Here is a 72,089-nt window from a genome sequence, read left to right on the forward strand (position 1 = left end):
TAAAAACCTTAGAGAAGCATCACTCAAACTCTGTGAGCCTCAATTTTCTCATCTATAAAATAAGAGTAATCCCTGTACAGCCTGCCACCTATGGGTGTTATTATGAGGGTCAAATGACATAGTCCAGGTAGAAATGCTATACAAATATCAGTAATGATGGCAATGACATCATAGAAATGCCCCAAGCAATGGGTCAAATGACATATATTCTATATGTTATTCTGCCAATAAGTAGGTATGTGTTTGCCTGTGCATGTGTGGGGTGTACCATCTCACAGTGAAATTCTCAGCTTATTAAATTTGAAAACAGCACTTGTACATTTGAGAGTCCCCCTTGTAGATATATACAAGCATTAATATCTGTGGCACAGAATTAAGTATATGTTTACTCCTTCCTTCCTCTGTCCCTCCCCTGAAATCTTTTGCATCACTGTGTCATGGATTTTTCCATGAGTTCTGCAACATTAAGTCAGTAGATCACAATTCATTGTAAGAATTCCCAACTTAGGAAGGCTTTAAGCATGGCTAATGAGGGACTTCGTCATGTCTATTGTGAGAAGACCACTCCAAGGAGAGAAAGGTTCATCACTAGATGACAATGCTTTAGGTAAATTATTGTTGTTATAATTGTTGTTGTCATATTAACTCCTTGAGATCCTCTCACAAGGAACAGAGGATCATGATCAGAGTCAGTCAGTCAAAAAACATTTATTAAGCATCTACTATGTTTACCAAAATTAATCGATATATTCTATGCTATCCCAATTAAATTACCAAAAAGACTATTTTATGGAGTTAGAAAAAATAATAACAAAATTCATTTGGAAGAACAAAAGGTTAAGAACATCAAAGGAACTAATGGAAAAATGTAAAGGAAGGAGGTTTAGGAGTATTATATCTTTTTTTCTTTTTCTTTTTTTTTTTGGTGAGGGAATTGGGGTAAAGTGACTTGACCAGGGTAATGCAGCTAGTAAGAGTCAAGTGTCTGAGACCAGAATCGAACTCAAGACCTCCTGACTCCAAGGCCAGAACTCTATCCACTGTGCTGCCCAGCTAATCCAGGAGTATCAGATCTTTAACTACATTATAAGACAGTAATTATCAAAACAATCTGGTACTGGCTAAGAAATAGAAAGATAAATCAGCAGAACAGAACAGCAGCAAACAAATATAGTTACCCAGTGTTTGACGAGCATAAAGATGTAAGTTTTGGGAAAAAAAAATTATTATTTGGTAAAAATTGTCAGGAAAGCTGGAAAGCAGTCTGGCAGAAATTGGGCATAGATCAATATCTTATGCCATTTATGAAGATAAGGTCAAAATGGACACATAATAGAATATTACTCTGCTATAAATGTTGATCACGATGATTTTAGAAAAGCATGGAGAGACTTCCACGAAATAATGAAGAGTGAAATGAGCAGAACCAAGAGAACACTGCATACAGTAACAGCAGTATTGTTTTAAGAACAACTTTGAGCAACCAAGTCATTCTGACTATTATAAACACCCAAATTAGCCTCAAGGATCTTATGAAGGAAGATGTTTGAATACAGAAAAGAATATTGCAGTAGTGCAAGAAATGATGAGCTGGTTGATTTAGAAAAGCATGGAAAGACTTGGACTTGTAAAGGAAGATGCTATCCACCTTCAGAGAAAGAGATGATAGAAGGAAATAAGCATAGTACAATCTTACATATATGTGTGTGTGTTTGTATATGAGTATATATGTTTATGTTTACAGATATCTATGTATAGGAATATATGAATATCTGTATCTATAATATAATGTGCGCATTTACATACACATACAAATATACATACTTAATCGTAGCCTTCTTTGGGTGGTGAGGGAGGGAAAAAATAAAGAAAAAGTACACAGCAGAGAACAAAAGAAAATTCACAATAAAGCAAAGAAAAGCTGGGCAGCTTTGAAAACAATGTGTAATATTTATTATATAGGTTTTCTTGAAATGAAAATTTATTGTTTTATATTGAATCCTCTCTTATGGTCTGCTGTGTACATGGCAATTTTTTAAAATTTTTCTTTTCTCATTTTGTATTTGAGTGTAAAATAAAAACAAAAAAAAGTACCTACTTTGTGCCAGAAACTGAGTATGGAGAAAGGGTCCAGAATTTTGAAATCTTTTGTCCATAAAGTATGTGTAAAATTTTACATAGACTTTTTCTGAGTATATATTATAAGGTTTTTGAGAACATAGCATAATGTAAAAGGATGTGAAACCAGAGAACCCGAGTTCAAGTTCTGGCACTGACATTAGATGGTCTTAGAAAAGTCCCTCCACTTTATTAAACTTCTTTCTTCATCTGTAAAATGCTAGACATAACTTCTAAAGTTGCCTGCAACTTAGGATCCTCAAAATACAGGAAAAAAGGACTATCTCTTGTTTATAGAAGTTATGCTTTTGTTTTCAATCTTCCTACCTGTTTATAGCCCTCTAAGTCCATAGCATAGTAATGAGTACATGAATGCTAAGGGCTGAATGTTGAATTAAATTTGATAGATGTGGTTCTCCATGTGATTCTTGTATCAGTATCTCAGGGGGTGGGGGGATGCATATGGAGAGCATCTACTTGTTGAAGCATCCTATCATGCTATGAATTTACCCAGGACAGGAACCCAGGAATACTAATTCCACCTCCCTCTCACAATCACTCTATTATCTGGATTTTGCTGCTTTGGGAAGATACTTTTAATTATACCAAGATCTTACTACTACAACCCAAAGCTATCTGGAAATCATCTATGGTTAATTGCCACCTCTTCTGTCTTGGATTGGAATCCAGTACTGTCAGAAGTCTCTTCCACACACCTTGTATTTCTCTGTCTCCAGAGTGCCCAATTCACCTAACTGTGCATTGAGTGTTTATGTTTATTTTTAGGATTCCACACACAAATCTATATTTCTTTTCTTTACAACAATAGCAGGGCTAGCTAACAATTATATAGCCTTTAAAATCTAAAATACTTGCCCTACATCATCTCACTTAATCTTTACAACTCTGTGAGGGAGGAACTAGTATTGTCTCCATTTTACAGATAAGGAATCTGGGTTAATTAACTTGCTAAGGGCCATTCAGCTTGTATGTATTTGAGGTCTTTCTGGCTCCAAGGCCACAATTTTATCCATTATGCAAAACTACATTAACAGTAGGAGACCTGGCAATTAAGACTATCTAGGAGGACCAAGCAGTATCAATTGAACCAGTATATGTTTTGTTTTGTTTTGTTTTTTATTCCAAAAGGCAAAAAAAGAGATACTGGGATGAAAAATTTTGAGAGATGCATCAATTGACACACTTGGTCCTTCAAATATTACTACCTTTTTCTTAGAAGCACAGATGCATCCTGGAGTTGTTGAAGTGGAAAACAAGCAAACAAACAAAAAACAAAGCTACTTACTTGAATCTCCCTAGCTTTTAACTCTACTAGGTCATAGGACTTTACCTTTGAAACAATTGGGGGGGGCATTTTGTTCTAGTGGTTTAGGCAAGACAAATAACTTCCATAAATCTATGGACATTTTCCCTCTGCACCATGAGCTTGGACCTGACGATCCACAAATCAAGTCTCTTACGCTGCAAGAGTTAAAATACTACATCCACAAGCCGCTATCATGACTCATGCCCTTTCCATCATTCTGTTTTGTACTGAAGGCCAAACACTATAATTTTCCCAAAAAGCAATATGAAAGGAATGAAAAGACCAAAACATGACATAGAGTTGTGGGTTCTATCCAAAAATAGAAAAGCGTTTCTATCAGAAATGAAGATAATGCATTTTAATGTATTATCATGGAAAACATAGTAGCAGTGTTACTTAACTCCTGCAAGAAAAAGATAAACCAAAGAGAGAAAATTATATTTATCAAAATGGCTAAATTTTTGTTTGTAAAGCATTCAGAATTAATGCATGCTAAAGAAAAAAAAACATTAGATAGAAGGAAAATAACTATGAAATAATAAAATACAGTTCTCATGATAATACTTGAATAAACAAGGTTCTAATTCATTTTCTTGTTAAAGATTTACACTGGGACTGCCCAATGCAATAATTCACAGTCACAACCACATCAAGAATGATACCTTATCTCTGCCATTCCTGTGACGATTTGGTGGTTGTATCCTAATTAAGTAGCTAATTTAAAATATACACAGAAGCCAGAGGGGATTGTGAATGTTTTAATATTGAGCAGCCTTAAAAAGAGGGTTTGAGTAAGAAATTTTGGCTGGGGATCATTTTGGTTGCTAGATGTTTAGACACAGCCTGTATCTATGGAAGTTTAAATCCCCTCTCACATATTAGAAGCATGTTCTAACTTCTTGCAGAAGGCCTGGCCTCATGTCACCAATTCACTTTCAAAAAGTTCTATTCATCACTTACATTCCTTGGAATCTGTATCTCAGTTTTTTTTTTTAATGGATTAATGTATGTTTGGGTAATTGTGGACAACTATTTTTCTTTGTTTCATACAATAATGTTATTAAAATAAATAAAGTCCCCTCTAGGTCTAAAATTCTGTGAATCTGCAAACAACCCCAGTTAATGATTTTAGTTATGCAATTAGTTAAATTAAGTTTAATAATTATCTCAATATCTCTTTTTCAGTAAAATCAATATTACCTCCCCCCCCAAAAAAACATTATATAAACCTAAAAAGTACTTGCTAAATTAGGAAGAAATCATGCTGTTCGTAGTTATTGGATTCTGGTTTCTATTTGCATTCCTATTATTTGGGTACAGATTGGCTGGGAGCAATAGATATGTTAACATACTACTTAATACTGTTGATATTGTTCATTTACTTCTTTAATTGCTTCTGGCTCCTGTTTTAACCAGGAAAAAATGAACAAAGAAACCGGTAGTAGGAATTTGGGATTGTCATATAATGTTATACGTCAGATGAACCCTGAAAATGCTCATTTCAATATACATACATATATGTATATAGGTAGCTATACACATGGATATCTATACCTATATACACATCTTCTAAAACTGTATTTTACTGTGATAATTAGTAAGCCGATCAAAAATAAAAATAAAGCAAAACATTTCTTTAGTGCCTATTATGTGCAAGGTATTGTACCAAGCACTGGAGATACAAAAAAAAGGTAGAAGATAGCCCCTGTTCTCTAGGAGCTCACAGGTCTAATGGAAGAGATAACATGCCAGTAAGTATGTATCAATATGCTATGTACAGGATAAATTGGGGATAATCAACAGAGGGAAAGCACTGGAATCAAGGGAGGTTGGGAAAGACTTCCTACAGAATGTAGAATTTTAACACAAAAGTTGAAGGAAGACAGGGAAGCCATAAGGCATAGTTGAGAAGGGAGAACATTCTAAAGGCTTGAGGTCCAGATGGTAAAAATGTATAGCTGGGAGATGGAGTGTCTCATTTGAGGAAAAGCAAGGGGGACAATATCATTGGATCACAGAGCACAGGGTCGGGGTGTAAGGCATAAGAAAAATGGAAAAATAAGGGGTGAAGCAGCAGGGTTATGAAGAGTTTTGAAAGCCAAATATATTTTCTTATTTGAACTTGGTGGTGATAATGAAACACTAGAATTTATTGAACAGAGAAGGGATATGGTCAGACTTATGTTGCAGAAAAATCACTTTGACTCACTTCTGACTCGCTGCTCTGAATGGTCACAAACCAATGTCTAAACTACCAATCAGATCAGCAAAGTCTAACTACAATCAGATTATTCAAGAAACCAAAATTTGTGGACCACCTACATAACCAATCCCTGTCTCTTCTTCCATCATCTTGTCAGTTTTTCAATTCACAGACAACTTGATCATGTTGCAACACATATATGATAAAGCCAACTCAACCTTTGTAACACAAGCTGTATTCCCTGTATAGATATAGCCACACAATTGTGTAGTTTGCAAATGAAAGTTCTACTTGAGTTGTTCCAAAATTAAATCATAAAGTAGGAATTCTTAGGTCTCCTCTGTGACACAAATAAGTGACTAGTGGCTATGAATAAAAATATATTAGGTAAACCTTTCTAGAGCATAGCATGGAACTGGGTCAATATTCATACAGAGCTTGTTTTTGCCAATTTTCTGGCTCATCAGTCAGAGCAATATTTTCTTTCTTTCTTTTTTTTTTCTGGAAGCCAATAGGCTTACATCAGGATGACTCTCACCCCGTAATTCAGGTAAAGTCTCATGGAAGAAATAGGTGTGTTATTGTACTTCGTAAAACTAAATTAATAATAATAATAACAACAAAGAGGATTGTGTCCAAAGGCTATGTTATTAGAGATTTTTATACCATCTAACAAACATCCCTGTGATATAACTATGATTGAAAATAGTTATTACAGACATCTTGATGACAAATTGGATCAAACAATTCAATAATTCAGTGAAAAAAATAAATGTCTTCTGTTTACAAAGACATTGCTCACAAATCTGTCATAGACAGTGTGTTGAAGTCAGGAGATACAAGTTTAAATTCCAGGGTCAACACTAACTAACTGTGTGAGCAGTTGAGTTTCTTCAATTATAAAATAAGGATAACACCTAAAGTGATTATTTCATAGGCTTGATGTGAGGATCAGATTAGGAAATATACTTAACAACTTTGAAAACTTTAAAACTCTGAAAAAGTAAGCTGTCTCTATTCTGAAGTTTCTTCAGAAATATAGATGAACTGTATTCACTCAGTAGAGATATTTTAAAACAAAACTTGAATTCATTACATAAGAACAATTAGATATTTCTTAACTATTCAGCCCTTCTTCTTCTTTACTACCTGCTGTGTTCTAGATTTCTAGAGAATTACGTACAGAGTTAGAAATACAAAAATTCAGATTTAGATGCTGGCTCAGAGGCCATTGAATCTATCCTGTAGCTGAATGAAAATTTTGTCTTTAACGTCTTTGGTGAGGGACTTGGCTTGAAGATTTCTAATAAGAGATACACTATCTTCCAAGGTAATCCATTCTGCTTTTGTGTAGTTCTTTTAGAAAACATGATCCATGAAGGAAATACTCTCTATTGTTCTATATATTCATACATATCCAAGGGTGCCAGCTGGTGCTGACTTGCAAGGAACAATTGTTAAATTTCCAGTGTGAGCATTTATACTTCAAAAATCAACAAATGCAATAAATCAAGGCTAGATTTACTGTTTTGTTCATTGTCTTGACATAAGAAAGTGATGGAGAGTAAACTTTTAGATTAAGATTAAACTTCATAATATGTTCTGTGTACTTTTTTTTCAGTGGCCCACTTGCTAAACAGTTACCAATACGCCTCTACACACATCTGTACTTTGAAAAGGACAAACCTTTTAATGTTGATTGAGGGACAAGGAGAGAAAAAAACTTCTAAACCAGAAGCCCACCAAAAATATTTTTTTCCAGTACAGAACATGGACAAACATAGTTTAGGGTGATAGTGAGGATTTTCCCCAGGTTAATAAACACATACTTTGTCTACAGAAGTATTCTGTTGGACAGATAGGAACAACACCTCCACTCGCCAAAGATTAGATATGTATTATTATATCAGATTTATTTGGGGTAATGTTTCCTTGCCAATGCTTGCTTTCCTTGTGGAGTAGTGTTCAGGTTTTCTGCCATGTAATAGAATCAAAAATTCTTGAAAAATTAATTCAATGAATTATTAAGACCTTAAAGAAGTATATGGACTGCTTCAGGAGGTAGCGGATTCTCCCTTACCAGAAGTCTTCAAGCAAAGGCTTCATAACCATTTGTCAGATTGATTGTAGAATATATATTTATCTAGGTATGGGTTGGAATAGATTGGATGCCATTTAGCTATACAACATGTATTAAGCATCTACTGTTCATAAGGAATTATCCTAGGGTTTCAAAGGCAAATAAAGAATTGTCACTGCCTTTGAATATCTTTTATTCTACTTGTGGGTTTTAAAGTTGGGGAAACACAATATTTATACAGTTTAAAATAAAGAGATGGAGGGAGAAAGCATTATAAAAGAACTGGGAAGCTCAAAGAAGGTTTTACCATTTCTTTGTTCCTCTCCTCCCTGTCACAGACAAACTCCCATGGGGGAAAAAGCCTTCTACACTTATCTCAACCTCTATTCTTGCCATTTACTTTTTAACCCTTTGTTGTGTGGTATCCTGCTGCTTCATGGGGAAATAGAAATGATAATGGCTCTAAAGACTGAAGATATAAGTTCAAATTTTGCCTCTGATGCTTTCTATTTGTATGAATGGAAATTAACTTAATTTTCCTAGGTATCCATTTCCTCATTATGGAATGAGAAGCCTATACTAGATGGTCACCAATGTTCTTAAGTGGCAAATATATGATCCGATGAAATTGCCTTCTCTAAAATTGTTAATGATCATTTAATTGCCAAAGCTAATGACCTTTTCCTAGTCTTCCTCCATTTTTTATATCTAAAGCAATGGATATTGTGATCACTCTCTCCTGGGCACTCTGGCCTCCATAGGTTTTGTAAAACAATGCTCTTGGCAGAGAACAAAGTCAAAATGGCAGAAAAAGCCAGACACTTGCCTGAGCTCTTTCCAGTTTCCATCAGAAACATTAAATCAAGGCTCTAAACACATATAGAATGACAGAACCTACAAAGAGGAGTGAAACTATTTTCTAGCTTAAGATAACTTAGATTACAGGGACTTCAGGAAAGGCCTATCTCACTTAGGTAAAAGGAAAGCTCAGCCCAGCACAGACAGTGTTGGGGCAAGCCAGTGGGAGGCTCTCAGGCCTTCCACAGATTGACAACCAAGCAAGGCCCCTCAACCCTGAAATCCCAGCACAACAGGCACAACTAGGCTGGGCCTGGTGCAGTGGGTAAGCCACCAGCATCTGAGGTCTTGGCACTGAAAGACAATGACCAGACCCCTAGCCCTGAGCACAAGAAATTTGGGACAGATATTAGGGCATAAAAACCTCACAATTAAATGCAGAAAGACAAAAATATAAAATGCATCATTTTCATATCATGATGAAATAAAAATTACATGTAATAAAGATCCATGGAAAGACAGATTAAAAATCAATTAGAAACTAAATAATCTAATCCTAAAGAATGAGTGAGTCAAGCAACAAATCATAGAAACAATCAATATTTTATAAAAGAGAGGATAATAATAAGACAACATAAAATTTATGGAATGCAACCAAAGCAGTTCTGAGGGATATCTCTAAATGCTTACATAAATAAACTAGAGAAAGAAGAGATCAATGAATTGAGGATGCAATTAAAAAAGCTAGAAAAAGAACAAATTATGCATCTCTAATTAAATACCAAATTAGAAATGCTGAAAATCAAAGGAGAGAGTAATAAAATTGAAAGTAAGAAAACTATTGAACTAATAAATAAAACTAAAAGCTGAATTTTATGAATAAAAAACTAACAAAAAATAGCTTCAAAGAAATATGCTAATTGTATGCAAGAGAACAACAAGATTTCCTGAAAGCATTAAAGGAAAAGATAAGGATGGTAGAAGAAAAACAAGAAAACAAATTAGAGTGATACACTTACAAGAAAATTAGAGAAAGAGAATTAATAGCTTGGTAAAAAGAGGCACAAAAATTAATGGAAAAAAAAACCTCCTAAAAAAGTCAAATAGACCAAATGAAAAAGGAGCTACAAAAGCTGACTGAAGAAAATAATTTCTTAAAAAATAGAATTTGGAAAGTGGAAACTACTGACTCCATGAGAAGTTAAGAAACATTAAAACAAAGTAAAAATAATGAAAAAAAAATGAAGAAATGTAAAATATCTCATCACAAAAACAACTGACCTGGAAAATTGACCAAGGAGAGAAAACACAAGAATTATTGGATAACCTGAAAACCATGATCAAAAAAGAGGCTAGCTATATTTCAAGAAACTGTTAAGGAAAACTGCCCCAATATCTTAGAACCAGAAGGTAAAATATAAATGGAAAGAATCAACTTATCACCTCCTGAAGGAGATCTCAAAATAAAAACTTTCAGAAGTGTCATAAACAAATTCCAGAGCTCCCAGGTCAAGGAGAAAATAGTGCAAGCAACCAGAAACAAATAATTCAAATATTTTGGAGCCATATTCAGGATAACACAGCAATTTGCAGTTTCTACATTAAAGGATTGGAGGGCTTAGAATATGATATTCCAGAGGGCAAAGGAGCTAGAATTACAACCAAGAATCACCTACCCAGCAAAATTGAGTGTAATGCTTCAGTGAGAAAAATGGATTTCAATGAAATAGAGGACTTTCAAGAATTCCTGATGAAAAAAATAGAGATGAATAGAAAATTTGACATTCAAAGACAAGACTCAAGAGAGACATAAAAAAAGTAAACATGAAAGAGAAATCATAAGGGACTCGGTAAGCATAAATTGTTTATATTCCCATATGGGAAGATGATACATATAACTACTAAGAACTTTATCAGTATTAGAACAGTTAAAAGGAGTTTACATAGAGGACATGGGTGTGAATCAATTATGTTGTAATGATCTCATAAAAATGGAGGGAAAAAGGGGTGCACTGGGAGAAGGAGACAGTGAGAGGTATAATGTGGAAAATGACTTCACATAAAAAAGTTATGCAAGGAAGAGCTTTTACATTGGATAGGAAAATGGTGAGATGACATGGTGGGTAATGTTTGAACCTCACTTGGAATTAATTCAAAGAAGGAAGAATATATACCTACATTCAGTTGCATATAGAAATCTATCGCACATAATAGGGAAATACGAAGGGAAGGAGATCAACAAAAGGGACTAGGGATAATAAAAAGGGAGAGCAAATTAAGGGAGAGAATGGTTAAAAGCAAAATAAATTTTTAAGGAGTAACTGGATAAAAAGAAAGAGAGAAGAATAAACAGAAGAAAATGGAATGAAGGGAAATATCCAGTGAGTAATCATAATTGTGAATGTGAATAAGATGAGCTAGCCCATAAAACAGAAACAGCAGGATACATTAGAAATTGGCATACAACAATATGTTGTTTACCAGAAACACTTGAAACAGAGTCACACAGAGAGTTAAAATAAAGGCTGGGACACTTTAGCTGAAGTAAAGAAGGCAAGGGTATTAATCATGATCTCAGAGAAAGCAAAATCTAAAACAGACCTAATTAAAAGAGATAATCAGGGTAACTACATTTTGCCAAAAAGTGTCATAGGCAATGAAATAATATAAAAATTGTAACAAGTTTCACTGATAAAGGCCTCAATTCTCCAATATGTGGGGGACTGAGTAAAATTTATAAAAAATAAGAACCATTACCCAAATGATAAATGGTCAAAGAATATTAACAAGCAGTTTTCTTCTCCTTTTTTGTAAATATTATTTTAGTTTTTTTCTAATTACACGTAAAGATAGTTTTCAACATTCATTTTTGTAAGATTCTGAGTTCCAATTTTTTCCTTCCTTCCATCCCTCTTCCCCAAGACAACAAGAAATCTGATACGGGTTATCCATGTGCAATCATGTAAGCACATTTCAACATTAGTTATGTTGTGAGAAAAGAAACAGAAAAAAAGGGAAAAGCCACAAACAACAACAACAACAACAACAATAACAACAACAACAACAAAAGTGAAAATAGAATGCTTCAACCTGTATTCAGACTCCATAGTTCTTTTTCTGGTTGTGGATAGCATTTCATGGATCTTAGATCACTGTATTGCTGAGAAGAGTTAAGTCAATCATAGGTGATCATTGCACAGTGTTACTGTTTCTGTGTACAATTTTTCTCCTGGTTCTGCTCACTTCACTCAGCATCAGTTCATATAAGTCTTTCCATGTTTTTTCTAAGAGCATCCTGCTCATCATTTCTTAGAGCACAATATTATTTCATTACATTCATATACCACAACTTGTTCAATCATTCCCCAATTGATGAACATCCTCTCAGATAAAAGCTGCTATATATTTTTGTACATGTGGGTCCTTTTCCCTTTTTATGATCTTTTCAGGATACAGACCCAGTAGTAGTTCTGCTAGATCAAAGGGTATGCACAGTTTGCCCTTTGTGCATAGTTCCAAAGTGCTTTCTAGAATGGTTGGATCATTTCACAACTCCACCAAGAATGCATTAGTGTCCCAATTTTCCCATATCTTCTCCAACATTAATCATATTCCTATTCTGTCATATTAGTCAATCTAATAGGTATAAGCTGGTACCTCAGAGTTATTTCAATTTGCATTTCTCTAGTCAATAGTGATTTAGAGCATTTTTTTCATATGACTATAGGTAGTTTTAATTTCTTCATCTGAAAGCAAACAGTTTTAAAAGAAGAAATCAAAGCTACTGCAGTCATATGAAAAATGCTTTAAATCACTATTGATTAGAGAAATGTAAATTAAAAGAACTCTGAGGTATCACCTCACAGCTATAGGAAATGACAGATGCTGTAGGTGATAAGGGAAAATACATACACTAGTGAACTGTTGGTGCAGCTATTAACTGGTCCTATCATTCTGGAGAACAATTTTCAACTGTGTCCAAAGAGCTATAAAACTGTGCATACCCTTTGACCCAGATATACCACTATTAGGTCTGTATCCCAAAGAGATCAAAGAAAAATAAAAAAAGGACCTATAGATACCAAAATATTTATATCAGGTTTGTTTGTTTGTTTGTTTTGTGGTGGTAAAGAATTAGAATTCTAGGTGACGCTCATCAATTAGGGAATGGTCAAACATGTTGTGTCATATGATTGTGATAGAGTACTACTATGTTATAAAACAAAATGGTACATCAGAAAAACTGTCAAGACCTATATGAACTGTGAAGGGAAGTAAGAACAAGGAGATCATTGTGTACAACAACAGAAATGTTACAATGACATTGTGAAAAACCTGGCTACTTTGATCAAAACAATTATACAAGACAGTTCCAAACCACTCAAGATTAAAAAATGCTATCCGGTTCCAGAGAGAGAACTGATAAACCCTGAGTTGAAATTGAAGTATATTTTCTCACTTTGTTTTTGCTTTTTCTTCCAGTATGGCTAAATGGAAATACATTTTGCATGATTTCACAGGTATAATTGATATTGTATTGCTTGCTTTCTTAGTAAGGGGAAAGAAGGAGGGAATTTGGAACTCAAAATTAAAAAAAAAGAATGGTAAAAATAAGTAATAAATTATACAACAAACAAATAAGTGTCAAAATTGGAATTTGAATCTAGGTCTTTCTTACATCAAGTCTGGTACTCCCCCCACTACAATGTATTGCCTACCACTGATAGTGTGCTTTATGTTAAATATCTTATTTTGAATACCTAAAACATATGTATTGTTTGATTTTCTAGAACATAAGATCCTTGAGGGAAGATTTAATTTTTTTCTTTATATCTCCAGCACTCAGTACAATCCCTGACATATAGTGGACAATCAATAAATCATTGCTATATGATTTCTTGACAGTGTTGAATCCCTGGTCTCAGTCTTGGAGAGACAGTAGTGAAACCTCTCAAAGGCTTGATTACTAAATAGAAGTAAAGGATGATAGTAGTTTCATAGGCTTGACTGGTTTGTAATCATAATTTCAAGGGTCTTTGAATGCTGATTTTGAACTATAGAAGGTGGATATCCTAGACAGCACTCCTCGTAATCAGGCTTAAGAATATAACATGTAATAGAGTGCAATGCAGTGCAATGTAAAGCAATAAAATATAAGACAAGAGACATTTAACAAGCACCTACTGTGTTCCACCAAGTCCTGTGCTAAGTTCTGACAAATAAGGAAAACAAGATAGTCCCTGCTTTCAATGTGCTTACAATCTAAGGGAGAAAACAGCACAAAAGGAGTCAGAAGAAGGAACCCTGTATAGGGGCTTGATGATGACGGAGTGGAATCCAAGGAATTCAAATGATATTGGCCGTACTTCTTTGTGCTATTAATATGGACGCTTTGGGAGGATTCCACATCCCCCCCTGCCCCCCAGCCCCCTAATTGGGGGGGGGTGAATGGAACAGAGGCTACTGAGAGTACTTTCTGAGTAGCATCAGCCTTAGAGGTTCCCTCATGAGAAATTCAAGTTTGAGATTTCTGGAATTCAATCTTGAATTAAGAAAAGGGGAATTTCCTAAGCAGCATGCCTCGTGCAATCAGAGGAGGACTGATAAGTAAATTGATAAGTACAATGATAAGTAAAGTAGTCATTGGGAACTAAAGCCACTATATAAGGGGTATGGAGGGAGGGAGAAAGAATCTAAACTTTGTTTTTTGATAATAACATGAGTATTATTGTAAACAGATAGAAAGGGGAAGGGGTGCTTTTCTATTAACCTCAAGCATGGTTTTCCTTCCAGGAGAATCCAGGTCATCAAGACTAGTACCACAAACCTGAATATTTTTATTGGTCTCTGAGATGTGAAAGCAGGGCTCACTGGAAAATTGGGATGATATCTATTTAGTAGTCCCGAGTTGTTTTTTTTTTTCTTCTTTGTTCAGTTCAAACTATAGGATAGTACTATGATTCTAAGGGACAATGCCCATTGTGATGATTTTGAAGGATTTTTGAACTTGTGTAGAAAGAAGGAATCAACAAAGAAAGAAAAGAATTGTGTTGATGGATTCCTGTGAGTCTTTAGAATTTTATACACTATGTTTGGGGTGAAAAACACTGGCTTGTCCCTGATTAAAGCATTGTTACTTTGAACATTAGTACAGTTGCTGGGAAGCCTATTACATAGGTGCAAAACTAGGCATTTGAGAGTTTTTTGTATCTTTTACTCTTCTCTTTCACTGGCATTAAATTAATCTTGCTGTACAGCAGTGTTTAGTAGGAGAAATCTGTTGGTTTGTTTAGAAAAATACTCCTATATCAATGTCCTGCTAACCCCATATGTTTAGTGAAATTTTCTCACATAGTTCATTGACCTTTAGAAGTGTTTCTATGACCTTAAGAACACCATAGAATGCCTAATTTATTTTTTTTCCTGCAGCTGAAAAGAATGGCATGGAAAATTATAACTTGCTCTAATTTGTTTTTTTTTCTTCATTGGTCATTTGTGTCAGTCACCAGTAAAGGAGGTTGGAAACCAGGAAAAACATTCACCAAGAGTAGTTTGGGACTGCTTGGTTTCCTCTTTATCAAACAAATTGGCTTTTCTCCAGTGCTTTATTCCTTTTGGCTTCCATTATACAAGGATTGATTTTGTCTGGCAAAGTTAGTCACTGGGTACTTCAGGTACAATATTCTAAGTTTTGAGTAGTTATTAATTTTTTATAGTGTCCATTAAATAGACTTAAAGCTATCTTGAATTTAATTGGTAGGCCCATTTCTTATCATAATGACTGGTGAATCACCATTTTCTTTACTAATAAGCCAGTACATATGATTACAGATATGCCATAACTGAAAATGGAACTTGAGCTAATCTTTGTAAACAAGGAACATAACTAGAAGTTAACTAGCTAGTTATACATAACTAGCATATGTATTAATTAGGGTATTGAATAGATCTCCAATAATACTAATAATTGCTAGTTTAAATAGTAAATATTAGCTTAGCTACAATTTTTATTTCCTAAAATTTGGCACTTTATAATGTATTTTGTATAATATAATGTTTTACATATACAAACACACACACATGTACACACACACACACACACACACACACAAAAATTTTACATGGGCCTCAGATTCCTCTTCAGTATAAAGAGAGTGGGGAGAGATAATCAGAAAGATTCTTTCTAGTTCTAACGTTTTATATTCATGATATTGACAAGTACATTTGACAACATAATAAAGATTTTATATAAAGTATATAAAATTTAAACCAATGATTTTCATTCATTCACTCTTTCAACAGTGATTGAATACTTACTATGTGAGGCACTGTAACAATACAAAACTAAACATGGTCTTAACTGAATAATTAACTATTTTATTGCCCCTCCCCATTTTTGGATATTAGTTCAACAGACATAATAGTTAATTAACAGACACAAGCATAAAATGATATAATGCTCTTCCTCAGAAGCATGGGTGACTAAGGGAAAATCAGGTAGGGCTCTAAAATCCAGAAGGCAAAGGTATAGAGTATATGAGAGCTAAGGGAACAGGATGCATTTCCCTCTTTTCATCAGTATTAATCACTAAATTGGCTGAAAAATACTGCTTTATATAAAAATAGATATTTTTGCAAAATAAAGTATAACATACATACGTATGTACATATGTGTATACATATGTGTGTATATTTCTCTAGCCAGTACCTTTTGTTGTTGTTGTTTTTGTTGCTAAAATATGTCCTTGTCACTGCCAGCCTCCAGAACTCTCTCTGCTCCCATGGGCAAAACAAATGTCAATTTCTGGTTTTTTTTTTTACTTTCATTGTTTATAGTCATGTTATATGTTTTAGATGGCAAGGTTAACTCTCCTAAGTCTGTTTATTTCTTTCTAGGTAATTTACCTGTAATTAGAGTAAGTTGCTACTGCCACCATGTGAATTATGATGCCTCCCTTATAGCCCTACTACTTTTGCCTTTTAGAGGCCTCCCGTAGCCAGGGTTAACCAAGGAAATGGATTAGAAAACTTTTAAAATATAAAAAAGATCTCATTAAAAAAGTATAGCCTAAATTTTAATGATTATTATTCACAATCATACATTAATATTTAATAAGCAATAAAACATTATTAAAATATCAATACCAGGTTCCATTAAGTTTCTTTCTCACTAATATTTAAATGTTATCAGTTATTGCTTAACCAACTCTGGTTTTTATCTAGACTTATAGTGTGCCTTTCAACTCATTCTAAATCTCTTATTTTAGAGTCAATACCGTCTCAAAATGTATTCATGATTCTGGTAAGAAACACTAGGGGAAGAAAACAGTTCAACTCACCAGTTCAACTGAGCCAGTTTGCTTGTACTTACGGGTTGTGTTCATTGTCATGTTCATGTGTCAGAGCATCACTCTCTACTTAGAATAGTTTCCAGACTCTTTTCCACAATTTACTGGTCCTCTATACTTTCAAAATGAACATAAAATCTTATTGACTCCACAAGCACTCTTTTATTTACCTCATATGAATATAATTGATCCTAACTCCACACCCTTTCACTTTTGAGGCTGTGTCTAGACTGTCTAGACTGTACCATGCTCTAATCATGCTAGCAGAGGTCAAGAAGTCACATCTGTACTTCTATATTCTACCCTAGGCCATCTTCTTGCCAACTGCCCTGGAGTTCTACTGTTCTGAAAGATGAGTGTCTCCTGAGGCCCACTCTACATTGGAGGACCCAATGATACTTCACATTCTACCCCAGCCCTTTTCTCATCCCTCCATCACACTTCAGAATGCAGAACACACACTGGAGGAAGTTCTACCCTAGGGCCCAACTCTTTTGATTGATAAATAATTCATATGGTTCACTATTTGTAGGGAGGCCCAGGAATGCTTCAAGTTGCATCAAACTATCTTCTAAGCACTCATCCTACCTCTATACATGTATGCTTCACAGGTGGCTCACCCACTTCCAGTTCTGGCACCATAATCAAATCAATATTGCCATTGCTACTGGAAAAGTAATGCCCCGATAACTCCTCTTACCCTCCTTGTGACTTCCCAAACCAACACACTGTTACATGACCAGAACTCCCCTCCATGAGTTGCCTTCTGCTATCAGAATGTAAGCTTCTTCAGGCAAGAGACTGTCTAGCTTCTCTCTCTCTCTCTCTCTCTCTCTCTCTCTCTCTCTCTCTCTATCTATCTATCTTTCTCTCTTTTAAATCATCAGCACTTAATACAATGTTTAGGTAGGATAAGACCTTAATATTTTTCATTCATTTATTCCTTCAAATTCATGAATTCAATCAAAATTTTAGAAAATTGTTTGGAGGAGAAAGATAAAACTAATCAAAGTAGTTATTTGGTGTCATTTTTAATTGTCTCCCTCCTCCAAAAAGGTTACTTGTGAATTTTTCACTTAAGTGCCATCAAAATTTAGCAACATACTTATTTAAAATTATATCTTTTTCTACTTGTTAAAACAGTGAAATTATTGGTCTTACCACAATTGCCCTTTATCCTCAATCTGTACCTGTAACTCAAGGAGGTTATTAAAGTTAATTGTATTTTTTTACTGTAGGGAAACCAAAAGCTTTGCCTGGGATTTCATTTGCTTATGATTAGTCAAGCAATTCATAATATCAGGAAACCAAAAGCTTTGCCTAGGATTTGATTTGCCTATGCATAGTCAAGCAATTCATAATATCAGGAGCTATATACATGTAATAAAGAGGACACAGGAATAATGACAGGAATAGTGAGAAGCAGTTAATGAATGCTGATAGATAGACAGATAGATAGACAGATGATACAAGATTTATTAATTATTTACTATTAGTAGCCATTATAATAAATGCTAGAGATGCAAATATGAACAAATGAGACAGTACCTACCTTGCATTCTAAGGGAGAGGGATCTCACAACAAAGAAAGGGGAGCTGGAAAGCTGGGAACATAGTAAATAGTAGCCCTTTTAGGACAGGATTGCTGGCAAGGAGGTGAAATAATTTCTAGAGACTGTTGAGAAGAGAATGAAGCAAGAATATCTAAAAACCATCACAAAATTCTGGTCTAAAAGCAGACCTCAGCATAGAGGAATCTCATGGGAGGAAACCCTGATGATGAAGAGGTCTTGATCATCCTATGATACTATTATGTATTTATACAAAGGAACCAGTATGAGTGAATGTGTGGCATATATAAGAATGCCAACCCACAGCCTCCCACCATCACTAATATATGAACTTCAAAGACAATGAAAAAATCATCAGATAGTTAATAATCAGGTCTGATCCAAGGATTTACCAGCACAATGCTGTCTCTATAAACAATTTGATTAAAAATGAATTACAAAATATATAGACCTATGTGAAGCACATCAATTTATCGATGAAAATTTAGAATAAGAGGTAGCAAACAGGTACTTAAGTATTCGTTTGTTCATTCTCCAATCAGGGTACAGGAAGATTCTTTGGAGCATCCAACCTGGGTGGTTGGAATTCCAAACTACTTGGAAAGGGCACAGGTCAGTCTCAGCAGGTTGGGAGGGGTTACATTTGCCTGCTGCTTGGTCTCATGACCACCTCAATGGTGGCAGGGTTCCCAGCTGCTATGCCAGGACCTAAGGGCTGGTGTCAGTGGGTAAGCAGTCTTTGAGGAGATCAGGCAGGGTGAGGAGTCTGTAACAGTGGATGTGTGGTGTACACAGAGGCAGCACTCCTCAGAAGTTGCTGTCCTTCAAGGCTAAAGGGCAGGGGCTACTGAGGCAAACAGTTAAGATAGGGACAACTAATGCCAGGGTCTAAGGGAAGAACTGGTCATAGAACTAAGGTCCATCCTCTCACTAGGAGGTGATTATCCACTCTTGTTAATCCACATTCTCCCTGACTTGAGACCTCTGATGGCCAAGGGGCATTTCAAACTTATTCAGTAATATGCTTACCTAGGGAAGACAATTGTTTTTCACAAAACAGTTGGAAAGATTGAATTAACTTGGTAATTTTAGAACACCAGAAATTTCAAGTGGGGATTGAACAAGTCCTATATTGTTTGAGTTCAGTCTTCATATTTTTTAAAATTTTTTTTTAATTTATGGAATACAAAAGGATTTCTATAACATAGTATGATAAATAAGATGACTGCAATGTGGGGAGGTCTGGCTAGAGACAGGAAGTTATGCCCCCTTATTAAGATTCAGTAACTTTCCTGTGTTGCTAACGTCCTGAGGTCTGAAAATTTGTACTGTATTTTCCAAAGCTACCTCACATTCTTCAACTGAAATAATTATATATATAAAGTACTTCAAAAACCTTTGAAGTATTATATAAATATCAGATATGGCAATGATGGTGGTTCTTAGAAACACTTTATGCACATTGTTTACTGTGCAACCAGGTCTAAGAAATATTAAGGTTGTGGGCTTAGTATCTTCCTGAGATACTAAAAGATTTGCATGACTTCCTCACAGAAAAATCCATGAACAAAAGATTTCTTAATATATGTTTTATTAATGCCTTGGATGAAAGGAAGCTGCAATATAAGATTCTTGCTTTCCTCTCCAATCTATTTTGCAATAGATTTATCCAGAAACATACTTTTAGACACACTTTTGTTAGCTTTGTCTGAGGCCAATTTCAAATAGCAGCTACTTCTAGTAACCCAACAAGCTCAGTTCTTTTTCTCCATTTCATCTCCCTTGCTCCTCTCTACAGATAGATACCATAACGTGGAACTTCTATCCTTGGAACTCACAAACATAGACATCTCTCTGGAACAGTTATGGCTAGGCAGATCCTAAGGGAAATCCACAAACACGCATACCATAGTACTAAGGATCAGGTTCTGAAAACAATGCCTTTGGAGAATCCTTCGGTTCACATGGATTACTTCAAACTTCTCCCTCATAAAATCACAGTGACCAAAGTCAGACCAGATAACTAGTACTAAAAGCCTATTTGCTAGTAGTTCTTGTTACCTGGTATTAATTAATCCTAACATTTTGTGATTTAGGAATAGACATAAAAATAATAGCTAACAAATGTGTGTATCTATATGGATTGCAAAACATTTTACAAACATAATTTCAGTTGTGTTCAATTTCAATAGGTTCAAAAGAAACCTGCAAGTTAGACATGGTTAGTATCTTCAAATTACAGATAAGGAAATTGAGACTGAGGGAGGGTAAGTGACTAGCCCAGGTTCACACAGCTAGTAAGTGTTTGAGGCAATATTTGAACTCCGGCTCTCTTGTCTCTGAGTGTATTAATTGATTAATGGTACTACTGCATGGCAGTTCTAGTGGAGTACTTATTCTATGTGACAATAAGCTCATAATCTCTCTGTGTTTGACAGACTTTCTTGATCTCTATGGTTGCATAGCATATAGGGCCTTCATTGAGTTCAAGTGAGTTTGTTTTTACTATGGGTACATTCTTGCTGCACCTGTACAGCTTAACCTAAATAAAAACTTCTAAATAAACTGGAACTGTTCAAAAATGGAGTTTGCTGCTTCTGGAGGGAGGGAGTCACTCCTGACTCCTGATGGTCAGGAGAAGTGTAAATGACATGCCTCTTCTACTTGGGGATGGCAAAAATGGAATCCATGCTACATGTATATGTTGGAGTACATGATTTCTAAAGTCCTCAGTTCCAAGATTATGATACTAATTATTTTTTGTAATAGCTGAATGGTGTAGTACAGAGATGTCAAAAATGTGGCCCCTAAACTTCTCAGTACAGCCCAAATTTTGTAAAAACATAATTGGGAATTTTTAAAAAAATAAATAAAAATGCAACAAAACACAGATAACATTGTATTATTTTAAAACTAAATCAATATGTGGCCTACAGGGATCCTTATATGTGGACTAGTAGACCACATTTCCATTTCAGTTTGATGACACGTATGTAGTAAATAGCATGTTGGCATTGGAGTCAAGAAGATCAGAGTCTGAATTCTGCCTCAAACATATACTAGCTGTATGACTGGGCAAATTACTTAATCTCTCTGTCAGCCTCAGTTTCCTAAATTGAGGAAGTAGAAAATAGCATCTTCCTCACATAGTTGTTGTGAGGATCAAGTGAGATAACATATGAAAAGTGCTTTGCAAACCTTAAAAGGTCATAAAAATGCCATCAATTATATTGTTGATGATGATGATGGTGTTAATAATGATGATGTTAGAAAGAGAGAGAGAGAGAGAAGGGGGGGGAGGAAGGAAGGAGGGAGAGAGGAAAAAAAAGGAAAGGGTAGCTATAGGGAAACTCAGCTACTCACTCAGAAATTCACTAGTAAGAAGACCTTCAGGATGGTCCAAATCTATATTCTTGATTTCTTGGGCACATCAGGCTTTGCTATTCTGGCTGTTTTGACTAAGACCTAGTCACAACACTTCACCACTTGCTTGTTCTAGGTCTGTGTCCCAGGTATACATGTAACCTCTTGCTAGTTGCAGCCCAAATTCATAGTGTAAAGATGTTTTCTGAACTATTCAATGTAATCCCTCTTCCTCCCTTCCCCAATCTGTTTTGTGAAAGGATTTGGTACCTTAAAATTATTGCTAGAATATGTGGAATTATTGTTAAACATATACAAAGCAATTTCATGCTTTTGATGGCAAATTAAATAATTCCTAAAGCAAAGTGATACTCATGTCTGACATTTAGTATCAGTGTGATGTTGGGCAAATCATTAAACTTTCCTGGCACTCACTATTCTTATCTATAAAATCAAAGCTGCTTGGCTTCTGAGATCCTTTTCAGTTCAAAATCTATGATCCAAGAATAAAAGGAATATTAGCCTGGGACTCTACAGATTATCCCAACAGCTCTGCAACTTGGAGTCAGGCATTTAACCCCTCTAAGACTCGTTACCTTGATTGGACATGAGGAAGTTGAACTATCTCATTGAAAATGAGGAAGTTGAAGATGAACTTCCTCTCACTCTATTTGTATGACATTTTTTGGAACTGTACATTAAGCTCTAAGTACTGACTTCTCTTAATACATTTGCAATACAGGTGCAGCAGACATCGAGACCCTGAGACCTCCCAGGAGTCAAAGTGAATTGGGTTAGTCCTTGTGCAGACAACCACACTTTCTTTCATGTGTTGATTCAAGTACCTACATATATTGTCAGCCTCTCACTAAAATACAAGCAACTAAGTAAGAACTTGCATTCATTTTAAATGTATTTTCCTTATTTTTACAACACAATAGTATTTCCTGGATAAGGAGTCCATACTAATTTATCTCATATAACCAAAATTCCTTTTTCCTTTATGGGTCAGGAGCAGCAACTGTGTCAATTGATGCAAGAACTGTTAAAATATTTAATTACTAACATTTCTCCTACATTTAGAAATGTATATGAAATACAAATAATGATAAGTATATAGAATTTTGAATAACATTTTTCATCTTACCATCTATAGTATGTGGAAACACACAGTGTCCTTTGAAATAGTCTTAAATTTCAGTCTGTCTAAGGTTAAAAAAAAAACAAACTAATCAAAGGACCCACAGGTACAAAAACATTTATAGCAGCTCTTTTTGTGGTGGCAAAGAATTGGAAATTGAGGGGATGCCCATCAATTGGGGAATGACTGAACAAGTTGTGGTATATGAATGTAATGGAATACTATTGTGTTATAAGAATTGAAGAGCAAGCAGACTTCAGAAAAATCTGGAAAGGCTTGTACAAACTGATGCAAAGTGAAATGAGCAGAACCAGGAGAACATTGTACACAGTAAGCCACATTATGGGATAACTAACTTTGATAGACTTGGCTCTTCACAGCAATTCAAGAATCTAAGACAACTCCAAAAGATTCATGATGGGAATTGCTATCCACACCCAGAGAAAGAAATACAGGCTCTGAATGCAGATGGAAGCATACTATTTCCTCTCCTTCTTCTTTGTTGTTTTGTTTTATTGCTTCATTCTATTCATTCCTCCTATTAGTTCTAATTGTTCTTTACATCATGTCTAATGGGAAAATATGCTTACCATGAATGTATATGTAGACCCTATATCAGATTGTACACTGTCTTGGGGGAGAGAGAAGAAATGGGAAGGGGAGAAAATTTCAAACTAAAAATTTTATGGAAGTGAATGTTGAAAACTAAAAATAATAAATTAAAATAAAAAACTAATCAATTTAGTTTGAAATATGAATATACATCTTTGTGAACTACCTGGTTCTATAAAGTTTCATATGAAAAAAGCTCTAGAGTTTTTACAGTGTTTCATAATGGTAGATGGGTGAGTGACTGTATACTATATAGCAAGTGGCATCTAGGAATTTCTGTCTTAAACCTTAGTTATCGATTCTGAGTCTTCAGTTTCAACCATTTATGACTTGTAACATGCTGTTCTATAAGTTAGAGTGGTACAGTATTGATCCAATTCAAAAGTCATATCTTCCATTCATTCATTCATACAAGAAGTTTTTATTAAATTTTAACTATGTAACAGGGACTGAGGATTTGAATCCCCCAAAAACATAATCGTCATCATAAGGAACTTAATATTGTTTACAGAACTACATTTCCATAGTCTAAACTCAGAGGAATTGCAAAAGAGATAGTTATGGAGGTAGCAGAAAATTTGCACAACATTTTGTTTCACTTTATGGCTGATTACAAAGAGTTTTGTTGTTGTTGTTAAGTCATTTCAGTCATCTCTGACTCTTCATGACTCGATTTGGGGTTTTCTTGTCAAGCATACTGGAGTGGTTTGTCATGTCTTTCTCCAGCTCATTTTGCATATGAGGAAACTGAAGCAAATGAGGTTGTGACTTGCCCAGGGTCACATAACTACTAAGTATGTGAGGTCAGATTCAAATTCAGGAAGATGAGTCTTAGTGATTCCAGGCCCAGTATTCTATGCACTGTGCCACCCATAGCATAATTCCTGTCAATGACAACCAGTGCCAATAAGCCCTTTTAGTTTAACCTTTAACATTGCTTAAACTGGTAAGGAACAATCACTTTCAGCTGATTGATATTTTTGATGTCTGAGTGCAGCTTGTGCTGAAACCTGTCTTTGCCTTTACAAAGCAGATCTCACCATATCTGCATGGGTACACGTATGTATGTGTGTGTGCACGTGTGTATATGTGTGTATGTTCATCTGTGTCTTTCTATGACCATGTACTATGCATTCTGGGCAGAATTAAAGACAGTTCATCTAGCTCTACCACTAAAGTATGTATGTTTCAGAATTCAAGAAGGCAGAGGGAGATTAAGTTTAGTTATGCTAAATATGGTTGATTATCTTAGATCCTGCACTTTATCCTGGAGCACACAGTATAAATGAGGCCTAGGGAGGTTTTGAATGACTTGGATTAGAATGCATACTTTGTTAAGGGCAAAACCTGTACTAGAAACCAAGTTTCCTAACTCCCAATTTAGTAATCTTTATATACCAAGAAACAAGGAATTCATAAGATGTCTATAATTTATCAATAACATGGGAAAAGAGGGTAGGAAAGGAAGACACTATTCATAGCTAAGGAGCTAAGAGATTGATATACAACTCATTTTCCTTCATCTAGGAACCTCCAAGATATTTTCCCATAAGGGAAATTTTATAAAGCCTTCAACAAAACCATGAAAAACAGGGGAAGTATAGCAGACTTGGAAACTCAAAAGCATGCTTTTCAAACTGCAGGTCAATGAGCCTAATTTTTGTTCACTCTCGAACATATAACTTAAATGGGACCTAAATAGACTTAAATGGAACTCGGTGAGTAGTTGAGATGAGTAATGAAGAAGACTAGGAAAATGTTTATCAAGAACAACTCATATCAGGTTAAGCTCCCTTTTGTTGTTGTTGTTTAGAAAGTGCTACTAGACTATCAGATCAGGGAAATGCTAAAAAAAGGAGAAATAAAACTAATGTGTAATAATAATAGTAATACAAAAAAGAGAGATCCTGCCCAAATAAATAGAGCTATGTGGGAGGCAAAATGAATTGCCTCAAGAAGTAACAATTTTCTCATCAATGGAAGTCTTCAGTCTTTATGGCAACTGTAGGTGAAGCTGGATGATTTCTGATGTATTTCCTAGCTGACATAATATTATTTGTCTTATAGAGGCTTTTGATTCCTTTGATAAAAAAAAATATGATTCACCTCAATATAAGTGTTAATGGTCTTCCACACACAGCATTTCCTAAACTTGACCATAAAAAGTTATTTAATTAGCAAGATAATCTGGCTTCAAGGCCTTTTTAAACATTATATTCAAAATGCCTTTACTGACATTACAAAAAATATACCAAGAAAATATCAACCAACTTATTTGTGAAGCTTTGGATAAGGTAAATATTTAAAATAAATGAACTTTACTCTGAATTTTTTTTATTATTTCATCTAATCCACAAGTCATATTAATGCTTGTATAAGGTAGCAACCCAAAGGTATTTTGGAGGGTTGATATCATATGCATACTCAGGTCCTCATTATTTCTTCCTGGCCTCTTAAATCAATGTCCTAATGTCATTTCTGGGTTCTATTCACTCTTTAATTTATCCTCCATCTAGCTCCCAAAATAATTTCTTTAAAGCTCAGCTCTGGTATGTTTCTTTGAAGAACCAAAATTACACAATACAGGTTGCGACTCAGCTGAATTCCTCCCACATTCCCTTCCAAACAACTTTAAAATAAAGCCTCAAATCAAATTTTGGACTGGCAGAGATGGCAAAAGGCCAAAGGGAGACATTTTTCCAGTCTAACTCAACTTAAGAGGTATGCAGGACAGGTCAGTAACAACATTGTGGGCACAGGCCAGGAGCACAGCAGGATCATCAGCAGCGGGCCTTGGAAGTGACTGGCAGCAGCAGAAGTATCAGGAGCTCTAAGCTTAGACATAGTAAGGGGATTAGAATACTGGTCAGAAAGAGATTCCTGGTGACCCTTTGCTAGCACTGGGTACAACTGGCACTGATTGGCAACTCTATTGCTCATAAGCACTTTTCTATTGTAGTTACAGTAAGAAGAGGAGCACTAGAGATTGGTCACAAGGGAACAGAGACCATGGCCACAGATCCAGGGCCAAGAAGAGCACTTGTACTTGTAGCTATAGGAAGAAGGAATCCATCCTGAGTAAAGTCCAGAGTGTATACCAGGAAAGCAGTGAACACACTTCTCCCAGAATCACAGCACCTTAGAACCTCTAAAAACTAGCAGATTCCCAGAACTAGCTCTCAAAACAGCATCACAGAAAAGCCTGAATCTTGGCACAATGCTTCCCCACCCCCCAGGTGAGCAGAAACCAATTTTAACATAGAGATCAAGGTGAAGAAACAGATGGGAAAATAATCAAACAACAACAAAAAGAGGACTTGACTATAAAAAAAATATTATGGTGGCAGGGAAGACCAAGACATAAACTCAGAGGAAGACAGCAATGTGAAAATAGCTACAAAAAAAGCCTCAAAGAAAAATGTCAATTGGAATCAATATGAGAAGGAATTACTGGAAGAGTTAAAGAAAGAAATGAGTAGTAGAGGGGAAAATGGGAAAAGAAATGACAGTGATCTAAGAAAATTATGCAAAGAGAATTAACAGCTTGGCAAAAGAGGCAAAAAATACAGAAGAAAATATCACCTTAAAAACAGAAATTCAATTAAAAAACAATGAATGCCTTTAAAAATAGAAGGCCAAATGGAAAAGAATGTACAAAAATTCACTGAAGAAAAAGAACTCAAAAAGCAGAATTAGCCAAATTGAAAGAAGTAAAAAGTTCACTGAAGAAAATAATTCCTTAAAAATTAAAATTTGGCAAGTGAAAACTAATACTCCATGAGATATCAATAAATAATAAAACAAAGTCAAAAGAATAAAAGAGAAAAAACATATCATCAGAAAAATAACTGGCCTGGGAAATAGATCAGGAAGTGATCATGTAAAATTTTTGGACAATCAGAAACCTATGATCCTAAAAACAAGAAAACCTAAACATCATCTTTCAAGAAATTTTAAAGGAACTTCCACTTCCAGGAGCCAAGATAGCGGAGTAAGAGGTGAGTTTTTCTTTCTCTCCCTTATTAACCCCTGAAAGCCCAGAAAATATCACCCCAGGAAAAACCCTGGAACAGCTGAACTGGAAGAAAGATGGGGTGCAGCAATCCAGTGGCCCAGGTAGCTTGAGGAAATAACTGGAAAGGGAAGCAGGACAGAACAGGAGGCATCCTGGCAAGATAGTGGAAAGCCCCACCTCAGCATACCAGGAGGAGATCCTGAGGCCCAGGTGGTGGAGCAGGCAAACACCAACACCTGGACCCAAGTGCCTCATTGAGGGCAGGGGAACCAGTGGAAACCAGCTCAGAAAATCACCAGGTGCCTTGGCATTCTACAGCAACCGGCTCTCCCAGTGCAAGCAGCCAGAAAGAAACAATTTAAATGTCACGGAATCACAGTCAGGATTACACAGGACCTTGTAGCTTCTACATTAAAAGACCATAGGTCATGGAATAAGATATTCCGTAAGGCAAAGGAGCTTGGATTACAACCAAGATCAATTACCCAGCAAAAATGAGCATGGTCTTTCAGGGGAGGAGATGGATATTCAACAAAATAGGGGACTTCCATACCTTCCTGATAAAAAGACCAGAGCTCAACAAAAAATTTGATCTTCAAATACAAGACTGAAGACAGACATAAAAAGGTAAACGGGACAGAAAGTGACATGTTATTAATAAGGGCAAACTCTTCACATCCCTACAGGGGAAAATGACACTTGAAACTCTTGAGAACTGTATGCTATTATACCATGTTAAAGGGGTATATGTATATAAAGGGGGTGGGTATAAATTGACTTTGATGTAATGGTGAAAAAAAATCTAATCAAGTGGGTTAAATGGATCCAAGTAAGTGAATTAATCTGATCTAACTAAGAAAATGTACTGAGAGAAAAGGAAAGGAGGAGGCAAACAAGGGTAAATTGCATCACAGGAAAAGGCACAAAAACCTATTACAGCAGAGGGAAAGAAGGGAGGGAGATGAGCATTATTTGAACCTTACTCTTATCAGATTTGGCATAAGAAGGGAATAACATAATCAGTTAGGTATAGAAATTTAACATGCCCTATAGGCAGTAGGGTTAGGGTTAGGGAAAAGGGGAAAGAAAAGGGAGGGGGATAATAGAAGGGAAATGAGACTAAGGGAGGAGGTGGTCAAAAGCAAAACATTAGTTGGGAGGGAAAAAGGAGAGAGGAGAAAGAGAAGCATAAACCTGGGCGGGGGGGAAGATGAAGAGAAAGACACAGATAGTTGTCATAATTGTGAATGTGATATGTGAATGTAATGGAATGCTATTGTGCTATAAGAAATGATGAACAGGTAGACTTCAGATAAACCTGGAAAGACTTATATGATTTGATGATGAGTCAAGTGAGCAAAACCAGAAGAACATTGTACACAGTAACAGCCACATTGAGTGATGACTGATTTTGATAGACTTAACCCCTTTCAGCAATACAAGGATCTAAGACATCTCTAAAAGCCTCATGATGGAAAATGCTATCCACATTCAAAGAAAGAACTATGGAGTTTGAATGCAGATCAAACCATACTATTTGCTTTTTTTTTCTTCTGTTGTGTTTTGTTTCCTCTTTCTGGTGGTTCCTTCTATTCTAATTCTTACTTACAACATCACAAATGTGAAAATATGTTAAATAAGAATGTATATGTATGGCCTATATTAGATTGCATGCTGTCTTGGGGAAGGAGGGGGAGAAAAATTTAAAACTCAAAAGCTTATGGAAGTGATTGTTGATAAATCAAAATAAGTTAATAAAAAAAAGTCTGGCCAATATGGCGGATGTTCTACTAAAAAAAAAGAAATTTTAAAGGAAAACTACTTCAATGTCTTAGAACAAGAGGGTGAAACAGAAATTGAAAGAATCAGCCAATCACTTCCTGAAAAAGATCCCAAAATGAAAACTCCTAGGAATATTATAGTCAAAATTGAGAGCTCTTAGATCAAAGAGAAAATATTGCAAGTAGCCCCCCAAAAAACAAACAAACAAACAAAAAACATGCAAATATCATGAAACCATAGTCAGGATCACATAAGATGTAAAGGCTTCCACATTGAAGGGACATAGGAGTAAATAGAGCTTTCCTTATAATTATCATTATCTTTCTAAAACCATTACCAAGTATTATAAGTAATTGAGACAGGCTAGAAGCCTTTCCAATAAGATCAGTGGTAAAGCAAGGATGTTCATTATCACCGCTATTATTCAATATTGTACTAGAAATGCTAGTTATAGCAATAAGACAAGAAAAAAGAAATGATAGGAATTAGAATAAGTAATCAAGAAACAAGACTATCACTCTCTGCAGACAATATCATAATCAACTTAAAGTATACTAGAGAATCAACTAGAAAACTAGTGAAAATAATTAACAATGAGCAGTTAGAAGAAATAAAACAAACCCATGTAAATCATTAGCATTTCTATATATTACCAACATAGTCTAGCAGGAAATGATAGAAGATAAATATAAAATACTTGTAAGTCTACCTGGCAAGACAAAAACAGGAACCTTATAAAACATTTATAAAACACTTTCACACATATAAAGATAGATCTAAATAATTGTAGAAATATCGATTGCTCATGGGAAGGCCAAGCCAGTATAATTAACATGACAATTCTTTCTAAATTAATTTACGTATTTAATCCCATATCAATCAGATTATGAAAATATTTTGTAGCACTAGATAAAACAATAAAAATTGTATCTGGAAGGTGAAAAAAAGGATGACAGTATCAAGGGAATCAATGGGGGAAAAATGAGAATGAAAGTGGCCTAGTCATGCCAGATATCAAACTCTATTACAAAATGGAAATCATTAAGACAATCTGGTCCTGGCTAAGAAATAGAGTGGTTGATCAGTGGAATGGATTAAGTACATAATGCTCAGTAATAAATGACTATAGTAATCTAGTGTTTCTTAAATGCAAAGATCCAAGCTTTTAGGATAAGAACATGTCATTTGACAACAATTGCTGGGAAAACTGGAAAGAAGCTTACAGAAATGAGGTTTAAGCCAACATTTCACACTGTATACCAAGATAAGGTCAAAACAGGCACAGAATTTAGAAATAAAGAGTGGTACAAATTAGGGGAAAATGGAAAAATTATTCATATCATTATTGGTTAGAGAAAGGCAAATCAAAGCTACTATCAGGTACCACTTCAAATCTATCAAAAATGACAAATGCTGGAGGGGATGAGCAAAATGGGCATATTAATGAACTGCTGGAGAAGTGAACTGGTCCAACCATTTTTCAGAGCCATTTAGATCTACACCCAAAGGGTTATTAGAAATACTTACACTTTGACCCACCAATAACACTACTAGTTTTATACCCCAAGGAGATCAAAGAAAAAGGAAAAGTGCAAAAATATTTATAGCAGCTCTTCTTGTGGTGGCAAAGAAGCAGAAATTGAAGGTATGTTTAATTGTGGAATGGCTAAACAAGTTGTGCCACATGATTGTGATGGAGTACTATTGTGCTATAAGAAGTGATGAGGGAGTAGTTTCAGAAAAAAAAAAGACAAAAATTTTTTTAAAAATTGCAAGACCTATATGAAATGATCCAAAGACCAGAAGATCATTGTGCACAGTAACAGTGATGCTGTAATGATGAACAACTACAAAATACTTGGCTTCTCTGATCAATTGAGTGATCCAAGATAATTTCAAAGGACTTATGATGAAAAAATTATGTCTACTTTCAGAGAGAGAACTGATGAAGTCTAAGTACAAATTGAAGCATGATGTTCTTGCTTTATTTATTTATTTGCAACATGGTTAATACGGAAATATGTTTTCATGATTTCATGTGTATTATTGATGACATATTGTTTGCCTTCTCAGTGGGCAGTAGAGGCATGGGAGGGAAGGAGAGAATCTGCAGCTGAAAATTTAAAAAGAAAAGAATGTTTAATTTTTTATTGTTATAAAAGGAGCTTGTTTCTAACCAAGTCATTCTTTTATTCATGAACCTTCAGTTCTCTATTGCCTTTAGTGTATGATAAGAATTATTCTTCTTATCATAAATTAGAGGCAATATGGAGCCACTTCATTATTATTGTTAATTAAATTATTGTTATTAAGCACTTTAAAGTTTTACAAATATTATCTTTATCTAAAATTTTATAAGTAGTATCTCATTTTCTCCTCATTACAACCCAGGAGATTAGGTGTTACTATTATCCAATTTTATACATGATAAAACTGAGACACATTATGTGACTTACAATGTTAGCAAGTACTAAGGCCATATTTGAACTCAGGTCTTCCTGACTCTAAGTTCAACACTCTGTCTACTATGCCCACTAGCTGCTTCTAAAAATAATGTATAAATTCTTCAGGTTGACATTTGATGTCTTTTACAATCGAGATTTACCTTTCTTTCCTGCCTTCTTGAACATTATTCCCCTTCATTCTTTCTGTGTTCAGACAAATTGGACTACTTACTGCTCCTCAAAAATAGTACTCTATGTCTCATATCTATGCCTTTGCAAAATCCATCATCCATGCTAAAATACACTTTCTCCTTGCTTCCATCTCTTAGAATCTCTAGCTTTCTTCACAGATCAAGTTATGTGACATATCTATATAGGATAGTCTTTGCTGATTCCCATTTAATGTTAGTACTTCTTTCTTCTCAAAACATCTTGTGTACACCTATATTTTTACATGCTCTAGCCCCATAATAGAATACTCCCTGAGTAATTGGAGTTTTTTTTTCATTTTGTCTTATATCTTCATTTATATACAGGATGGCACCTTGTCACGTAGTATGTGCTTATTAAATTCGTATAGGATTAGATTTGATGCAAATGAAACTTGTAAAAGTTTACCTTTGTGAACTTTTAAGCAAATTTGTTGTTGCATATGCCAGTAATAGAACTGACATAAGATTCTGGTATATCATATATTAAGATAAACTAGCCAGCATCCTTGTTTGGATTTCAGCTCTATTCCATGTGATTTTCTTAATAAAGAAAAAATGGTCTGTCTGTCACTGAACCATCAAACCAAAATAAAATGCCAGTCAAATTTTCCTTGCTTGATGTAGCCAGTAACTAATTATTTGACCTATACAAGAAAAGCCTGATATATCCATTTCTGTCCCCAGTCCCACTGGTCTGTGTCTTGTTCTGAATCTTTTACATTTACATAGTTAGACTAAAATGAGAAGAGAATATGATTCTATCTCTTGGGTAGAATTTTGATGTTAGTAATAATAGTATATGCCTTCAGTACAAATTGCAGGCAGTGCATTGAATAACAGTTGTGAAAGGTGAACAGTTAGGGAAAGATCTGGCTATAATTTGAACAATATTAGATATTCAGTCATTTACTCCAGGAAAATTGATGATACCACTATTTTAAAACTGAGATATTCAAAGGAGCTACTGAAAACTAAAATCCTTAAAAGTGACCCTTACGAGGTTCCATAAGACATCTTCTAATTAAGCTAGATTTTAACAGTAAGAGTTCATTAATACACCAAGTTGCTCTATTGTTCTTATTTTCCACATCATTATGGCAAAGAGGAGCAAGAATTTCCTTTTGCTTTATTCATTTAGAGTAATTTCTAATTTGTTATATTTCTGCTTTTGAAATGGTCCTCTCCAAAATTCTGAGAGGATTAGCAAGAGAGTTTCCAAGTCTAGGATTTTCAGAGAGAATGGCTTTTAATGTCACCAAGAGAGAACAATTTATGAGATGATTAAAATTGTAGATTATATGTTTAGCGATGGTAGGGATCTTAGAGATCACGATAATGCCCTCATTTTACAGATGAGGCAATTGAGGGTCTGAGAGTGGTGACCAACTAAGTGCTCAAATAAGTGGCAGAAACAGGATTTGAACTCATGTACTATGACTTCCAAATTCAATACACTTTCCATTGAAACAGTAATGTACAGGAAAATGACATTGGAAGAATTGACAGCTCTGATCAATGTGACCCCATCCTGGCTTCAGAAAATTGATGATATACAAGTGATGGGCTATAAGTGCAGAAAGAATATGCATCAACATATATGGACAATATGTTAATTTGTTTCAATTAACTGTATTTTATTAAAAAGAATAATTGAAGGGTGGATCATTGGGAAATGATTGTGTCACTTAACAAAGTGTCAATCAAAATTTTAAGTCACTAATAGCATTTCTCTACCTTACTTTCCTTCCCCACCACAGCCTATACACATGCACATGTGTGCACATTCACGTGTGCATGCACACACACACATACATATACTTGTAAAAGGACCTGCTTCCCAGAAAGGATATGATGTGGCATTTATATTCCTGAATTTGTCAGTGGTTTATCTCCCATAGGGATATTTGTATTAAAAGCATTGTCTCTAAATTGGAATTGAAAGGTTTTCCCCTGATAACAGATTTTAAGATCTCAAAGACCAGGAGGAGGCTGTACTTGGGATGGGGGAGGGGTCAGGGAGATTTCCTGCCATCTCAAAACCATGCCCTACAGATGTTCTGCCTATAAGTCAGTCATTGTCTTTAAGTGTTCATGTCAAGTAAGAAAAAATAAACACTAGAGATGATGACTCTATTGTAACCATCTAGAAAGATTATACTAGGAAGGTTAAATGCAAAGGTATTTGAATTCAGAGATTCTGAGTTAATAAAGAAACAGGACACAGAGAAAAAGTAAAGACAAATTTGATGTGGCAGGACAATTACATTCTCCCCTTTACTGAAGCTGAATTTCATTAGATTATATTATTTCTATGTCCCTGGACACTGAGAATGTTAGATCTGAAAGAGACCTTAGAAAAATTTCAATCCCAACCTGTCTCTTCTCTTCATTTTACAGATTCTCCTCATGTAGATTTACTGACTTGCCCAAAGTCATAGCATCAAAACTAGAATAAGATCCCAGGCCTTCTACCTCCCAGTCCAGTATTCATTTCATTACATCTTAAAAGGAATTTCCAGAGGTCATTTTATCAAAGAAAAACTGCACTTTTTTCATGATAAGTTAGATTTTAGAGTAGAAGGTACTTTAGAAATAGAGCCCCATGTTTAGTATCTTGCCTGGAGTCAGGCAAGTTAAGAAATAGCAGAACTAAAATTTGAACCCATGTCCCCTGACTACAGATCCAGTGCTTTTGCCACTATATGATGAAATTTACCTTTGATGCCAGGCATAGTTTCAAAGACATAAAAGAAAAAAAAATCTCTGCCTCAGCCTTTGTCTTTGTCTCTCTGTCTCTCTCTGTGCCTCTTTCTGTCTCTGTCTCTTTCTCTCTTTGACTGTCTCTGTCTGTCTGTCTCTCTCTGTCTCTCTCTGTCTCTGTCTCTCTCTATCTATCTTTCTCCCTCTCACATACAAAATGAGGAAAGATTGAAAACTTGGTCTGATATAACCACTTAACAGAAAGGCTTAGTGTGCAAGAACTCTAATATTAAACCAACTAACCTTTGATCTTGGGAGTTCAAGAGGAGGCCTAGGGAAAATGTTGGGTTAACACTTACTAGGGTGTTAAATTAGTTTTGCCCTTGAAAGTCTTCTTTGAATTTGAATAGTCCAGATTTGCTATTAATAGAAGTGTGAAAAGAGGAGGGGCCCATTTCCTTGCAAAGCACTTTTCTCTTGGCAAGACAGTTTTGAGCCTGAAGCAAACTGACACCAAAATGTCAGGCTAAAACATTGTTTTGCTTTGGGTGTAAAATTGTTCTTCTGCTTCAGCTCAGGACCCCAAAGAGATGGATAAATGCTCTATTTCTGAGAGACTAGAATGGACATTCAAATAGTTTGATCCTCACCATTTAAAACAGAGATAAACACCATGGAATAATAACGATAATGATTATGACAACTCATTCTTCTATGGTGATTTAAGATAGTGTCCCAAAAATCTTATTGCAATTTTAAGCTTTAATAGCTTAAATTTAAATAAACTTTAGTGATTTAAAACTGCATTAAGACTTTTGGAATAACATTTTTTTTTAAGATTTAAGATAGTGAAACTATCATTACCTACATTTTACAAATGAGGAAACTGAAGCTTATAAAATGATTGTGATTTCCTTCAGAGGAGGGACTAATGTGGCACATTGTGTCACCTAGCCTACAGCTTTGTATTACATGCAATTCATCACATACAAGATCACTACCACCACCACTTGTTTGTACCTGCCAAATTGTCACATACTTCTTACTTTGCAGAGGAACTTAGATGCAGTGGCCCATCTCCTTTTGCTGACTAGGGCCTATCCAAATTGTCTTTTTTATTATGAAAGTTATCAATAAAAGCTACCTCCATCTTGAAACTCTTAGTGATCCCCAGTGATCAGATTGTCAGGTGTTGCTACCTTGATGTACTTTTAATAAACTCCGTTTATTTCTCTTTGTTATGAGTTTTGTCTCCTTAATCAAGGTGAAAGGCCAAAGACTTTTCCTTTAAACAAATAGGGAGCAATAGCCAGGTTCTTCTGAGCACTTTCACCCCTGTCTACTACTCTGGGCAGGCCTGTGGCATTCAGGCATTGCCTGAGAACATGCTAGAGTGGATCTCCCCTGTCTACAATGCAGAAACACACACAGAAAGTGAGAGAGAGAGAGAAAGAAGGAGAGAGAGGGAGAGAGAGAGAGCAGTTAATTAAGCAGTGAGGTGGGGAATTTAGCTCTCCAAGACTCAGGACTGAAAGGAGAAATAGGTCCCCAGATACAATTTATTTTTACTTGTTCACTAAGAAGGAAAAGCAGAAGAAAATGTGTGGCGGGGACAGGTATGTGAAAAGGTTTTGCCTGCATTTGCATGGGAATACCAATATTGCTGAAGGGAGCAGGAGGGGAGTCCAACCACAATAGTCTGGGGAAATCCTGCCAATTACATCCACAACTGAGAGATGAGACTTGGTATAGACTGAGAAAACTATGGGAAAAAAGTTAAAAAAAAAATTGGCCAGATGATAAATGGGGCCCATTAGCTATTATATTCAATCAGATGAATATTCTAAACTTGATTTGAAGATCCATAGCCTAAGCAAATTTGGGATTTTCAGCTGTTGAGAAAGGCTTTGAAATAGCAGTAGCCCTAGAGGGTAAACAGAAAGAGGGGGAGGGATTATGGAAAAGAAAGGAGCTTAGAGGAAGTGTCCTTTCTCCCTTCTCCCTTCTCCCCCAGCCACTTGGGACTGCGTACCCCACTGCCACTATAACTTGGGTCCAGACCCTGTTCTAGATAATGGGGATAGATTTTCATGAGGAGGAGAAAGGAGAGGTGACTAGGAACTGGGAAGAATTTAGTGGAGTAAGGGTTATTTCTATCGATAGTCTAGGATTTGATTGGTAAGAGAAGTGTCTTATCAGGATGCTAAAGAGAGAAGACAGGAGCAATTTTGAAGAACTTTTAAAACAGAAAGGAGATAAAGTCTAAGCAAGTTAGGGAGAAAAGGATATGAGTAGAAACTTAAGAAAACTTGTAATCTGAGTAAAGGGGTTTGGAGATATGAAAAGAAAGAAGTGAGGGAGGATTTTAATCTCTTTCATATAAGAAGAATATGAGAAACTTTACATGACTATTCTTTGTGATATGTAGCCTAGGGGACAGGTGAAGGTGGGGGGAGGACTAAGAATTGATCCAGCTCTTTGAGGAAATACATAAAAGGTTATAGGGAGCTGGGAGTGACACCATGTATCTTTAAAAATGAGTTTATTAACAAAAAACAAAAAAAAAACCCATGTTATTAAAAAAAGCTTTAAAAATGAGTTTATTGATAATAAATTAAAAATAATATTGATAATACCTTTTCAAAATGTTAACAATAAATGGCCTTCAGATAAATGGAGATTTAAATGTTACCATTGGTGATTATAAATCCAGATTTGATCTGTCCTGAAAGTAAATCAGAATGTGGTCTAAATGTACTCACCTATTAAAACAATTGTGGTGATTCAGAACTCCTTGAAGAATATACAGTTTTTATTTGGCATTAAGGCATTGAAAAAAAATAATACTGGAAAATGAATGATCAGAAAAACATGAGTCAAAAACTCTAGTCTCAGTAATTTATTAACTGTGTGATTTCGCCTCTGTTTCCCTCAGTTTCCCAACCTGTAAAAGGGAAAATGAAATAATAGCATCCATCTTCCAGGGTTGTTGTGACGACCACATGATCATATCGTGCTTAACATAGTGCCTGGCATATAGCTAACACTACATAGATGTTCATTATAGTTATTATTGTTTCTGAAACTGAATGTAATTGCTCCATACTGGAGAACTCTATACTGAAGTTTTAGATGGGATTAGTATAAAATGATTTTCCATATAAGATAATTTGGGAATGCATTCAACTGAATTGAGGTGATCTGACCAGAAATGAGTTTTGTGTCATATTTCATATCCATAACATTGTTTATGCTGTTTTTATGCTTCTAAAATTTTCTTGTATTGTAAAATTTGGTATTGTATCAGATATGCCTGTGATAAACAAAAAGCCCTAGAGACACAGTTTCTCGGCAATTAATAATCAATTTATTAATTAGGCTAGCTGATAATCAATTAAATTGATGGTCAGTTGGATCTCCTGGTAACCAAATACAAAAGCATGGACATCCCTGAATACTTAAATACCTTTGAAAAAAGAAGTGCCCCTTAAACATGAAAATCAACTCTGAATGGTGAACAATTAATGAGGGGGTGGGCTAAAAGTCTTCAGCTCCTCCTGCTAAGAATGAGATTAAGCTGCCTCCAGCAATCTGGACAAAGGAATCCATCTCTACCCAGACCACTCCGCTGTTTTTTTTTCCCTCCTAAGCTGGGTCACCCTAAATTCTATTGGAGTGTTCCAAGGACAGGGGCTCATTTTCGTGGGGCAAAAACTCTCCTAGACTGGATTTTGTTTACACTTTTTTTTTTCAGCCAAAGACAAGGTTTATTAGAACATCCATCATATTTGGGCAGACTCTTAAGGAGTCTGAACATTAGTAAGCTATTGACTAGATTTTAAGAATCTGAGCAGTAGCTAGATTTTAGGAATCTGAGCATTGGCTAGATTATAAGAATCTAAGCATCTCAATGGAGACAAGATGGATCTTATATACAGAAAGACTGTGGGAGGGATCTAGGCATGGCAAAGTAGTTTGGGGTGATGGAAGGAGGGGCCTAAGGAGATCTGGATGGGAATGGCCAGTAAACTGGGGTGAACAGAACTCCTGGTACCAGGACCTCGTGGCCAAGGGAGAATGGAGCCTAGCTAGGATTTAGGGTGGGAAATGGCCTGGGGCCATATATAGGGAGGTAAAACAAAGAAAGGCCAGGCTAGATTAATAGAATTGGGAGATTGGGTGTAACCACAATGAAAGGCCAGTTGATGGGATTAAAACCTCAGGGAATGCCAGAGATTTGTCCATGTGGGAAAGTCCAGGGTTTTTCCTTTCTGGAGTCTAGATCCCAACTCCATCATTACCGCCTCAAACAAATGGGACCCAAATTCTTTTGGTAAGGGGCAAACGTCTCAGCTTCTGAAACTGCTTCCTGCTGGAAAGAGGCATAGAGCTGTCCCTGCTTCAAGGGAGTCCCAAGGAGGAGGTTGACTGGAACCAAGCACAGGCTGCATCCAGGGAACAATGGGGGACATTGGCTGGTACTCGCTGTTATCACCCAAATCTGTCAGAAAAGACTGCAGGGGCCCGATATAAAGCAGGGATGAGATTTGGGGCCCAACTTTTAGAGGATAAAACATCCTTAGCTCTGTTTGGATTCAAATAATTCAGTTTTCCAACCATGCAGTATTAAATCCTCCTCATAGCCAGACTCAAGAATAGGCAACTGGGTAACATTTCCTTTCAAAGCAATATAATGGGGAAACTGAGCCAGGAGGATCCCATCTTAGACTGAGGCTAAAATTGTCCTCTCAGCTTTTCCTGATGCTGACTTCCCACTAGTATCACATTCTCTGAGTAGCTTGTAATATTTCTCTCAAGATGGTAGATTATTGATTATCGATGGATTGTGATCCATCACACAATTCAAAATAAAATCCTATGAGCTTTTACCTGAAACAGCAAGTTTCACTAATCACAGTTTAGGAAAATCTTTTCCAGGATTTACATCTCAAACTTAAATTTGTCCTGGTGTAAAAAGCCAATCATTAGAGATTTCTATACACTTGCAAATTCTCAGCAAGCCATAACCCAAACAAGTTTTTCAGCTAGTTTACACATTAAAACAATAACCAACAATACCCAAACTATTTTAGTGGTAACCAAATTATGAAAAGTTGCTTGATATAACTAATGCAAAAAGTTCACCAATTTGAAACTTGAAAACAAACCCATTACCAATCAGGTGACTTCAGTTTTGTCAAATGAGTTTCCAAGTTACTTTTCACAGAGAATCAACATCTCATCATTAACAGTTAAAACTAAAACTTTAAGAAGAGTATGCTTACCCAAGTTCAGAGGCTAGCTTCATTATCTTGAGCAGGATGTGCTGAACCTCGAGTGATGCTTTCAGGCAAAGGTTGCCCTAGAGCCCAAGGCCATTGCCAGAGGGGCCTACGCCATAGCTGCTGCCTGTCCCCCCTCCTTCCTTTCCCAGGTGGGGGAGGGCAAAATCAAAGGTGAGGGGTAAAGGGTGAAACTCTCTTCTCCTATGAGAGGGGTTAACAGATACCCTCTTGACTCAAGGGAAGGGAGTGGGAGAAAGGAGTGACCAGGGTTGTAAGAAGGAGTTTCAAAACTCCTTAATGATCAATCACAAAGCCTCCAGAGTATGCCAAGATATTTTTAGCTGTTCTAACTTTCCCTATAACCTCCATGAAGGAGGATTCAGAGGTGGAGAGGGAAGAGAGTAAGTAAGCTTCAGGGAACCAAAAAGCAACTGCAGTTTTCCCCAATTGCCTAGTGCCGAGGGAATTAACAGAATCGAGCATACACTTCCAGATATGGTGTCCATCCTTGTCCTGTATGCTGCAGAAGGTCCATGTTCTTGAACTGACCCAGTAGACCTAGAACCTGAGAGGTCAGGCCGAGTGACAGACAGCCTCGTAACTGTCTGCCTGAAAAGCACCTCCAAGCCTTGGTGCTTGGAAAGCAATCTTAACTGCAGAGCAAGAAAGGAGGGAGGGGAGGCTTACATACCTTCCAGTCTTGACTGGAGAAGAATTTGGGGTTAGGCAGTTTCCCCGTACGGGCCACCAAAATGATGTGGTTTAGGGGTTCAGGGATCCTGGGACTCCAAGATCACAACACGCAGGTCCTGCCAGAAAGAATTTGGCCCAAGTCTTCTTTCAGCCAAAGACAAGTTTTATTAGAACATCCATCATATTGGGCAGACTCTTAAGGAGTCTGAACATTAGTAAGCTATTGGCTAGATTATTAGAATGTAAGCAGTGGCTAGATTATAGGAATCTGAACATTGGCTAGATTATAAGAATCTAAGCCCTGTTTACACTTTAAACAGAAGTAAATTCTTCTAGTTGGGTGGGATTTGGATAATTTCATCTATCAGTAATGTCCCTCAGAGACTGACTGAATGACCTTCAAAGACTGGTCCCTCAGTGAGGAAATAGAAAGGAAAAACCCCAATCCTAATTTAATAATTGGTTATTAATATAATTGAAAAATAATCACTTCTCTCATGCTGTTAGAAAAGCAACTTCTCTTATAATCTGGATGTTATTAGAGTATAAACTGAGCTGTTAAAAGAGGGTGGCAAAAATGTTTGAAAACTGTTATCAGCCTTGCTGGTCACATGTTATAATACTCTGAAGTACTGAAATTTAAGAAAATGGAAACTTACAGGTTTGCCTAGAGTTAAGGAGAAGTTCCACCCAAAATTATTTGGCTTTCCTTTATGAAAATTATGAGATATTAATTAAGTTATTAGATATTATTGTCATAATGTTAAAAACCATTTCGTTGGGTAAATTTTGAAAGAGAAAATTGACCCTAATTACTATGTTGGAAAAAGGTACAAAGAAAAGACCTTGTGAAACCTCCTCACTTATAAACTTACAAGGTCTTAATACCATCTGGTCATAAACTCTTATCACCCCTGTGCAAGAGCTTACTGTGTTGTGAAATTCAGAAACAATGAATTGGTTTGCTGAGTAAATGAATCTTCTCCTCCATTTCAAATACTCTATGCACAAAACAGGGATGAAATGTTCAAGCATGCTTGTAGTAAAAAGTGAGTTTCAGTTAATGTTATTTGCCTATCACTTGTGAAGGTTATGATGTCATACTTGGAAAAGTATATATTGAAGTAATATCTTATGTCAAATTGGTCTCAACAAACTCTAATCTTAAAGATTTATTTTTTTCCTGTAAGGGGTGGATGTACAATAACTTAAAAGATGGAGATCCGTTAGTCTAAATGTTTATAGTACCTGGTTTGAAAAATGATTTTTCTTAGAAATCATTATCTTGGAAACTCAGAGCTTCCCCATCCCCCTTTCTTTCTAAGTTCACTCCTTCTTCAGAAGGATATTAAGATGTAATCTAAATGGGTTTATTCCTGTTCATTATGTTGCATAGACAGGTCTGAGAGAATGTTAATTCCTCCTTATTGTCAAGACAGGTGCTACGGAAATTGATGTTTTTTTGACCAGGATTGAGTGACCTGTGTCACATACTGAAAGACTCTCATTTTAATATGACCCACCTCCCAGAGTTGATTGCGTCCCTTGGGAATACCAACTCTTCAAAGGGCATAAAAGGCTGTATCCCTAAACACCCAAATTGAGCCAGTTCTGAACTGGCCCCCTTGGGGGTGGCAGTTTTGGACTGAACTTCCATGTACTGCATGTGAAACCAACTTGAGAGAAATTAAACTGTGAACACATGCACCCCACTTTCATTTGTCTCTTTCTTAGAGCTGATTCTGTTTCAAAATTGTGGTTCATTTTGGGGGGTTCACACTGGCTAGTGTTTTTTCTGAGTTTTTGAGGAAATAATCATATATTCACTATCTTCTTGTTCATCTCACTTTTGAAGAGAACCAATGACATCACAGGGTTATGTCTTAACTTGCATGTGAACTGGATTTAAGTGAGGAAGAGTGGCACAAAGTCATCATCCTCACTCTCTCTTCCAGAATCATTGAAGCCCAGTGGCAGGACAAAAGTCGAGATGATTGTCAATGGCCTGAGATGCAGTGGATGACCTTGGCATCTTCGATGTCTGACCGAGCTCTAAGTGCACCACAGTGCCTACTTCAGCTTATCAGTAGCTCCAAGAAGCTACAGATAGATATTACCTATCTTTGCATAATTCGATTGATTGATTTTACACCAGGATGAGTTTAAACTCAAGGAGAAGAAGAAAAAAGAAAAGAATATTGAGAGGATTTTAAAGGCCTAATAATTTTTATTATTGCAACATCATTAGAGTAATAATAACAGTATCTAACCCTAAGCTATGATAAGTAAAACTTACCATTTGAGGTAATATCTTATTGGACTATAATTTGGTATTTTTCTAAGTTTTGATTTCAGGAATGATTGTCTGCATTGTCATGAGGCCAAGTGTCCACCATTCAAGGGGGATGCCATGTGCTGCTCATAGAAAGTGTAGACTAAGAATTGTATAGGTATATGCCTGTTTCTGGGAAAGTTTGAGGGGACAACCTTGGCATGGCCAAAGGTAGCATCTTCTTGACTTGGTTTCTACATTGTATTACTTTCCTTTGAACAGGTATTATAATCATGTCCCTCTTTCTTTATTTCAAAGCAAATTTCTATGATCAGGGCAGTCAAACAGTGGTAGTTTGTCACTGCAATATTGAATCTATTATTAGATTAATACTGAAACATCTGAGTTACAATAATAAGCTAAAAATGGGAAAGATTTTCTTGTTTTCAATCTGAATTTGTAGTCATTTCATAACCTAAGCAACTAAGTAAATTAATGCTTATACTTGTCATATGTATAAGATTAAGTCCCTGAAGTTCTCATTCTTTCAAAATGATACAGGAATAATTAGATAAAGATAAGGAAGCATGTAAAACAGAGATATAAATCTGTTAATTTGTAAGGCTAAAGTTAGGAACCTCTTTTTTATTGTTTTAAGGAACAAAATTTCAGTGCAATTAGTTATTTTAGTAGAGAGTAACAATCTGTTTTATGATACCTCAAAGAGGAATCTGTTTTTACTTAAATTTGTTATTTTATCTGGGATTAAAACTTGTATGTAGAGCATTTTGTAATACAGGCATATTCTGAAATATATGCATAGTACTAAAGAGTTACCTTAAAACTGTTTCCATTGATTAAAGGGCTTCTTAGAATAGTAGTCTATGTGTAATATCTACTCCATTTGAACATGGTTAATAACTGAACATATTTTATTATAGACAACTCTTTCCACATGAACTTTTCTCTGTGTATACAATTTGAATTACTTTTGGAGTTGATTAAACATCTTTTAAGCAAATTCATTTGTGTAAACCTTGAACCTGGGGGTAAAAAGTATCTATTTACAATGAGTGCTGGTAGCTATGTATTCATATATGGTGTTAGATCTTTAAAGTGTTTCGAATTCTATGAGGGAAATTAGCAGGAGTGAAAAAAAATTAGCATGAAGTAGTTGAGGAAAAAGCAGTGGTAAAAAACTAAATGTGGTACTGAACCAGAAAAATAGACAGAAAGATAGATAGATATAGAGATAGATACAGAGATAGATATACACACACATAGATATAGTTATCAGGTTTTTTGTTGTTCAATGATATGTAGTTAGTTAGTTAGCAACAAATGGCGGAATGATTGAACATTATGCTGACTCAGTGACCCTTTGTTCACAGATCTGCTTGTCAATCAATGTTGGGGGAGGCATCCCCCAGTCTACAGCTTTATATTGGCTGCAATTCATTACATACCAAGTTACTCCCTACTTAACCTGGTAAATTGTCATGTTTTTGCTACCTTGGGGAGGAACTGAACGCAATGATTCATTCTCTTTTGCTGACCTGACCCTACCCAAGTTGTCTTTATCACATCACAAAAGTTGCCAATAAAAGTTGACCACATCTTGATACACTTGCTGAACTTCAGTGATCAGACTATCAGTATGTTGCTGCCTTGACATACGTTAAATAGATTCTTTTAATTCTCTTTGTCCTGAATTTTCTTCATTAATCAGGGTGAAAGCTTAATGATGTTTCTTTCAACACAGGAGACCCAGTTATTCTGATTGTTTAACTACAACTGATATTTCATATTTCTGATTTTCTAAAATATTTCTTAATTTACTATTTTGATTTTCCCTCCCTTATCTTTATATCTTAGCTTATTTTGTTCCACTTGCCTAAAATTCCTTCATCGCCATTCAGGTAGAATAAAAATTCTATCAGCTCTTTAAAATTCACCTAAAATCTTATTTCTTCAATGAAATCTTCACTAGTAATTTTCTTTCTTAACTTCCCGAAGGAGTAGGTATTATCTGTACTACCCATTTTGATATGTACAATTTTAAACTGTATCCTAGATTATAAACTCCCTTAGAGCTAAAAACCAAATCACAAGTTTCTTTCCTATCATTCAACATGAATAATAAAGGGACAGGTACATAATAAGTGTGGAATATTTATGATTACAGAATTATAGAATCTAAGAACTATAAACGGTTTCAGGGGTCATATAGTTCAAATCCTTCCTATGTAGGAAAGGTTTGCTGAATAGATTCAAACAATGATTGGCTGTGGGTCAGGGATGACCCAGAGAAGAGGTTCTTAACATGAAAGAAGGGGAGGGAAAAGGGAACAAGCATTAGTAAGTACCTACCACGTACCAAGAACTGGATTCATTTGGTTCTCACAACAGCCTTTTTAGTTAAGTGCTAATATTATTTCTACTTTACAATTGAAGGAACTCAGGCAGGCAGAGGTTAAGTGATTTGCCCAGAGTTGCACAATTAAGAAATGTGTGAGGTTTGATGTGAACTCTGGTCTTCCTGACTCCAGGCAGAAAGCTCTAAGCTCTAATCTATGTACCATCTAGTTGTTCTCTTTCTCTCTCTCTCTCTCTTTCTCTCTCTCTCTCATATTGTGATATATATAAATATATAATATATATATATTGAACATATATAGTATACACATATATGAATATGCATATATACCTATATATCAATAAAATTGTTTTCCTTTTTTATTAATCCTGTATATTTTATCCATTTTTTGTGAGCATTATTCTGAGAAATTCATACGCTTCACAAGAATGTCAAAAAAAAAAGTCCATAACAGAAAGAAAGGTTAAGAAGCTCCCTGTTCCCCATACCCAGGTTCAACTCAAATGTTATATTCTTTGATAGACATTTCCTGTTCCCTTCAATTGCTGATGGTTTCTCTTCTCTCTCTCTCTCTTTCTCTTACACACATATACCACATACACACATTGAAGGAAACCAATTAGAATGAACTTCATGGAAAACTCTCTAGATCAGTTCTTCAATTACTTTTTACCTTGAAACCCTTTGTAAGCATGATGAAGCTATGAACTCCTCAGAATATACTATGTATTTGTTTGGGTTTCTATTCAAAATTGAAGGAAATAATAAGTTTTAGTTACAAATTTATGAAAAATAAATATGTAATTAAAAATTCCAAGTTCATAGACCCCCTGAAATCTGTGTTTACTTTTTTTGTTGTTTAGTCATGCCAGACACTCTTTGTGACCCCTTTTGAGGTTTTCTTGGTAAAGATATTGTCACCATTTCCTTTTTCAGTTCATTTTACAGATGAGACACTGAAGCAAGCAGTTAAGTGACTTGCCCAGTGTCACAGAGCTAGTAAATGTCTCAGGTGGGATTTGAACTCACAAAGATGAGTCTTCCCTGACTTCAGGCTCAGCATTCTTTCCACTATGCCATCTAGCTGCCCTTCTTCTGTATACCTTTTGATAAGAACCTTTGCTCAACAACACCATTGACAATAGCTAACCTTTTTATAAGTCTTTCTAGAGATTCATACCCATATTGATTGGAAGGAAGGAAGGAAAGAATGGAAGAAAAAGAGGCAAAAAGGAAATACAGATGGAATAAAAGAAGGACAAGAGGGAAAAGGAAAGAAGTAGAGAAAGGAAAAATATTCAATAATGCTTCATATTCCTCTCCCCCAATAAAAATTTTAAATATTCATGTTACTCTTGTTTGCATCTTGCTAATTAAATTTATATCTATAAATATAATCAACAATATATGATGAAGAGCATTGGGATTGGACTTAAAGGACTTGGGCTTAAATGCCAATAACATCATTTAACACCTTTTTGAACTTGAAAAAATTAAAATGATATATCCCTGAGTTTCCTCATCTGTACTTTGAAAGGGTTGGAAATCAGATGACTTTTGAGATGCTTTTATTCTCTAAATCAATGCTTCTGTTGAGTAACTACTATATCAAGACTCATTGGTTTAGCTAGTTGTTTGCTTCTGTGAAATACATCATCTCAACTTTTTCATTCATTTTAAACTAATTTAGTGAAAATTCAAGCACAGAAATGAAAGAAAATGAAATCACTGCATTGGGGCAGTAGCTAGTGACCTATTTTAAGGACTCCAAATTTTATTTAGAGAAGAAAGAAGTGAAAAGTTGTATGAAACCCATTGTAGCAGTGATTGAAGATCTATTTCATGCCAAAGCAACAATTTATAGCACATTCTTGTTTTCAGAAACTATCTAGATGTACTTTTATTTATTTACTTTTTTTTTCTTGACAGTGCTGGCTGACCTAAGGAATTTTGTGGCCAAATATGACTTCAGTTATTTTTCAGAGATGGTTTCAGCCACTTTTCATCATATTTTAATTACATATTATAGAAATATTGCCATAATGCATGTACACATATTTGTCTCTATCTTCATCATTCATGAGCTTATTTTTTTTTCATTTGACCACTCTTCCTCTCAGTCCTCTCTAATCCAAGAGTGACCTTATGATTGACCTTATGTAAAGGTAGAGTAGGCAACTACCCATCTGGTACAATTTGGTGGAGCACAGGAAACCACCTCTATTCCTCAAATGCCTCCTCCTCAACAACAACAACAATAATAATAACAACAACTTTTCTTCTGATCTTAAACAGATTCCAGAAATTCTACCCTTGGTCATGTGTGTGTGTGTTTTTGTGTGTGTGTGTGTGTGTTTGTGTATGTTTGTGGTGTCCTCTGGGGCTTTCTTTAGGCTATTCAACCATGCTTATAAGGCTTTTTTCTCATCTCTTCCTCAGGGTTCCATTCTCAGCTCAACTTGATCCCACTTCAGGAATCTTCTCCTAATCCCTTCAGTTGTTAATGGTTCTTCATTGGAGGGGGAGGAAATAGAGGGTAAATATTATTTTAAATGTATTTCATATTTCCTTTTCTTTCCAGTAATACTCTAATACTCTAACTTACAGAGCAGCTGACAATTTAAATTACCTGTGATTTCAATGAGTTCCTTATGACAATCAAATCATGAATGAATTTTAAAAACTTTTCTGTACATGTATTGCTTCCTCCATGCTTTCCCATCCCCCAGTGGTGGAATCTATCCTCTATGAGGGCAGGAAAATAAGTTTAATTATTGTCTTAATTTTCCAGTGCCTAGGACACAGAAGACACTGCACACATTTGCTGAACTGAACTGAGTTGAGTTGACAAACTATTCTATTAAATGTAAGTTATAGAATAGATTAGAATAGAACTGAAAGAAAAATAATGGAATGGAATAGAATGGTCAAATTTTAATATTTAGATCATCAAGTACAACTCTCATTTTACAAATGAAGAAACTGAGGACTGTCCCTGAACAATATACTAATTTAAGTCTTACAAATTATTTATAACTATTAGGAATGATTTTTATCACAGAAACTCATATGTTTTATACGTGGAAGAGACCCCAGAGCTTATTTATCTCAACTCCCTTATGTTATAAATAAAGAAAGTGAAACCTAGGAAAGAGAAATGACTTGCCCATGCTCATACTAGTAATAATTAACAAAGCTGGAGAAAGAATCCAGATCTTTAGATTTTAAAACCATTTTTTAAAATCACTATATCACATGGCAGTTAACATGTTTTCTAGCAATTAAAGGGAATGGAAGTTTTGAGAGCATGAGAATTTTGTGAACAATTTAACCTACTATGTACAAGACAAGAGACTTGGAAGACCCTGAAGATAAACTTTACCTTCCTAGAGATTTTGCCCCGGGCCAGCTTTTCTTTCTCCTTAGATTCAAATAGAATACAAAATTTTCCATGCTGAAATGGAGGATTGAACAGTTTATAGATTAAAATTCCTTTAATGTAGGACTGGGAATTATTATAACATTCATCTTCATAGCTGAATATCAAATATAGGAAGCATAAAAAGAGGAAATTAGAAGCTATACCCCCTTCCCAGAATATTTAGTTATGATCTATAATCACGTACCAGTGAAACAAACATAAAGCCTGAAATGTTTAAGATTTCTTTAAGCAGGGAGTTGCCAGAAAGATATTTCCTATCATGTGCAAGTGTACACACACACATACACCTACACAGACACAGACAGACAGACAGACACACACACACACACTCCTTCTAAGTGGATGGTTAGTGATTCTGTATTCTGGCATATTTTTCCTCTGTCAAAAGTTTGAATGTATTAAATCTTTCATAAAAGGGAATTGAATTACCTTTAAATTTAATCACCTGAAGTAGTATAAGTTCCTTGCCCATAGTCCATTTGGTGTTTTGCAGGAAGAAGCTTCCAGACAGTTGAAAATGTCATAATAGATTCATTAGAAAGCATTGATTGTCACTTTAACAAGTTTAGGATTTTTAATATGACATTGTATGAATACATTTGAAATAAACAATCATAATTAAAATTTCAATGCTTTTGATCAATATATGAAGACCAATATAGTGTGTTTCTAAGCAAAGGTACCTGAATAGGTTCATGGATTTTGACTAGATATTTTTTGACAAAGTCAGAATATCCTAAAGGCACAAGAATATAGGAGGCACTTAGGGTTAATGGAAAGAATGCTGGCCTTGGATTCCAAAGATTTAGTTCTTTTGTCACTATCTGGCTGTGTGATGTTCAGGATGTCTCAATATCTGTTTCTTCACATGTAAAATAAGAGGTTAAATGATTTTTTTATGATCCCTTACAGTTCCAACATTCTTTAATTTTATTCATTTGACTATAATGTAGTCTGCATTAGTCCAGAGGAAAGAAATAAAATAAATAACATGGTTTCATTATAACACCTTTTACTAAAAAACTATAGGAAATTACCACTTCATTTTATCTTCCCCCACCCCCAGTCTATCATGGAAGAAGTATGATAGTATAGAAAGAGTATTTCTCTCAGAATCAAAAGACCAAGAAAATATATAGTTGAGTCTCCACTGTGTCATTTTCTATGTGACTTTTCTCTGGGTCTCACTTTCCTCAAACAAGTGATCATAGAAACATAGATTTAGGGAACTCAATAGTCATCTACTCTAGTCCACTCATTTTACAGTTAAGGGAACTGAGGCTTAGAGAGGTACAATGACTTGTTTCATTCAGTTAACAAGTGGCAAATCCAGGATTTGCCCCTATGCCCCCTGATTCTACCACATTGATCTCTTTGGGTCATAACATTCTATGTTTTCTAGCTTCCCTTTCATTGCCAAAGTCCTTGAAAGAGTAGAATCTATCTATCTATTTATTTGTCTATCTATCTACATAATATATACCAACGTGTATACATATACATACATTTACATATACATAAATTTCCTATATCATATACTTGTAAGTGTGTATATATACATATGTGTGTGGACACATACACATACACTTATAGAATACATAAATCTTGTTGGATCTGCTGATACCTGTCCACATCTAGTTAGATTTGCCTCTCAGGAAGTTAATACATTAGGATCATAATTCAGAATAGATAGTGGCACAGTGGATAGAATGTTGGGTCTGGAATCAAGAAGATCTAAGTACAAATCCAGCCTCAGACACTTGCTATCTGTGGGCAAGTTATTTAACCCTGTTTGCTTCAGTCTCCTCATCTATAAAATGAGCTAGAGAAGGTAATGGTGAACCACTCCAGTATCCTTGCCAAGAAAATCCCAAAATGGGGTGAGAAATAGTTGATCACGTCTGAAATGACGAGACAACAACAATATTAAAGGCTGAATATCTAGATGTAGATGTCCATTTGCAATAGCAATGATAATTTAACCCATGAGAAAGTATGATGTCACTGAAGAGGGAGGTCAAGAAAAAAAGGTCTAAGCCTTGAAAATCCTCACCCTTTATAAGGTGGGAGCTGTCTGCTGATCCATGAAAGAAGCTAGAAATGAAGTCCTCCATATGTAGGAGATGGGGTGGTCAACAGTCTGCAGAGAATGAAAGAATGGTGACAACAGAGAAAAGGCCACTGGGTTTATCAGGGAAGAGATTTTGAGAAACCTGGAAGAGAGAATGGGAAGCCAGGTTGCAAGGAATTCAGAAATTAGATGTGAAAAAACAGGAGGCAATGAATTCAGATTGTTTTCTAATAGGTAGCTTGGAATGGAGAAGAGATATAGATATAGCTTGAGGAGATTATGAGATTAAATGAAGATTTAAGAGAAGATTTTTTTTTAATGATAGAGGAGATCCAGAAATTTTTTTTTAATTGAAGGAAGAAGCCAGTAAAAAAAGACAAATTGAACTTGTAAGAAGGAGAGAATGACCACAAGGATACATTTCTAGAGGAGAGAAGAAGGGGAAGGGTAGAAAGGAATTTTTTTATAAAGTACCTATGACATATCATGCACCATGGATATTAAATTGTTACCAACCATGCAGATGTGTGTTCTTATTATCCCCACTGGTGAGGAAACTGAGGCAAGGAGAAACAAGTAATTTTCCTAGGTTCATAACAACTACTAAGTGTTTAAAGCCAGATTTGAATTCTGGTCTTCCTGAGTCCAGGCCCTATGCCATATCTACTGTGTCACTTAGCTGTGAGGTTGTAAAATCTCTATGCCACTGCCGGCCTATAATATTCTCCCTCTACACCTTCATGTATTAGAATCTCTATTCCCATCATGGCTCAAAGAACAGGCCACTTTGCATTTGGATGTTTTCCTGTCCCCTGAGTAGATAATTCTTGCTCTCTCCTCAAATCATCATGTATTTATTAATTTCTTTATATGCTGTATATTTGTGGCATCCTTCTGTTCCAATAAATGAAGGGACCTGGGCTGTTTTAGGGCACCATGAAGGCCAGGGCTGTTTTAAATTTGGTTTTAGTATTCTCAGCAACAGTGCATGGTGGGTAGGGAGCTAGACTTGAAGTCAGAAAGGTTTGGATTTATGCTCTACCTCCACTAATACCAACAATATGACTCTGGAAAAAATCATTAACATCTCAGTGCTATCCCCCTCCTCCACACATTCCAAGGAATTCTTCATGATTATAAATTGAAGAGATGCTGCTGATATAAAGTGATATGACAGTTCCTTTTGAGAGAGTTCCATATACTTTTGAAAATGAAGTTCTGGAACATACACACATATATGCATGTATATGTATGTGTGTGTATGCATATATGTATATACACATGCATATATGCATACATATATGCATATACATATATTATACATATATACGTGTGTGTGTATAAAATCTATATTTACTATACGAGTACCTATGTATGTATGTATGTACATATACACACACATGTTTGCACATAGAATTAGTAAATGCTAATTAATTTGGATTGAATTGAAACAAAAGACAACAGCATGGGAATAATGGAGAATATTTTTAAAGGGTTAAATTGGAAAGAGGAATGACCACACATCAATATGTATGATGATGACCCCAATTGTGAAAGTAAAGAATGGGATGGAAAGTCTGAATTCAGTACTTACCTCCTTCAGTAGGGAGGGAGAGTATCCAGAAGGATGGTTGCAATGAACCTCAAAATAAGAGAGGTCTCTGAGTGATGGCAGTATCAATGCCAACCTAGATTGAAGTATCTAGTGTGTTTCCACAGAGCTCTGCATTTATTCAGCTTTAGTAAAAAAAGTTATCATTATTTACTTAGTTGAAGGCATAAATAGCATGCTTATCACATTTTTACAATATTAGAAGTTGGATAGCTACTATTTTGTATGACAGAATCAGGATCCAAGGAGATCTCAACAGGATGAAATGATTGGTCAAGTCTAGTAAGATATGAGTGTAAAGTACACACTTGTGATTAAAAAAATGCAAATGCATACATTTAGAATGAAGGGAATGTATGTATGCATGGACAAACATGTTGCATATATGTGTGTGTACACATTGTGTGCATCAAAAGACCTAGGAGTTTTGACAGTTTACTGCTTCTGTCCCTATTTCATACTGCTCACCAGATGCTCTCCTTAATTCTTATCAGATGTCCTTACCCTCACCTCTGTCCTCTGAAATCGTTTTTAGTCTTCTCTCCAATGATGTGCTTTCGCTTTGCTTCACTAAAGTTGACCAATGGAGAGATTACTCTGTTTTCTTGACAAGAAGTGTTACAACTCATTCAAATTTGGGGCTCAGAGTGCTTCTCCATAGATTGGGTCTCTTTCGGTAGCTGAAGGGAACATCATTTGGGAAGCCTTTGTACTCTTATTTATTTTCTCCTCTGAGTCCACTGATGATGAAACCTTCCTATTTACCTTCTCCCTCCACAACACCTAGGTGGTGAGTCTCTTTCTTTTGAAAGTACCTCTCAATGAATCTTGGAGTTCAGTAGAGAAATTCCAATGACTGTATTTTTGGTTTTTTGTTCTCTAGGCCAGCTGGATGAGTTTATACAAATTGTTCTTAGCTATTCTTCAGAAGATCTAGAATGGGAAAAGTGAAAGTCAGTTGCTCTTGAGACCTACTCCTAACAAATATATTCAACAGTCAATAAGCATTTATTCAGGACATATTATGTACCAAGTGCTGGGAATAGGAAAGTGAAACAGGTCAATGCTCAAGGAGTTCATAGTCTAGCAGGTGGAATAAAAACATGTAAATAGTTTTGTAGAAACAAGATAGATACAAAGCAAATGGGGAGTAATCTCAGATAGAAAGCACTACCAATGAAGGAATTGGGTACCCAACAAAGGGTGGGTACAGATTCACTCCTTCACTTCTGCTCCCTATATATGCCAGTGAGAATGATCTGTCTGATATTTCACTGCTACTTCTCTATTGATTCTACTTGGTTGCACAGGAATAAAAACACTCCTAACTTCAGCAACGCTGGCCATTTGTTACATATCTGTATTTTGCTTCATGTTTTATTGTTTTGTTTTGTTTTCTCATGAGGAAATCTGGCAAAAGAACGGTGAATGAATTGCTAAGAATTCGTTTCCACCAAATGGAAATAACGAAGTGCATGGCCTAGTGCTGGTAGAGCACAATCATCATGCATTAGACTTTCTTCAGTATCTTCAGTAGTGGGACAATAAATGACAAGGCACTGAGTAGCTATCACATATTCTGATGTCATTCATGCACAGCCAGGCCTTAAAGCTGACATGTCACTGAAAATGATGTGTCTGCTTCAAAAGGAAAATCATAGTCCAAAATGCTGTGAAAATAATGACATTTGAGGATACTTGCATTATGTTGTATTAAATAGTTTCTGGTTTCATTGAAATGTGCTATGAGATCAGTTCCCTAATAACACACATTATGAGGAGCAAAATAATGTAGAAAATACTTTTGCCTTTGTTTGTATCTCTAGCTTACCACACAGTAGGCACTTAAATGCTTGTTGACTAGCCCTAAGGTTACCATAATCATCAGCTCAACCAGCTCAATATAAATGGGTGTTTTCTGCTCATATTCTATATTTTGTATTTTGGAGGGAATATGCTAGTTATCATATGTAACACTGATCCCATAAACTAGTGATGTACTGGGCTCATAAAACCTGAAATTTCATTTAAGAATATGTTATGGTTTAAATAACTATGAATGTATCTCAACCCTCCTAGCATCAGACAGCCCTATTTCATGATGTATAAAATGAAGGGGTTAGATCAAGAGAGCTCTACTTATTCCTCTAGCATGATTAGTCATATGATTCTGTATGTGTAAATATAAGTGAATATAGACAAGTGAGCACACTTTAGCCTGAGATCACTTTTGTGTCTTCAGACACTCATTTCTATTCCAGGGCATCATTTTAACCTTAATTAGAAGGTGATTAAGTGATATACACATACACACATATATACATACACATATGTGTGTATATGTTTGCGTGTATGCATGTATGCAATGTTGCCTGGTACATTAACATACTTGGGAAAAGATGCCTGGCATTCCCAATTATAGGAACTATATTTTTCTAAAGGGCTGTTTGTAGCATGGTACAGTTAGATTGCTATATTTTGGAGACAGGAATGCCGGGGTTCAAATCTTGCCTTAGACCCTCACTAGCTATATGACTCTGGATAAGTATTTTAACCTCTCTGAGCCTCAGTTTCACTACCTCTAAAATGAGGCTGATAATAGCATCTAAGTCACAAAATGAGATAATGGATATTTGTACAGTGCCTTACAAATCTTAAAGTACAATATAAATGTCAGCTATTACAATACTAATCATTATTAGAGTGACCATGAACAGAGAGCAGATCTTGGAATCAAGATCTTAGTTCACATTCAACCTCTGATACATACTATGTGACCCTAGCAAAGACATTTGACCTCTCAGACAACCCTCTAAGGTTACAAATTACAGTGTCAGTCTATATAAGAAGACAGAATTTGCTCATTGAAAGTTATCTCTATGAGTGAAATCAGATTCCTTTCCCACTCACTGACATATTAATAAAATTATCTAGTGCAGCAACAAGGAAGGTAAAACATTTTTTCACTCCAGACATTCAGAATTTCCTTTGAAGGGCTCCTAGAATCCCTCTAGTGATTTAGGGACCCTTCTGCCTTCCCAGCCCATACTTATATTTCCATTATAACCCTGATATCTCCTAGAAGCAACACAACATTTAGAAGCCTGCTCTTCAGAAGTCATGTTGTGGTACCACTATTAGCATTCATACCACCTCCCACCCTAAAACGTTTATACTGATGCCTGACTCCTTCCTCTAAAGGAAAAATATAAAGTGCCCTGATGTTGCAGCTTTCTCCATTTTTCTTCTCATTTTCATTCTGTTTGCTCGATGCCCTGATGGAACTATTATAATTCAGCAATAAAAGCCAGAGAATTTAACGACTGTGCCTTGAGCAAATTGGAGGCTATGAGTTCCCTGTAACAGAGCATTCAAACATCCTCATGAGTACATCAAGCAAACTTAGCCTTTCTTCAGAAACTGCAGTGCTGAGAAGCTGTTTCCAGGGCTGATTAGGCTTATGCATGCACTGTTCATATTCAATAACAATAAAGCAAAAGTGCAGACCCAGGAGCCCTGATGTGGGAAGAGGAATGATGTGAAGCATCTCTTTATACATAGATTCACTAGGCTCAACTAATTGGGTCATCAGGAAAAGGAAACATTTTCTTGTTGGATTCACATTTCTCTGTTGCTTGATCAGTGTTGACATACTATGTTTTTCTGTTTTCTTTACTCTGAGTAGGTCATTTAGCATGGGGATTCCAAATATCATAAAGCTTGCTAGTTTGCTCTTCATATAGAGAACAAGATCATAGATTTATCAGGTTTTAGAGGGCATCTAGTCCAAAGCTCTTACTTCACAAATAAGGAAAGAGAGGCCCAATGAGGTTAAGTGACTTACTCAATTGTTACATAGCTAATAAATAACAGAACCAGGATTTCAAACTTCTAATTACAAAAATATAGTGGGATTTTGTTGTTTGTTTGTTTCCTCATCACCTCTCACCTGCATTATTGCAATGAACTCCTCTTTGCTTTCTCTGCCTCATGTTTCCCTTTTTCCATTCCAATTCATCCTCTAGGCAGCTGCTAAAGTGCTAAACACAGGAGAATGCCAAGAAAAAAACTGAGACAACCCTACTTCAAGAATGTTATCCTCCAGTGAAGGAGGTAGTATACACATATATAAATATAGAGTACATAAAAATTAATACCAAAGTTTTGGAATGGAGAGTATTATCTAGAAGGGATATAAGGAAAAACTTCATGTAGAAGATGGCACTTAGGCTGAGTCTCAGAGAAATCAGGGATTCCAGGAAGTGAAGGGGAGAAGAAAATACAATTCAGGCATAGAAAATAGCAACAAGGCATGGAATTAGAGCTAGAACTATGGAATAACAAGTAGTCCAATATGTCTTTGGCATATACTACGTAGAAGAGAATAATGTGTAAGCCTGGTAAGGTAGGAAGGGACAAGGTGGTGAAGAATTTTAAATTCCAAAGAGAGGGGTTTATATCTTATTCTATCAAAAATAGTGGAAGTCACCATAACTCTCCCACATTCATCTCCAAACAACCATAAAATAGCACTCCAAAACAAATTCTGGAACAGCAGAAGCAGCAAAAATATGGGTTGAAACAATCTTTGAGCCCAAGAAAAGAAGATTTGCAGGAAAGTTCTGTCTCACTCAGGTAAAAGGAGGGTACAATCTAGGGGGTGTCCTAGCAAGCCAGTAGCAAGCCCCACCTTAGCAAACAGCAGTAGATCCTGAGACCCAATACAGTGGAGCAGGCAAACACCAACACCAGGACCCTTGATGTGCCTCAGTGTAGACAGGAGAATGGGTGGATCCCAGCTCTGGGAGCAACCACATGCTTCAGCATAGTCCGAGGCAAACAGGCAACCTCCAGCATCCAGACCCGTAAGTGTTTCAGGGTATCCCCAGGAAAATATAGAAACAGACCACCAGCCTCAGCACATGCCAAACACCAGCACTAGGACCCCAGCTCACCACCAGGTAAACTGCCAGACCTCTACAGCCTCCAGCAATGCCAGTCACTTTCCCACAAGATCCTGTTAGCATAGCGCCAGACTCGAGGGTCTCCTGTGGGTCTGAGGACAACTCAGTGCAGCACCTTATTAATATCCATCAAAACTAACTGGTACTCACTAAGAAATAGAGTGGTGGATCAGTGGAATAGATTAGGTATACATGACACAGTAGTCAATGACCACAGTAATCTAGTGTTTAATAAACCCACAGACTCCAATCTTTGGGATAAGAACTCACTATCTGACAAAAAATAAAACCAACCAACCAAACAAACAAAAAACTACTGGGAAAACTGGAAAACAATAGAACACAAACTAGATATAGACTGCCATCTCACACCATATACCCAGATAAGGTCAAAATGCTGCATAATTTAGATATAAAGGGTGACACCACAAGGAAGAACAACAAGGGATAATCTATCTGTCTGATTTATGAGGAAGGGAAGAAATCATTAATAAACAAGATATAGGGAGCATTACAAAATATAAAATAGATAATTTTGATTATATTAAAATAAGATAGCTTTTGTAAAAAACAAAACCAATGCACCAAAGATTAAAGGAAAGCAGAAACCTGGGAAACAATCTTTACAGCACATGTCTCTAATAAAGACCTTATTTCTCAAATATACAGAGAAATTCATAAGAATACAAGCCATTCCTCAATTGATAAATGGTCAAAGGACATAAACAGCTAGTTTCTGATGAAGAAATTAAAGCTATATAAGCACATAAAGAAGTGCCCTGAATCACTATTGATTAGAGAAATGGAAATTAAAACAACTCTGAGATACCACCTCACAACTATCATATTGGCTAATATAACAAAAAAGGAACATGATAAATGTCGGAAAGGATGTAGGAAAATTGGGACTCTGATGCACTACCGGTGGAGTTGTGAACTCTTCCAGTCATTCTGGAGAGCAATTTTGAACTATGTCCAAAGGGCTATAAAATTGTGCATACCCTTTGATCCAGTAATACCAAGACTAGCTCTATATCACAAAAAGTTCATAAAAAGGGAAAAAGCACCTACATGTCAAAAATATTTATAGTAGCCCTTTTTATGGTGGCAAAATATTGGAAACTGAAGGGATGGCCAACAATTGGGGAATGGCTGAGCAAGCTGTGGTATATGAATGTAATGGAATACTATTGTGCAATAAGAAATGATGAACAGACGGATATCAGAAAAACCTGGAAAGACTTGTGCAAACTGATACAAAGTGAAATGAGTAGAACCAGGAAAACACTGTACACAGTAACAGCAACATCATGTAATAATCATCTATGAATGACTTAACTCTTTTCAGTAGCACAATGATCTAAGAAAACTACAAAGGACTCACAAAGGAAAATGTTATCCACATCCAGATCAAGGACTGATGGAGTCTGAATGTAGACAGAAGCATATTTTTTCACTTATTTTACTCTTTTTCATTTTTTTCTTTTGATCTCTTTCTTCTTTCACAAATGTGACTAATATAGAAATATGTTTTATGTGTTAGCACATATATAATCTGTATCAAATTGTCTACCATTTTTTGAAGAGGGCAGAGGATGTGAGGTGGGAGAAAAATGTGGAACTCAAAATCTTGTAAAAATAAATGATAATAATTGTCTTGACATGTAACTGGGAAAAAATAAAATACTATTTACAAGGAGGAAATAGCGGTCAAGTGTATTTAATGAAAAAGAGAGTGACATGTTGAGATCTTTAGTAAAATCACTTTGGCATATAGCAGTTGTGTTGACCAAAATGTATCTGCACATAAGTTAATCTCATATAATTGGCAAGTTATTTATTCTGTGAATGAGAGAGGATTTAACAGGGGGTGATGTATAAATAATGAGGTACAAACACCAAATGTCTTGACTAGTCTCCTTTTCATCAATATCTGGCTCCCCCAAACCAAATCAATATTCTACCTGTAAAATGCTAAGAAATTGACATGGGTTGTGATCAATGGGAATAGAAAGGAAGATCGGTGACAGCCTTGATGAACATTGGTCTTTGGAACTAAAATAGTGCAAAATCAATTCTAGAACTTTTAACAGGTCTATCTAGGTAAGCACTAATGTGTAGTAACAACAATGAACCATTGGAAATATTTTAATTTTGATACTGGGTTTTCACTAGAAATATAAACAATTATTTCCTGGTGCAAAAAGGAGTGAAGTAGAGCTAGGAGAAGAAAGAAGAGAGAGCCACAGAGAAATACTTCACTGAGTATCACTCCACAGAATGAGGCAATCAATGTGGCCCCTTAATAATTCTAAAGAGAGAGTGTAACAGATAGGAAAAGTAATATTCTTCCCTTGTTCATATCTGATGACTCTAAAGATATTAACTGATGTATTATTTCATCATTAATAAGGTCAGGTTAAGGTTCAGTAATAGAGGTCCCATGGCCTTGCAACCTTGTTTTATCATTATCAAGTACATTTTCATCCAAAATTGATAAATCTTTTCCTCTATAAATAAAATATTATCCAGAAACATCTGGATTCTTGTAATTTTTCAGGAAAACAAACTCCAAATTTGTCCTGATAATTTTCATTATTATTACATTTTTAGGAGGTGATGAAATACTAACCCTATGATTTCAATGGTGCAAGGAACTCCTGGTGAGGAAACCCACACTATTAAGATATACCAAAAACTGTTCTGTAACTTTATAGTCATCATAGGATCACACAGTGCATCTAGAAGCAGAAGAGAACTCAAAGACCATCTTGTCTAATCCCCTCATTTTATAGATAAGAAAAATGATGCCCCAAAACTTTCCCAAAGAAACATAAGCACTGCCAGAGGGAAGATTTGAACCCAGACCACACTATTGGACTGATCCAAAAGTACCTAGTCAGAAAGTGTTTGAGGTAGGGCTTGTACCTAGGTCTCCCTTAGTCTCTTGAACCCAGGCCTTCCAGACTCCAGAGTCAGCTCTCTAGCCACTACATGGAATAATTTTGCAGCAGTGCAGTCCTGGCTCATTCATAGAATTTTCCAGATCTACATAATTACAAAAATGCATTTTTTCATTGAATTCTTTAAAAAATTCTCAAATGAATTGCCACAGGTTGAGTTTAATTATTTATGTTTTTTTTTTACATTTTATAACTGCTTGCAATTCATCATCTGCATTCCTAGTAGCATGGCAAGAAGATTTAGCTTATGCAAAGTTAGCTATTTGTTAGGTTGCATGTAAAATTGAATATCAGTGTCCTACAGAACTAGTTCCAATGCACAAGGGTCTGGAAATAGTTACCTATAGGTACTAGACTGCAGGAAGTCAATGTAAATGGTTTCTGTGTCAACAGAAATGAACCTGCAGGCAAAGGTATATTTTAGGAGGGCAGTATTGTGGATGAACTTATTTCGTAGCTTAAAAAAATTAAAAGCAACATTAAACCTAACAAAACCTCCCATGTTTATCTGAATATAAATTGGGAATATTCTCTTTCCTGTCACCAGAGGTTTCATTTTTGCAGCTAGCTCACCAGTATTATATAAGAAATGCTCATCCTCAGGTCAGACTATAATAACCTACAGTATTTCAGAGCATTAGGAAGGCAGATGGGCTACATTTCTATTTTGAAAAACAACCCAGTATTTCCAAATCACTGAGTTGAAAAGACCCAAGAGGCCATCTATTTCAATTCCAACTTGACCAAGCATCCCTTTCCTAATACCCCAATGAGTAATGATTTCTTTTTCACTAGAATTCCTCCACTGAGAAGGAAATCAATATGTCCTAAGGCAGCCTACTTCTTTTCACTCTTTTTACATTAAGCAACATGCTTTTCTGTAATTTCCACCCTCTGCTCATCAATCTGTCCTCTGGGACCAGGTTGGAACAATTTCAAAGATTATTAGAAGCCACCTTTCAAACAAATAAAGTCAGATCTAAACAACTGGAAAGATATCAGTTGCTCATGGGTAGGCTGAGCTAATATAATAAAAAATGACAATTCTACCTAAATTAATGTAATATCAGTAAATTACTACCAATGCCATGTCAATTAAACAACAAAAAATTATTATATTGAGCTTGAAAAAATAATAACAAAATTCATCTGAAAGAACAAAAAGTCAAGAATATCAAAGGAATAAAGAAAAAAATGCAAAGGAAGGTGCCTTAGCCATATAAGATCTAAAACTATATTATAAAGCAGCAATCATCAAAACTATTTGGTACTGGCTAAGAAATAGAGAGGTGGATGAGTGGAATAGTTAAGTACAAAAGACACAGTAGTAAATGGCTATAGTAATCTACTGTTTGATAAACCCAAAGACTCCAGCTTCTGGGATAAGAAGTCACTATTTGACAAAAACTGCTGGGAAAATTGGAAAATATTGTGGCAGAAACTAAGCATAGACCACATCTCTATACCAAGATAAGTTCTAAATAGATATATGATTTAGACATAAGAGATGATACCATAAGCAAATTAGGAGAGCAAGGAATACTTTACCTGTCAGATCTATAAAGAAGTGAATAATTTATGACCAAAGAAGAGATAAGGAACATTATGAAGTACAAAATGGATAATTTTGACTGCATTAAATTAAAAAGGGTTTGCACAAACAAAACCAGTGCAACCAAGACTGGTAGGAAAGCAGAAAGCTAAGAAACAATGTTTACAGCCAGCGTTTCTGACAAAGGCCTCTGACTCAGCCAAATTTATAAGCATATAAGTCATTCCCCAATTGATAAATGGTCAAAGGATATGAACAGGCATTTTTTCAGATGAAGAAATTAAAGCTATTTATGGTAACATGAAAAATGGTCTAAATCACTATTGATTAGAGAAATGTAAATTAAAACAACTCTGAGGTACCATATCACAGCTGTCAGATTTATTAATATGACAAAACAAGAAAATGATAAATGTTGGAAATGATGTGAAAAAATCAAAACGCTAATGCATTGTTGGTGGAGTTGTGAATTGATCCAACCATTTTAGAGAGCAATCAGGAACTATGCCCAAAGGGCCATAAAATTTTGCATACCTTTAAGTCAGCAATACCACTATTAAGTCTGCATCCTAAAAAAGTGGGAGAAGGACCCACATGTACAAAAATATTTTATAGCAGCTCTTTGTGTGGTGGCCAAAAAGTGGAAATTGGGGGGAAATTGAGGGGATGCCCATCAATTGGAGAACATCTGAACAAGTTGTGGTATATGAATGGAATGGAATGCTATTTCTATAAGAAATAATGAGCAGGAGGATTGCAGAAAAACGCTTGGAAAAACTTACATAAACTGATGCTAAGTGACATGAGCAGAACCAGGAGAACATTGTACACAAAACAGCAACATTGTATGATGATTAACTATGATAGACTTAGTTCTTCTCAGCAATACAATGTTCCAAGAAAATTCCGAAAGGCTTATTATGGAAATTGTTACCCACATCCAGAGAATCAACTATAGAATATGAATGCAGATCAAAGTATACTCTTCTCACTTTTTTTGTTTTTTTTTTCTTTCTTGTGTTTTTTCCCTTTTGTTCTGATTCTTATTTCACAACCTGACTAATGTGGAAATATGTTTAACATGATTATGTATAACTGGGGGAGAAAGATCATTAGAAACCTTCAAATCTTAAAAGACAGTTATCACAGTTCCTTTGCCGAGATGTTTCCTTGGAGAGCCTCAGTGTGGGCAGAATTGCTTCAATTAAATCTCATGAATGTAGAGATTATTCATTGACATGAAATTAGTTTTCTTGACATACATGGCATTATGAGTGTTCTTAACTAGAAGTCTTCCAATTTGCTCTTTGACTAAAACATCAGAAAATACAGTATTCCAGGGCAGTTATACGTTTAAAGGTCAAGTAGTTCATCTTCTCTCTCATTTTACAGATGAGGACACTATGACCCAGAGTGATTAAGTGATACCACCAAGGTCACATTCAAGGAATATTTGAAAACCAAGATTTGAACCCAGGTCTGCTGACTCCAAACCTTGTCTGTGCATTTCCTATTGCACTCTCTCTCAGCTGACTGTAATTTCTACTAAATGGTGGTGATTGGGAAGGGACTTTGAAAACATAATGTAATATGTCCACATTTAGAGATGAAGAAACAGGTTGAGAAATTTTCCCAAGGTCATACAACAAATTATTCTTAGAATTTCATTAGAAGTCAGGCCCCCTAACTCTAAGCTCAATGTTCTTTTTATTATGTATACTCTACTGTCTTATTCTGGCAACCAATGAATAGGTAGTTAAGGGATGTAAGCCAGTGATTTCAGTAGTATAGGGAACTGTCTCATGAAGAATGCCCTACTTCCAAAACAGGTCAGCACCATCTTTGTAGCACATAGTCTTACGGAGTTGCCTAGAAGTGGGTTGCCCAGGCAATCATTGCCATTATATCTATCAGAGGCGAGATTTGAATCCATTCATTCCCTTTGTAGTCAGTTCTCTAGTTACTATGCCAAGCTGCCCCTGAAGTAATATATAAAAGTGATGAATTTGTTTTCCCATCAAAAGACTGCATTTTACTACTTAAAACAAGATTATTTATCAGGAAGGATTTAGTAGGATATAATGCAAGCTGCAGTGTCATTCACTCATTCAAACAAAAACAAAATATTAGACAAAATGAGAAAATGGAGACTTCAGAGAAAACTTTGGTATAATCTTAAAAGATAAGAGGAGAAACGGAATCTCCCGTACAACCACATAGGATGAATAGGCATGGGTCACAATCTGCACCATTAGAGGAAGTATCCTTATCCATCTAGCAGGTGGAATCACAGAACCTGAAGCAACTCCGAAAGAGAGATGGGCAGTGGTGCCAAGTGGTACTATTGGATCAGGAAATAGAAGAAAAAGAAAAGGCCGCTCAATTAAAGGCTTCCAAAATACCCTTTGAATGATCTGCATCAGTTAAATGATCCAAGAGAATGAGCATTAATGTTGATAGCTTGATTGTAAATAGTGGTTTATAATGATGAGGCTCAGGATGTAACTGTTTTGATAGCTAGGTGTTGTGAATTTTAAAAAAAGTTCAGTGGTGTCAAGAAGGTCAAGGAATTTGCGGGCTTTATTTCAAAACAATAAAAAAGTCTCTATAGGATTTCTATGACATTTTCCATTTATATAAAATAGAATTATACTTTGGACAAAACATGCTTTCTAATGGCTTTCTTTAAGAAAAACTGAATTGCTATTAAAGAGGATATTGTTTAGTTATAAATCCTGTGATTAGTGGGGAGAGCAATGTGTGAGGATGGGCTATCCAGTCCCCACTCTGTTATCCACTACTTCTGTGACCTTTGTCAAGTGACCTCACCTTTCTGGGGCTGTTTCCTCACTTGTAAAATGAATTTTGAACTAGATCCTCTCTAAAGTAATTTTGTAATCTGATGTTCAATGAGTCTATGAAAATTTCATCCTTGCACATTGTAAAAAGGATCTATTTCTTTGAGTAAATTCGCCCCCTATCTTGGGTCCAAGTGGCAATATTTTGTAGTCCTATATTTACTGGTAGCTCTAAGATTCTTGGGAGGTAAGTATATACACAGTACCTAAATTTCCATAAGGTAAAAGGTAATGCCTTGCTTCTATGAAATAAGGGGCAAACTTCTGGGCTTCTACAACATAAGAAATAAAAAAAAAAAAACAAGCCCCTAACCTCTTCTGACCTTCATAGATAAGGAAAGCCTTGGGGCCCCAGGCAGTGCATATTAACAATCAAGTGACCAACCAAAGCAACTTTCTTATGCATAACAACAATTAAAGAATAAGAATATAATAGATGTTCCAAAAGCATTAATGCAACTTTAAGCTATTGTAAGTAGATAATATATGTAAAATGCTCAGCACAGTGCCTGGCACATATTTAAAAAATAATTTTAGTAGACATTTTAAAAAACGTGTATTCTTTTCCCAATATTAAAAGCTAAAACTATACTAAGACTTTTTTGAACATTCATTGTATGAAAAGGTATGGGAATAGGGAAGTCAGGAGGTATCTTCCAGATGGATTCTTTGATAATAACATTCATGAGAAGCCTATCAGAGTTTAGAAACTTCCAGAAGAGTCAGTTTGAAAAGAGGATGGGACTGTTGCATGAAAACTAGTTGAAAATGTCACAGTTGAGAGCTAGGAGATATAGCAATGGGGGAGGGAGAATGGGAAGCTTTTTATGACACCTATGGTACCAGCGCTTCCAGGAGAATTATTGGGAAGAGGTATTCCTCCTTCTCAATACAGTCCTACACCCATAAATGCACATACTCAGAGTCCTGGGAAGAAGCAATAATTATTTGTTGATTGCTCCCTCTCTTCTGTGGCTTGATGTGACATCATCCAGGTTTTAAGTCATCAACATCTCTTTCTCATTCTTTAGACTGCAGTGCCATCCTGAGAAGCAGCATGGTGATGAGAGATGAATCAACTCATTCCTGGAAGCTTGAAAGATCAGAGTTTGGATATGGCTGGAGGTAGGGTCTATCAAGTCAAGGCAACAAGCGTTTATCAAGTTCTTACTATGTGCCAGACTCTGCTAAGCACTGTCACTTTGATTTAATGTTACTTATATAGCATTCTGTTATGAAGTAAATGTTCTTTTTCAGTTATTTCCTTCGACCTATTTTGGCTTTGCCAGGGGAGATTCAATAGAAATGGAAGCTTGTGAGAAATTATTTGAAGTAGATGATTACCCCTTGAGTGCCAGATACATAGAAGTAGATACTAAGGGGTCACTTTAGGATATTGGTGCTTGTCTCTTTTTACTTTCTGACACTTCCTTAGGAAAGAGGAGTCTACAATGGTTTTGAGGTCAGAGGCCCTGGCTTCAAATCTTTCCTCTGTTACTCATTATCTATGTGATCTTGGGTAAATTACTTAACCTCTCTAAGATTCTCCACATCTGTGAAATGAGAGGTTTGGTCAAGATGACCTCGCAGGTCACTTCCACCTCTAAATCTATGATTCTAGGATCATAGAGAGTCTTGAAACAAGACAATAAATGCTGGCAATGAACTGGTACTTACTGATTATCCACCCTCATTAGGATATGTTCTGTCTCAATCATAGCCTTTATGTCTTTTAACTTTATAGCTGCTTCTACTCTAGGAGTGAAATTCACACAAGGCAAAATAAAAGACATGTAAGATGAAAAGCCATAGATGGGTTGCAATCTGTACTATTGGAAGTATCATCTATGTAAACTATCAATGAGATCCATTAGAGAATACAAAAGAAATGTCATGATTTCAGTTTCATATCCATTTAAGGCAAATACCATCACACAGATTCTGGTCATGTATACCCTTATATTCGTCAATGGTCAAAACCATATTAAAATAATAAAATTTTCTTTTTTGGGGAGAAGGGCTTCTTTTAGCTTTTGTGAGTTATGATTTTGCATTCTGTAAGCCTTTCTATTCCACACCCCAAATGTTACCCTTGAAGGAAAATCTCAAATTCTACCTCCTATGATTTCTTGCAGCAAATTTGTGCTTTACCTTACAACTCTTACTTTATTTGACCTTGAACAATACTTTTGCCACCACAATTTATATGAATGGTAACTGTCATTGTATCAGTTCTTAATAATAATGTGTGAGTTGAACTGAACTGAATTGAATAAAAATGAAGTAAAATGTTAGAGAGAAAAATAACAGTGCTAATGACAACAACAAATATTTATATATGGATTTGCATTTTGCAAAGTGCTTTATACATACTATCTCATTAGATCCTAACAACAACACTATGAAGAAGTTATTAATATCAATGGCCTTCTAATATAGGCCATCTATTCAACTCAAAGAAAGTTACAAAAAAAAGCAGTCACCATACATTTGTGCATAGCATTGAAAGGACCATGAAATAGATATGGGATCGATTCATATAGCAAAAGATGTGATATGGAGGATAAAAATGTGTGAATCTTTACAGAAGTAAATTACTCTAATTTACTACTTCAGCCTGAAAACCCATAAAACACAGGTGGCATTTTAGGAAGTATTCGTTAAAGATAAGAATACTGCACTCTCTATTTAGACAGAGTTTTCATGAATAATGTATGTAGGTAAAGACAATAGGTGAGCTAACCCACATAGGTAACTGGAATTCCACTACAATTTCACTAAATGAAACTGTTGGACTTGGTAATATTGTGTAAGAACAAAAAAAGTTTAGTGGTTAGGTCTCATTTTTGTTTAGATTGAAGTTAACTCAGTGTTTCTGAATCATATTAGGTTCATAATTATATCCACACCTCTTGTAAATGAGCATCTAATATAATTAGAAGCAACAATTTTCATATGGGGAGGATGATTTCCTCCCACTCTCTCAAAAGATATTATTGAGTATGAAAATATTTTCCAATGATGGCAAATAGACTGATAAACATTTCATTAAAAAAGGTATCTAAAGGAAGTATGTTTAATTCCTACTGACCTTTCTTTCGTCCAATGATATGGCATTGTCACTTCCTTTAAAAAGCCAGATTTCTCATAGAAATAAAGCTCATCTTTCTAACATCAATATCTTTATGACAATGTTATATGTCAGGGAATCATGGAATACTACTGGCTCAGAAGAATTTAAGTTAAGGCTTATCCAAAGAGCCATAGAGATGCACCCACTGAACATACAAATGAGAAATTCCTAAGGAAAAGTGTGGCATGGAAGAAAAGTAGATCAGTAAAAAATGATGGACTGGTCACATAATAACCACAAAAGACAACAGATGTGATTAGTTTATATATTCTAATGGTATCCATGAAATGCTAGGAGAATGGGAGGAGTAGTTGCACTAAATTGGGTGGTGTCTCTGTGGTGAATTTGTGGGAGGACATAGAGATGAATTATAGGATATGGGTAGGCACTGATGGCTTGCAAGAGATTAATGAAGCCATAGTTCCATTGGAGCATTGGAAACAAAAACAGATAATCTTATGTTCCCACTTTTCTATACAAAAACTATCTACTCAAAGCAAATTGATCTATTTAATAAACCTCAGAGCACATAATGCCTCTTCCTGCCTGTTTTTCTTTGTTTATATGCCATTCCTCCCCTTCCCCAATACACACACACACACACACACACACATTTGTTCTCCTTTTCTTCAATTATATGAATTTTCTCTGCATTAAAGTACTGGTTGGATGCTTCATCATGACCTGGAAGTGATTCTGTTCTCAAGGCGATGCCATTGAACTACATATTATCAAAATGCAATGTTTTTGAGTAAGGACCCAGTGATTCACTGTGTATTTCTTATCCAAGGACAAAACCTAGTGAAGTTTATTGAGGCTTATCACTAGATAGGCCACTCAAATATCACATTCACTCATCAATTTTAATTCTTCAATTATGCAGAACACAATCAATCATTCCTACCCATCCTTTGCAATTGTTGTCTAGGCCTTCATATAAGTTCACGATAATGGATCCAACCAAAGTTTGCCAACAGTGTGATGACTATAATGACAATGATGGTGATCATGATGATAATTCTGCCCACAGCAACCTTTTAAGCCCTCTACCATTATATAGGGAAAGACATAATTTTTATCAATGGAAGGAATAACAATATCAATTAAATAATACATCTTTGAAGTATTGAAGTATATGGTACCTCATAGTTTTATTTATATTATAGGTGTCTATATCTTATAACCCATGCATCATAGAATTATAAGGGGAAGATACCTTCTTTTACTATGCCACAATATTTCATTTATAACTTCCTTGAAGCTAAAGAACAGATGCTTTTTTTACATATTCTGCCATTTCCTTAGCATACTCTCTTGAGTATAATAGATGTTCATTTTTGGATGATAATACTGATAAGGATAAAGATGATATTTCAGATCATCATAACTTATTTGCAAAGGCATATTCTACTATAAATGTTGAACTACTGATAAGAATAAAAATCCTAACTTTCTTATTAAGAAGAAAAATAAATAAATATGTATTGAAAGGTCATTGATAGGATTTTTGTTTCTCAACATAAAGAGGACTTTTCTAGGGTGGAGTTTTCAACACTACATTCCAAATATTTTTTGATGATGAGTCCCAAATTCTGTAAATAAATTAGTTTTATTTTCCTGGGCGATATATATGATTATTGACATATCTCCTTTCTTATAGTTCATAGGATCACAGATTTCTTTTCGGAAGGGACACTAGAAATAAACAAACCCAACCTCTTCATTTTACAGATAGGAAATTGAATACTACAAAACTCAAGCAGCTTATCCAGGGTCACATAGCTAGGAAGTATCTGAGGTGGATGTGAACCTGACTTATGGTCCAGAATTATATTAACCTGATCACAATTCTTCTTAGTCCTAATACCTTATAATTCATAGTCTTAATATCTTAGCATAGTCACTAATTATTCATTCTCTATTCAAATCTTAATATTTTTCCTACAGCTATAACTTATTTATAACACTCAGTAACTCCCACAAACACTTTTCCCTTTCTGAACAGACAAGACTAATAGGGATTCCAGAGGTTCCTCTCCCAAAACACATAAATACAAGACTTGCCCTAGCCCCTGAGTATCTAATCCAACTGATAATAAATGCTTATGCAAAAGAATGAAGATCCAAACAACTATGACCTGCATCAGCTTCAACTGGGGTCATAAACCAATGTTTGTAACCAAATGTAGCCCAAAAGACAGGAAGGCAAGATGATACAGAGAAAAGAGTTCTGGCTTTAGAGTTATGAAACAAGAGTTCAAATCACAGCTCTGTCACTTGATACAAGTGCGCTCTGGGGCAAATCATTTAATCTTTCTAGGTCTGTTTCCTTATCTGTAAAATGGGTGTGTGTATGTGACTAGACAGTTTTTTAGTTACCATATAGTAACTATGACCCTAATATGATTCACATTTTATTCCTGAAGAATTCTAGTGAGCATTCTATATCATCAAGATATCTCACTGCTGGTACTTTTGGCATTTATCTTGCACTTTTACTATTTACTAAACCTCTGACTTTGAGGTCACATTTCCTTTTTGAGCATCAAATCTCCCAGTATGTAAAATGCAGAAAGTTCTTGTACTACATAACTGAGGATTATTGTGACAATGATGCTTTGTAAATCTTAAAACTCTATATAATTATAAATTACCATTATTGTCATTGATACTGACCTGTTTGATAAGTAATTCCACAAAGGAGCTCTGGAGTAGAATAGATATACATTCCACAGTTTAGCCTGACCTCTTTTGTATAAGTACCTTATGTCCATGGTTTCTTTGTCGTATCCTATGGCAATGAGTTTATTAAAAAAAAGAAAGAGAAAGGAAGAAAGGAAGAAAGAAGAAACCCTTCATCATGATAAATGCATGAAGTGGCTAAAGAGAATGTTTTCCTGTTTTACAGTTTTGAAAACTGAGATTCTGGGAGTTTATGATTTGATTAAACTAAGGTTTTCTGATCAAGTCAAATGTATGTTTTTGTGTTTTTTTTCCCCATTGCATCAGATTCCCTTACCCATGTTTGCTTTTTGAGGTTTTGTTTACTTTGTGGTGTTATTGTTGTTGCTTGTCCTTTGTTTTCAAAAAGGACAGATTATATCACAATATTGGGGTCTGGGTACAGTATATTTAACTGTGACTGATCAGTCTAATATGAGTTTGAAAGCTTCTAGCACAGGCGGGACCCAAGTAGTCTGTTACATCATTTGGAGTGAAGATGTCTCTGAATTTTCACAGTTCACATTTCCTTTTTGCTACTGAGACTCTGCTTTGCTCATGGAGCACAGCACTTTCTTTGGTGCTGGCATGCCATGCTGCGCAGTCTTGTGCCAGAGTCCCCCATGCTTCACAATCAATAGTAAAGTTCTTCAGAGAGATCTTGAGAGTGTCCTAGTACTGATTCTTCTGATGACTTATGAGTGCATACCTTGTGTGACTTCCCATAAAATTGTCTTTTAGGTCAGCTCAGAGTTGACCTCTTTGAAGTAGAGTTTGAATATTCAACTTGAGAAAAGACCTCACTGTTTGTACCTTATCTTGCCAGAAACTCTTCAGAAACTTCCTAAAACAATTCAAGTGGAAGTAGTTAATCTTCTGACATGGAGCTGATAGACTGTGCAGGTTTCACAGTCATACAACAGTGAAGTCAACATAAGGTCTCTGTAGAGCTATTATTTTGTGGATGTATGTATTTGCTTTGACAATGGGAGAGTATTGATTGGTGTTGAGTTTTGTGCTTCATATTTGTGACAATGGCATATCTGAAGGTGGCCACAAAATATAAGGAGACTTCTCTGCTACCAATATCTCCGTGACTGCTTGCCCATCCTCTTACCAACATGACTTAAATTGTGAACAAGGAAGTCATCAGTGTTGATGTTGAGAGAGCCCACCACTGTATAGCTAGCAGAGTGACTGGCCCAATCTAACCCCTCCCCAAGTTAAATTGCACTATAAGTGCTGACTGTGTATCCTTTAAATTCCACATCTTTGAAGCACCACCCTTGACAGATCATGAAAATACTTTTCTTTTCCACCCTATAGAAACTTTCAAATCCTCAGCAAAAGCAAAAGAAACATAGATAATGGCCAGATAGATTATGTGGGTTCTAAGTACTGGTTACTAGCTGTGTGACCTTAAGTAATCCTG

The sequence above is a fragment of the Vombatus ursinus genome, unplaced genomic scaffold (assembly GCF_900497805.2).
Source record: "Vombatus ursinus unplaced genomic scaffold, bare-nosed wombat genome assembly UNPS02014820.1, whole genome shotgun sequence".
Taxonomy (NCBI): domain Eukaryota; kingdom Metazoa; phylum Chordata; class Mammalia; order Diprotodontia; family Vombatidae; genus Vombatus; species Vombatus ursinus.